At 33.6% G+C, this 72,089-nt stretch overlaps 2 protein-coding genes, 3 long non-coding RNA genes and 3 pseudogenes across 5 annotated transcripts in view; 3 read left to right on the top strand and 5 right to left on the bottom strand.

Moving 5' to 3' along the window:
• Nucleotides 1-9,565, top strand: part of LOC130015743 (uncharacterized) — a 12,688-nt gene extending 3,123 nt beyond the window's left edge. The window contains exons 2-3 of the long non-coding RNA XR_008791116.1: nt 7,339-7,416; nt 8,889-9,565. This is a non-coding gene — a long non-coding RNA (uncharacterized LOC130015743). The remainder of the gene's footprint in view (nt 1-7,338; nt 7,417-8,888) is intronic.
• A 10,194-nt stretch (nt 9,566-19,759) lies between these two features.
• On the bottom strand, nt 19,760-27,306 carry LOC126655591 (pentatricopeptide repeat-containing protein At3g12770-like; annotated as a pseudogene).
• LOC126655589 (uncharacterized) lies at nt 20,086-21,435 on the top strand. The gene has a single exon (XM_050349824.2). It carries the CDS (start codon nt 20,086-20,088, stop codon nt 21,433-21,435), a length of 1,350 nt encoding a protein of 449 aa, XP_050205781.2.
• A 21,448-nt stretch (nt 27,307-48,754) lies between the features above and the next one.
• Nucleotides 48,755-50,143, top strand: LOC130014838 (uncharacterized). The gene has a single exon (XM_056103788.1). The coding sequence runs from the start codon at nt 48,755-48,757 to the stop codon at nt 50,141-50,143; it is 1,389 nt and encodes a 462-aa protein (XP_055959763.1).
• A 701-nt stretch (nt 50,144-50,844) lies between these two features.
• On the bottom strand, nt 50,845-52,081 carry LOC126655590 (inorganic phosphate transporter 1-4-like; annotated as a pseudogene).
• On the bottom strand, nt 50,845-54,979 carry LOC126657038 (pentatricopeptide repeat-containing protein At3g12770-like; annotated as a pseudogene).
• Nucleotides 54,980-57,753: 2,774 nt separating this feature from the next.
• Nucleotides 57,754-60,605, bottom strand: LOC130014790 (uncharacterized). Its single transcript, XR_008789506.1, has 3 exons — nt 60,456-60,605; nt 58,813-58,887; nt 57,754-58,079 (listed from the first exon to the last, which is right to left on the bottom strand). It is a non-coding gene; the product is annotated as an uncharacterized LOC130014790 (long non-coding RNA).
• Nucleotides 60,606-65,543: 4,938 nt separating this feature from the next.
• On the bottom strand, nt 65,544-68,400 carry LOC130014785 (uncharacterized). The gene is made up of 3 exons (XR_008789486.1): nt 68,246-68,400; nt 66,603-66,677; nt 65,544-65,869 (listed from the first exon to the last, which is right to left on the bottom strand). It is a non-coding gene; the product is annotated as an uncharacterized LOC130014785 (long non-coding RNA).
• Between the last annotated feature and the right edge of the window lie 3,689 nt (nt 68,401-72,089).

Genomic DNA, 72,089 nt, shown 5'->3' with positions numbered 1-72,089 from the left:
ACTTGTAAATTAAATTTATCCTTAAATTTAATTTACCTACTCCCGTCTAATAAAATATTAGACACGTGGCTATATTTTAACTCTTTAATTTCCGGGTTATTACATTCTCTCCCCCTTATATAAATTCGTCCTCGAATTTACATATACTTACTTTTCACTTATAATCCAAACTTCACTTATACTTAATCTCACTTCATGCTTCGGAAAGCATAGCACCATCTTGACTGGCATTCTCAATCATATCTCTCTTCCTCGCTGTTGTTCTTATCATCTGTTTGAACTTCCGTTCTACAAACAGATTATCCACTTTGTATACTCTTCTTGATCCTATAACTCGTATAGAATACCTTTTACTCCTTAACTTAGCGTCCTGCAACGCATTCCAAGAACTAATCTCTAGTATCTTTCTTGCTAAGCGATCCAAGCAGGTAGATATAAATTAATACCATTTAACTTACTCCAGGGTTACCATAAAACTATGTTACCATTGCTAGCTTCTAATAACTCCTCTTTTAGTATACCACCTTTGTCTTATTTTTCTTTCTTTTGTTTTCTTTTAACCTTAGTTGTTTGTTTATGGCTCATCTTATTATTGAGATGACTTTTAGTATGTTTTATGATTACTGTTCACAAACTAACTACTTATCTTTTACTTTCCTTACATTTCTATACCTTTTATAGAATGTCCTTTTATTTACTCCTCAATCTATTGTAACTTCCTGTTACAGATTGGGTAACTAATCTTCTCTCTTACCGGAATGTGGTTGCATAGGTGTGGGTGTGGCTATAATCTAACTATCTCCCATGAAACACCTTCTAACTTCCTTTACATACACCGCAAAACTATATTTCCATTACTAGTTTTCGGGATATCCAATGTTAATTAGACTTCTTAACTTCTTCTCCATATACATAATTTCCTTGTTCACAGCTAACAGTTTTCGTAACTGAGCTATAGCTGTTACTATCGTGTTTAATTAACTGACTATCAACTTTAGCTCCATTTTTTAAAACATTTTACATTAAAACAAAATGTTCATTAAATATTTTCCACTTTTAGTCGGCCATGCATTATGCATTTCTGACCCGACACTCAAAATACATGTACGCTACACGTATATTCCGTTACCAGTCAGCCTCGACTTCACAGTCATATGGCCCGGTCCTCGGAATTTCTATCTTTTGAAATTACTGTCTCAATACAGTTTTCAAATTCTTTTTGTATACATATATGGAGCTTATGTTAATAATTCCAAGTTAATTAAAGTTTACACTTATCATCGTGATCACTTGCGCTTTTGGCTCACTGCCAAAATTCACGCAAGTTTCACAGCATCACCTTCATTATCGAGCACCTTGTTACGCTCCATTCAACGATCGCAACGGTTAAAACTTAGATAACCGACCTGGGATTATCCAATCCCAATATCAAACCGATCTAACGGTTCGATCACTAGTTACTGAGGTTTTTACTACACTTTGTTAGTTTTCAGATAACATCTGAAACTTACTCCTTTAGTTCACTATTTTTATCTCTTTCTCACCTTGATAACATTTCCATTTATGTTAATCCAAGGTTTATTATACTGTTTAAGTATATTGTTTATTCATTAAATAATTATTTATCAATGAATACTTCATTTGACACGACTTTACAAAGTCCGTCAGTCGTTAACATAATCAACGACTTCCTTTATTCAGATCAGAACTAGTAGTGTAACTACTTAGTTCTAAAAATTATTTTCCTTTTCATCATCTTTCTTTTAGTTGTTTCGTTGTTTATTGGTTAAGTGCTGAGGTTTACTCCTCTCAGACTTATGAGTTTTGGTTTATCTAACCATTCGTTTGGATTTAAGAGATATGTCCATTACTGACATCTGCTCTGTCTGTAAGACCAATCTCAAATCTATTTTAATTAAACACATGCGTATGACTTTGTTCACCGACAGTTACTTGAAGTCAAACTAACCGAGTTGTGTTTAATTATATCCTACTCTCTCTTATCTTAATCGCAATTATCTTCTATTATCTACTCTTGAACTTTTATTTATCATAAAAGTCCATCACTAGACTTACCTCTCAGTCTATCTCAGAGTAAGAATGTAAATTCTCATTTTTTTCTCAATCCTTAGTATTTCTGATGTTTCGGAATGAAACATTAGAATCCAGATCTTTATTGTTTATTATGAACAATAAAAATCACATCTTATCTTCGCTATCTTGTATCCTACCTTGACTTTATTACAGAGTTTTCGTTCGAGTATGCTTACATTTTAAAACAAATACAGTTTGTTTTGTAAACAAATTGTTTCTCAACAATTTATTTCACAACAATTTTATTTTATAAACAAATGGTTTCTCAAAACAATCGTTTCAAACATATGTGCATATACACATATTCACCCACATATATAAGTATATATGTGTGTACCAGCTGGATTTTCTTTAAATTTATCTCTTCAAAACTGTGAATCTAACAATTCACATTTTAAAACTTTTGTATAATTGTGGCTCAGGGTGATGACATCTCTCATCCCCAAAGAGTTGCTATACAATTCACTTTCTCTTTGATATACAATATACATGATGTATGTCCTAACAAAATCATTTTTGTATAGGTATATGGAATTCAAGTATTCCTTTTTCTATAGTGATTGTTGCAATGTGCATTCATGATGCATCTGAGCACAATAATACATTATTTAAAAACAAAACTATATACTCACTCTGTAAGCTTCTTTCAAACTACTTCTCCGTAACATTTCAAGTTTCTTAATCCAAATAATTTATCCTCACATTAGGATTATTATTGCTTCACATCATTTGGTTGTTTATCAATAATTATTGATTTCTATTTTTAAGGATGCACGTTTCTAACATTCATAACTTATCAATTTCTCATATATTATTTACCTTTAATGTTTACTTACATGTGCATTTCTTTTTGTTTAAGAATATAATTTATATCTGTAGTTTATGTTTTCCAATTCTAACGTGATATTGAAAACACATAAACATACTAACTTAAACATTAAACACATAACTAAACATTACCTGACGATGATCGCGAAGACGGAAACGCCTCACGAATCATCGGGCCTTTACCTCGCCCTCCGCGGAATTTCAGTTTTCCCTTATCCTTCCCCCCTCGCGGAACAAAGTAGGGGTTGTAGTGCCTTGCGGGTCCAGAGTTTCCTACCCTAGGAAATGTAACTGTAGGTTCTTCAGGTTTGGTGTAATAGTACGGCTGGAGGGGTATGTCGTTCCTCCTCAACTTACTCTCTATCTGCTTCGCACGCCCAACCAGATATGCTACAGAATCAGACTTTACCGCCATGAGTTCCTCGAACTCAGGCCCTAAACCTTTGACGTACCTACTTGCAACTTCCTCACCATCACGAACTAACTCAGGTACTTCTTCACATAAACGCATAAACTCAACAGTGTATGCCTCCACATTCAAATCTTCCCTAGTATACTTATCCATATAATCCCTCAGCCTATCCAAACTTTGGTTCTCTTGCACCTCCCACTCGCTCACGTATTCCCACGACTGATTCGGCGAGTGTCTTATTTGCTGTTGAACCCTCCTTAGATGGTCCACCTCAGCTAAGAACTCTTTTACCTTAAATCCCAGATAAGCTGACGTAGCAGTCGATTCAGACACAGAGCTATGGCTATTTCCAGTACTGTTTATGTCTTCATTCAACATTCTCTCTAATTCCTCTACTCCAATAACATCCTCCCATATGTCCATGTCACATGCTGATGTTGAGTCAACAGCCTCTATGGGAACAGATGTATCAGGTATAACAGGCAAACCTGGTACATTATGTGGATCAGACCCCACATGCGTATGAGCTCTACTTGGCCCAGACATACTGAAACACATGAATTTTCAGCATAAGTACCGTATGTAATAGTTGTAGAAAAATCACATTTTCCTATAACAGGTATCAACTATTAAACTCATATAAGCAAAACATATAACAATAAAACACAATTCAGAGAAAATCTAATTATTTTCTCGAACAAAAATTCAAAGAAAATCTTCGCTTTGTCCTGTGTTCAAACAGAACCATTCTCCTCGAATATTGGTCATCTGTTCTGACCATTTCGCTCCATGATTATAACGTGTTTCCAACTTAGGAACATATCACATGTTCCATCAGTTATAACATGTCTCGAACACAAGAACAACTCATGTGTTCTTGATCAAAACATCAATACACACTACACACATGTATAGTTGCTATCTATAGCTGATTGTATTCAATAACTGACAACTGATCAAGACATGACTCGAATCCTATGTTGCTGCAATAGTTCATTAGGAATTCTTATGACTTCTAGTACCTCTACTTAACAAATATCAGCAACAATTCTTCAGACATTCAAGTCCTAAAACATTGCTCTGATACCACCATTGTCACGAGCCGATTCCCCCCTCGAAACTCGAGCCGAGACCGGCGCTAGGGAATGGGAATGGTTGTTCCGAAACCCGTAGCAAGCCTAAAACCTCTATAAATTTTTCGCCTCCTAAATATAAATATATATAAATTTAGATCGTACCTCGCGTACGACCCGTTTTCAGAAAACATCGTTAAAACATTTTTCCGTTTAACATGGAAATCACATTCTGAAAATATTCATATAGGCGATATCGCGCTTTCAGAAATGTTGGTTGAATAACCCTAGTTATTCTGACCCACGCGCATTTCTGAAAACCGGTGCGGTGGTACAGGGACTTAGCTCACATGCCTTGCCTCGCAGGCAGCCCTGTTTCAAACCGCGCACCCGAACAATATGTTTAATAAAATATATCGAACACTTTCCTTTTCAAAGCGTTATATCAAACATATAAAAAAAAAAACATGCACAGCAGGCACACAAACGTAAGGCCAGCTAAAACTACACACAGTGCCTTTGCAGACCAAAGACACGAAGCTTGGCCCACCCGTAGGGGACACCATAAAACAACATATGCCTATTGAGTAGCCACTTATTAGAGCTAGACAAAGTCAGGTTCCTATCAGAGTATATAGACAGAGGAACCATGACGTGGCCACAGGCATATCAAACCTATATACACTATTGCAGCATCTAAGAGTTTAAAGTGTTATTTACATAACAACGAGATAAGCTTCCCTGATGGAAAAGGGTGGAAGCTCGACCAGACCCGGTAGCTAGGTACCTGAAAATGATAAACAACAACGGGGTCAGAAATATAAATATTTCTGAGTGAGTAGATAGGTTTACAGTTAAATACCAAAATCGCATATAGGCAAAATATCGGTATGTAAAAATATTACCAGTCCTCGATCCAAATGAAACCCTAGTCCTGATTACGTTATAATGCTATCATATATATAATGCATATGCACAACTCTTGTTTAATACAGGATGTGCTGTATACATATGTATCACAGCCATCTTGACTCTGTATAGGGTTGCTGGGCCGGAACTTAAATCACTGCCACCTCAGGACTACCCATTAGGTTTAAGCCGCTTAGCAAGCATCTGGCTTAAAACCTAATCTCAATATGTATTCTTATAATATTTACCTCTCATCTAGTTCATTAACACCGGTGATCACACAGTCCTATTGTTGCCCAATAGATAGCTCGTTTCAGTGGATCTTCCTTGGCTAAGTTTCATACTTAGTGCGATTTATGGAGTTAAAAACAATTGAATACTAATATTCAAAAGTAAACAAATGAACTCACAAACACCGCTAGGTCTGGAACTTAATCATGTGGTTGTGGTCAGACTGCTCGCTAGCTGGTCGGACTAAACACACAAAGCAAACAGGATAAAACACATCAATATATGTTTCCTATAAAACTTCTAGGTCCTTAAACCCAGATCTAGGTCAAACATATAATCATTTAAACATATAGCACTTATGGTCTGTTTTCTTTTAAAACCATATTATAAATTCTCGTTTTGAGAAAACGTTCTAACTTCACTCTAGAAGTTATTTTAGGTATCGCAATACCTAAAGAAAACCATTTATAGTATAGACCTAATTGTCAAAACAATTCCCGGTCATATACTAAGTATTTAGCAAAACTGATTGCTAAATCTTTAAAACCGTTTAAACGTTGACTTTAACTCTTTTAAAGTCCATTATAAACGTTTAACTTTACTTTTAAAATCTCCTTTTAAAAGTCTTTAGGTTTAGGTTATAAAACCTTTTCACTTTCTTCTAACACAAGTTATCATTTTAAAATATCTAACTTTAGTTTAAAAACATTTATTAAAAATGTTTTAGGTTCGGTTGGAAAACACCTCGGGTTATTAGGCGAAAGCACGTCGGAATCGCCCCCGGAAAGTCCCCCGAAAAGCCCGAAAGAAACGAGCCCCCGACTGTCGTCGGGCAGCTGTGCGCCCGCACAGCCGGAATTTAAATTCCGGGACCTCCCGTCCTGCTTAAAACGTTCAAAAACGCTATTCTAACGTCCACAATCACGTATACACAATCCAAAATTAATACGAACGTTTAAAACGATAATTCGATACGGTAACCATTTATAAACGAGTTTATATTCGAAATAAACGTTTAATACATATATAATACCTCGATTACGTGAGTAATCGTTGAAGAAATTGAGTTAGAATCGAGAAACGGATCGATAGGCCGAAACCCTAGTTCGTCGCCGAAGTTACAGAGCTTCTGCTCTTTTTTTCCTTTTGAAAGGAAAAGATATAAGGCTTCTGAGCCTTATTTCTAACCTAATGTTACATATATATATGATTGGCTAAAGTACACTTTAGTACTAGCTCAATCATGCACTTTAAACCAACTTCTAAACTAGTCGTCCATAGCCTAAACGCAAACGATTTCCAAATTTCGTGAAAATTTTACCAAAAATCAAATAAAATATAACGAGAATAAAAATATAATTTTTATTCCCATCCGACTTATATTTTATTCTTAATAAATCATTTTCAATTTATTAAGTCCGCATTGACTGCGCTTGATAAAATTTCTGCTTCCAAATTTTATCAAATTTTCACGATAACCTTTTTAAATTATTTCGCGAATATTAGCACCAAAAATATTCGCTAGGGACTTATGAATTATTCTGCACCCAATTCATAAATCCATATTCTCTCCGTTAACTATATAACTAATCAAATTTAAATTCTAAAAATTTAAATTTGTAATCCTATAGCCATATTAAAAATTTAGGAACACTTGTAAATTAAATTTATCCTTAAATTTAATTTACCTACTCCCGTCTAATAAAATATTAGACACGTGGCTATATTTTAACTCTTTAATTTCCGTGTTATTACAACTTCCGTATTTTGAATCGTTCTCTTTCGTTTTAGTGTTATATTTGGATCCGTCTCGTCCTAGTTGAAGAAGACTCACGCTTCTCCGATTCTCATCTTCGTTCTCGCCAAACGGTACGTAAATAATTCCGTTATAGCCGCCGCCGTTTCATCGTTTTTGAGTATTATTCTCTATTTTTGTTGTGATGTTTGTTTCTGCCGAATTTGAGTCCTTGGTTAATATGATTTATGGGTTCCTTACCTAAACTACTTCCTACAGATTTCTGGTTGGCTAAATCATGTTTATAAATTGCTAGAGTTTCTCAGTTGCTCTTGTTGCTCTTCGTTGTTCTTGAAACGAAGCCCGCGTGATTTCTGTGTTGTTCTTGATTTATTACTCTTAGGTTGTATTGATTTTAAAATTTTCTGAGTTTAGATTAACAGTTACTGTTAATTGCTTAGTATGGTTTTGGGGATCAGTAGCTTGATAGTTTTTGATTTCTTTACTCTGTGTGTTATGAGTTTTTGTTATGTAATTTCAATTTGTTGATGATAATGGTTGGCGGGGTGGGTTTTAATTGATTTGTGAGATTGAATTGGTTAAAGGTGGGCCACTGTTGGTGTTGTATTGCTTGGCGCAGTGGGCTTATTTTTGTTTGAAATTATTTTGGCTAAAGGATCATCTAGAGCACTAAAGTATTTGTTATTGTTTCAATTAGTTATTTAAGGTTTATTTTAATTAATCACTTTTAATTTCATTTATTTGATTTTTAATTTTTAGTCTACGGATTTAGTTTCGAGTTATAAATTGACATTTTGATAACATTACATTTTTGTTATTTAAATTATTTTGATATACTATTATTTATTATTTATAATAAAGTGATAATATTATTATTTTTAAATTACTTTAACAACATCATTTTAAATCTAAGAATAATATTAGATTTATTTATTATTTAATTTATTTCGATTATTATATTCGAAGATCGATAATTATATTTTTATTCATTAATTTATAATTACTCGGGTAATTATTAATTTTGGAATTTTTACCTAGACGTGTCAATTGGACGTTTTAAGATTTTAACAGTTTTTTTTAATTTACTTTAATAAAGTAAATTATTTGTAACTATTGGTTATTTGAGTTATAAGTTATTGAGTTCCATTTTAAATTCAACTATTATTTTATCAAAGTTGTTATTATAATTATAAACTCTGGTTTATAATTGAATATATAAATATATTTATTTTAACAAAATTAGTTTTGGAATTATAAACTCTGGTTTATATTTTTGATAAAATATTTTGGGTCGGGTTAGACTTGGGTCACCCGACATGTGAGATAGCTTGGTAGTTATTGGTAACTCGGCTAACCCACTATTTGAGGAATTGATTTTATTTATCAATTAAATATTATTTTAATAATATTTTTGGATTGGATTTAAGTGCGAACTCAATAGTCTTGAATTAATTACGGCATTCAATTTATTTGAGAATTGTGTTTTTCTGTGATTTATCTGGTTATTTAATTGTGCTAGTCCTACGCGGTGTCTAGTAATATTAGAGTTAGGGGTCAACGGATTTTAACCTATTTATTATTTTAGACTCGTCGACTTCTCGTGCTTCGGAGTCTACGCAGGGTTAGCTGTTTGCCAAGATCACGTGGATAAGCAAGCAGTGAGTTTGTAGTGCTATTTACTGCTTTATTAAGTACCGCATCGTATTTTAATATTATAAATGTTTGTGAACTGTTTTTACGGATTATGGATCTGGATTGAAACGAGCTACTCGATAGACTTGTATCGAGACTGTGTGCACCGGTAAGTACTCTGGGAAACGACAGACTAAAGTCTTGCTTACGCTGGTATATTTATATGACGAGGATTTGTTCCCGTCCACTCTGGGTTTATCGGTATGCTATGTCATACTTACGCTGAGATCATTTCAATACTGTTTTCCATAATCATATATATTATATTAGTATAAAAATATTTTGATTTAAGGGTTTTAAACTTAATAAATGTAAATAGTATTGCGAACTCATCTCAGTATATCTGACCCCGTTGTTTTCCCAAATTTTCCAGGTTTGTGATTTGAAAGTTGGTCCACTCCGATTCTTTTGATTCCTCGGAGGTTTTTATGTTATTTAACTAGTTTCTGTTTTCAAACTCTTAGACCGCAGTAGAACTAGTTTATATATTGCATTTGTTATTGCATTGGGATTGTCGATTAGACCGATTATTTATTATTGGCATATTTACACTGGAATATTTTATTATTATATTTAAGGCATGCTGTGGAATATTCAAGATATTTAAGTTATTTATATTAGAACCGTAATATAAATTGCTAGACCTAGGTTGGAGTCTCGGTTGCTCCCGATCAGTTTCTGCAGGTTTAAATGTTTAATTGATTTCCGTAAGGCTTGCTACGGGTTTTGGTACAACCATACCCATACCCATACCCTAGCGCCGGTCACGATTCATGAAATTGGGTCGTGACATTTATACTGTTCCAAACCTTTGTAAACGATTTGAAACTGTTTTTTTGAAATTGTTTGAAACTTTTATTTTTTAGACTGTTTGAAAGCGTTTTTTTAGAAATTGTATTAAACTGTTTGAAACCTTTGTAAACGGTTTGAAACTGCAATTGAAACTGTATTTGAAACCGTTTGAAACCGTTTTTAATAGATTTTTAATGAGAATAAATAAATTAATAATTTACAGTTTTTTTTGTTTTTGGAGAAAGTTATGATCGTTAGATTTGAATTCGAAGTGAAATTTAAAACTATTTGATTATGAATTAAAAATTCGAGTAGATCGAAATTAAATTTGAAAGTCACAATAAATTTTAAAAAGTAATAATAGAATTAGAGAAATCAATTTGTTGAATTGTTATAAATTGAAGATTTTAAATTTAATTGTTGATTTGTTGTTGTTTTTTCTCTTTAAATGAGCTGAAGAAGAGAAGAAGAAAAAGAAGAAGAAGAAGAAACTATGAATAAAACATGTTAGGTATAAGTGGAGTATAAATAATAAAGCGGCAGGGTAAAAAAATAAGTGGCTGACACGCTTGAGGTATGTAAATCAAGTTAAAATTATAGGGTTACCAAATGCTAATATTTTTCTAATTTAGGTAATTAGCTAATTCTCTCTATAATTATTTGTGGCGAATTAGAATCAATTAACAATTTTTCTGTTTATATATATACTAAAACCCGTATGAAATTTGACTAATACTGAGTAATAAACAAAATATAATTACATAAATAGTCAGTTAAGATCTCCCCTAGTTTTAGTTCAAACTTCAAACTATTAGTGTGTTCCAAAGAAAGAAAACAAAACCAAACCTGGTCGAATCTAACTTTTGAAAATAGAAAAAGAAAACGTCAGCCCTGTTGATATGTAAAGCAGCTAATTAATAAAACGCGGGGTCTCTTCAACAAACAAACAAACCAACCCCTCCATGACTATTTCACAGCCATTCACCACCTTAGTTTCTATTATAAATATTTAAACACTACACCCAATTGTTGGTACTATACATTAAATTCTCTTTTTTTTCTTAGTTTATGTGAAAATGTGTAAGCTTGGTTATGTGTATTTCATACTTGCTGCTGCAATCTTAATAGTACAAGCAATGGCTAGTGAATTTGAAGGTGCACCAGCTCCAGAAATGACGGTGAGACGGGCCGGAAAACATCGTTCTGCGACGTCGGTGGCGGGTGGGGGTGTTATCATCGGTGGTCTGCTTACTCTTGTTTTTGCTGCTCTTTTTTGTTATATTCGTGTCACTAGAAAAAATGATGTTCATCATTAATATGATTGTTTTAGATTAGAAATAATAGATAATAGAGTATTCATTTAATATATATGATGTGCATACGAGGTTCATTTTAATTATTTATAATACATGAGATTCAGATCATCAAAATGCCTTCTTATTTACTTAAATATACTCAAATCCTTACCAATTTTCCTTCACGGAAAGTTCTTACTTAAACCCGGTCCTTCAGTTGTAATTGTGCTAAGGGGAAACGAAGAAAGTTAGTATTTTGTTTTTCTATGATTTCGCCTTTAATTTCGCGGCTTAGATTTGTTGGTCTGAATAGTTGAGGCCCTTTAAAATAGAGGGTCAACAATTTGTGAACTATTTGGACTGCTTTCTTCCAAATCTATGGGAAGAAATCAAATAATTTGAGATTTCTTATTTATATTGTTGTTCTTAATTTTATCATCTTAGGTTGTGGTTTGATCCTATTAAACTAATGCTAAAAAAGAACTATTAGATTATACGTGCAAAAAAGTAAATAAATTTATCATAAGTCTACTACATGTTTTGATTTACTTGCAAATTAGATTTTACATATGCATTTATGTTTTATATATGAATTTACTATGAAAAAACAAATTATCTAAATTATATTGATTGTTTAATTTAATTGGTTAACTTGATAATTGAAGTCATTGAACCGTAAACTGGGGCTATTAGTTTGGCCATTAGTTCGGCTTCAAAATATTTATCTTAAATTTGGTTTTAAATTGAGAATATTTAACTACGTTTACTGTCTCAATTATATAAAGGTAAACAAAACCGGTACATTAGGATGTTTTAATGGATATGGCACCCCTCGTACGTACGTTTTAAAAGTCAAGAGTTCAAGTCATATCTTGACATTATAAACAAAATATCTTATATATGTATGTATATTATTGTGCAAATTATAGTCACCTGAAAAAACAAAGAGTGAGAAATATATTATTATTTTATTATAAAAAATTGAAAATTTCATTTAAACCTGACTTCGATAATCTAGCAAATTTTGAAAAGCTTTGTCATTGTCTTCATTTTCAATTGATTTTTTTTGGACTGCTAGAACTTATTTCAGTATCACTAAATAAATTGGATATTCATATGTTTAATATTGGAGGAAATAATAAAAACAGGCAATTGCTAGTATACTAAATTTGATAGTGAAGTGTTGCTTTCAGTGCATTTGTTCAGCACCGCGTCAATTAATTGTTGCCTAATCATAATCAACTTAGCATGCAAATTAGGAGGCTGTCCCAATAAAGTTACCGCGTGGACAAATGTGTTCAAATCAAACAGATTCAATTCTATTCCAACTACTGTCATCCTCTCCTTATAACTTTAACGCATTCAGTTCTGCAGCTAACGAACAATAACCATAATTTTGAATGAAATAAACCAATGTTGTCAAAATCAACCCGGCCACTGACCGGTAAAAACAGATGGTAAAGAGTTAAAACTAAAATAAGGATCCAACCAGAGATAAAAAATAATAATATATCTAATAATTATTTATGTAATTTTATGAAAATTAAATATTTTATCTATCTATCTATAACTATCTTATATGTTGGGGGGGGACAGGCAAAATTACGATAATAGGGTTCATTAAGGATATAAATATTATGTTTGGATTATAATTGTTTGCTAAATAGAGTTATATTTGGGTTAGAACTGTTTGCTATATATGTACAATTGCAATATTAAAATAAAAACTAACCGTGCTAATTTATATTTGGGTTAGAAAAGTGCAAGTACAAATCTAATAAACACTTTAATTCTACGTAGTATAATGAAATAAATAATAGTAGCATTTGAAATACCAATATATGCATTATACATGAAGCAACTATTTAGGAGCCAAAAGTTTATGGTACAGAGGTGGGAAACTGTAGATTTCATGTAGATTCACAATTGTTTTATTATAATAATCAAATATTTTCAAAGTTATTTATAAAAAATTATTTTATTTAACAATTTAATTAATATTAAAATTAAATAACGGGTCATATAATTATCATTCACGTGCACAGTATGTACTAATAAAACAAATAGTAAAAACAATTCATTAACGACTAAACTATTTTATATTATATTTTCATTATTTTTAAATATATAACGGGTCATATGAATATCGATCACATGTGTAGCACGTTTCATAATTTTTTATTGTAAATTACAATATTAAAATTTTGCAAAATTACAAGCCTTTAACAAAAATTGCCAAGTTAAGTATAAATTTAATTCTAATAAATTTAATTCTTAATTATCTATATTAATGCCTATATTAACTAATTACAAAATTCATTTAAATAAAAAAAACTCAATAAATTACCAATATGGTAGTGTATTCCTCATACAAGTCTAGCTTCAATAATGAAATTTAAACTAAAAGTAAAATTAAATAAAAGTTTAATCTAATTCACAGTCCCAATGTAACTTTAATTATAATAAATAAACGATATCATTACAGCTAAAACAAAGCTAATAAAGATGTATGAAAAAACTCACACTAATAGTTTTTTTTTTATATAATTACACACACTAATAGTTAATTAAATAAACAATAGATTCTAATTTTTATTAGGGAAAATAATTCACCCATAAATTTACGGTGATGATCAAGAAAATTATAAAACTGTATTAAATTGCTTAGATGCAGATTTTGCTTCATCTGAATGGACATACATACATATAAAAAAATACAATAATTTATTTATTGCTAAATACTATATTAAATAATTTAATTAGTACTCAAATTAAATAACGGAGTATATAATTATCACTCACATGCGTAGTACATACAAACAAAAAATTATTCATAACAATTTATTACAACTAAATTATTTATTTTATATTTTCTTTATTATTATATATCTAACGGGTCATGTAAATGTCGCTCACGTGCGTAGCACGTGGCGAAACGCTAGTACTATATATAAAAGCACGGATTAGGGGGGCAAGCAAATCGAATAATCCTTTCAAATTAATTATTTAATAAACGTTTTATGGTCATTAACAAATTGATTATTTAATTAATTACTAAAAATCTATTATAATTAGAATTCTAATTAGAATAGAATTGTATACTTATTTAACTTAAGTTTTTATAGCTACATAGGCAAGAAATCCCCTAAATTTTAGCTACAACAATTTATAATTTACAAACTTTCACACATATGTTACTTTAGACACGAATTACCAATTACAAATACATGAACAATGTTAGTATGAAGAGTTTAGTTTAGTAATTACTCGAATGGTAATAATAATCTAAATTTTGAACCTAAAAGTTACTTGATTATTCCTATGCAAATCTCCTCATGCCTGTTTTTCTTTAAATCTATTTTCATATTTAAGCCCACATGGAAAAATAATTTTACTTCTCTTTGAAGGCCTAATCACTCAAAAACCCCTCACCTTTAAACTTTTTTTCAATTCCACCCCGACGTTGAAAATTTGTCAATTTTACCCACTTTTGAATTTTCCGTTTTCAATTGTACCCCAATATTTTAATTTTTGTTAATTTTTTTAATTAAATGATGAAATCATTCAATTAATTAAGTCTACACATGAAATTAAATTCGTTTTTATTCAAAAAAGTACAAATAAGTCCTTTATTTTTAAAAACTAACTAAAAACCATAATCAAATTAACACTAATTTAAATTCTTAATTAATTTAACTAAATTTAAATAAATTTTAAAAATATACAACCAATATATGCGAGACAAGGAGAATGTTTTAAACAAATTTCCAAACGCAAAAGACGTTAATTTAATTTTTCAGGGTACAATTGAAACACAAAAATGCAAAATAGGGTAAAATTGACAAATTTTCAACGTCAGGGTATGATTGAAAAGGGGCTAAAAGGTCGGGGTTTTTTAAGACATTAGGCCCTCTTTGAATATCAATCCAATATATTTTTCACTTTCTAAAAGTCCTGATCTCTTTTCCTACAAATATTTATACAAGTACAATTTTATACTCTCTCCGTCCCATTCTAATTGAACATTATTTCCTTTTTGGGTGTGCCATTCTAATTGACATTTTCTATTTATAAAGTATTTTTCACAATACTTTTCTCTTTATACCCTCTTCAATTAATGCATTTAGAAAGCATATTTTTGAAAAGTTGTGATACATTTAATGTAATGTAAGGATATAAAAGTAATGTTACTAAAATTTCTTAATTAATGTGCAATTAAAATTTTCTCAATTAGAATGGGACGGAGGGAGTAGTTCATAAGGAAAAGGATTTTGATTCTTTTAACCGAATAATCAGTGGCGGAATCAATTTTTTTTATCATGTGAGTCGAAATTTTATTCGACTGGACAACATAGAGATTTTTAATTTTGATTTTATGTCAAATGACAATATCGTTCATCTGATTTAAATTTTTTTAACTAAACGATAAATTATTTGGTCCAACTTTAAATAAAAAAGTCTTTTGCATTTTAAATAAAAAAGTCTTTTGCATTTTAAATAAAAAAAGTCTTTTGTATTTTTCATGCACGAACTACCGTTTTTCTCAAATTCACGCACGGTGTTGAGGTAACACTCATTCATTGGTGGAAAATGACCTCCAACTTAGCGAATTACACCAATGGAGCCTGACACCTCAGCACCGTGCATGAATTTGAGAAAAAGTGGTAGTTCGTGTATAAAAATAAAAAAATTTAAACTGCGTGATTAAAATGAAAAAACGTGTAAAGTTGGTGAATTTTTATGACATTAACCCTTAAAAATACATGAACAATGTTAATAAAATTCCTTTGTCAAAACATCTACTGTTTTTGTTTCCATTGTTTAGTCGTAGGTACCGTTAATTGTTCTTTTTTCTAAAATATTTTTTAGGCACATTCTTTATGCTAGCAGTCTAAATTCAAGAAAAACACTCAATTATTATACTTTACCTCTCATAAAGTTATACGTATTTTAAGATGATACAAATATTTTAAAAAAATTAATCTAAATAAAATATGTTAACTTATAAAAAAAATCTTCATTTAATAAAGAGTTATTGGCAAAACAAATTTTAACATTTCAATTTTGTAACAATTTAATCCTATTTTTCAAAACGTTATAAAACAAATCATCACCTTTCTATTCTTTTGCAGTTTGTATTCCAAAACCGTTTTCTGGCAAATTTATATATATATATGTGGCGGATTAGAGTGCCATATTAATTTGTAAATAATGATTATTAATTAAAAAAATATTAAAATAGTTTTTAGAGTTAGAGTACTAATTAAAATAAATTATTTATAATACTATATTAAGATTATTGTATAGAATACTAATTCAAATTAGATGATAATACTAATAAACAAATTTGTTAAGAAAAATTGTGCCTTGAAATTAGTTGGCATATATTAAAAATTGTACATGATAGACCATTGATTAGGTTTGATAAATTATTTTTGAATTGAAAATATTATTCTGAAAAATCAAGTAAAGCTAAATTTTATCATAATTGTACAAAATATTTTTTCTTATAATTAATTGTAAAAATATCTTACCCAAACTATATATTTGAAATATTAAATTAAATTAAATATAAACATGTTAAAATTGATAGTAATTTTGTTATTAAATAAAGTAGTAATTATATTGAAATAATAATATTTTATTTTTAACACTATTTGATTATAAAATTAAAATTTTATTTTAAAATAAAAAAATTAAATTGATTATAGTCTTAAAGCGACTTATAAAATATTTCATATTTTAAAAAACTCTAATCAATATAATATTAATTATACATAACCAAATAAATATTATTAAAGTCAGTTAATTTTAAAAATTAATAAATTGAAGTACTATATTTATTTTTATTAAAAAATTTAACTTATATAACATATTGGTCATAAATAATATAAATTGATATAATATTAACAAATTTATATAGTATAAAATTGACTAGTCACATTACAAGCCACGTGCGTAGCACGTAATGCAAAACTAGTATAATAAAAAATACAGAAAAATGAAAGAGTATATTGCTTGTTAAAACAATGCTATTACAGTCAGTGATATGATATATAGTAAATAAATAGGAGTATTATATGTATAAATCAAGTTAGTTTAATGGTTAAAAAGACAAGGGTTTGATTCTCACACCGGTCAATTTTATATTTTAATAAGAATTTTATACATTGTTTGGTTATCTGACCGAAGCGGAGCCGGGTTAACCGATTTAACCGTTCAATTTCAACGTTTCTCCGGCCAGTTCGATAAGAAAAAAGAGAGTCTTTAAAAATCCGGTTATTGTTCCATTCCAAACCGATGTTGTGTCCAGTTTTCGAGCTCTGCTCGTCTTCCATCCACGGAAGACGAGGAGCTCTCCGGAGGCGGCGGGTTGGAAGACGAGTCGGAAAGTCGCTTTTTATTTTATTTATAAAATTTTAAATTTGTTTTAATTTAATTATGGTTTTTTTGTTAGTTTTTAAAGTTAAAAGATTTATTTGTACTTTTTTGAATGGATAAAATATAAATTAATCCTTATATTTAATTATTTGGATGATTTCATCCTCAAAGTAAAAAAATAATCAAAAATTGCTAAATTGGGGTACAATTGAAAACGGAAAATTTAAAAGTGGATCGACAAAATTACAATATCAGGTAGGATTGAAAAGGTCCCTAAAAGTCAGGGGGTTTTGAAGGGTTAGGCATTTAAATAATTTATTTGAACAATCAAAAAATCTATATATTATATAATTGAGAGGACCAACGGAGCCCTCTCATTCATTCTCACCAAATAGAGCATTTTGGTGAGTTCCCACCTTTTTGAAAACACTTATTTTCATTATATTTTTTTATTTAAATTTAATTAAAAGAATTATAACCTATTTAGAATACTATAAGTCTCCACTTTTTCTAAAACTCAACACAACAGCCGTGCATCCTTCAATTCTTTTCCAGAGCAGTTCAAATAAATATAATATCACCATAATATAATCTATATCTATATCTATATATTATATAATTGAGAGGACCAACGGAGCCCTCTCATTCATTCTCACCAAATAGAGCATTGTGGTAGTCTCCAACTTTTTTAAACTATCTATTTTACTTTAATTGATTCAAACATATATTTATCTATATAATATATAATTGAGAGGACCAACGGAGCCTTCTCATTCAATCTCACCAAATAGAGCATTCTCATTAGTTCCCACTATTTTCAAAATACTTATTTTAATTTAATTATTTTAATTAATTTTTTATTATAATTTTCAATTTATATTGAGCTTTTAATCTATCTCTAATTAATAGGTATAGTAAACATATACAAACTCAAATAGAAACCAAGCCATAATCATAATTATCGAGAATCCTCACATCATCTTCCTATACTGAAAAAACAAAATCTGAAACACCAATTTCTGAATTATGATGTAGCCATATTGTTTAATGTCACTACTTACGCCTCAGTATAATGATTGTATTATTATACTACAATAACCATTGATAATTTAGAATGATTATTTATTATTTGTTTGTTTATTTTGGTTTTCTGAATCTACTAACATATTTATAGATTTTTTTTTTGATTAAGCAATATCGCTGTGAGCTTTTATACAAAAATTAAAGCAAAATTACTGATTTCAAGGAGACTTCGGCAGTTAAACAGCAGGTATATGAATTATGCTTTGCTTTTTTCCACTGTTTGATGATTTTATAAAATTATTGTTTCGTACGTTTTAATTTTCAAAAATTAATTTCTTCGAAGAAATTATATTGGTACCGGAGACACAAATAATTGTTGATATGACAGTTATAATCATACATTCTATGATAAACATAAAATTTATATCTATTACCCTTTGTAGTTGGTTACATCTATAAATTGACATCTATGGCAAGAAAATTGTCAAAGAGACTTCAGCAGTTGAACAACAGGTATATGAATTATGCTTAACTTTTTTCCACTGTGTTCTTTTACTAAATTTGATGATTTTATAAAATTATTGTTTCGTACATTTTAATTTTCAAAAATTAATTTCTTCGAAGAAATTATGTTGGTGCCGGAGACACAAATAATTGTTGATATGACAGTTACAATCATACATTCTATGATAAACACAAAATTTATATCTATTACCCTTGGTAGTTGGTTGCATCTATAAATTGACATCAATGGCAAGAAAATTAAGGTTTGATTTGTCGAAAACAAGCTAAGGTTTTGTAAATTTTGAATTGAAAAATGAATAATATGCCACAAGATAAGAGGGTTTTTTTTAATGAAATATAAGAATTTTTATATTATTTTGCTACAAAAGTAGAAGAATTATTATGTTAAGATATATGAATGAAAGTGATTAAATAGCTTCTAAACAATTTATATTATAAAAAAAAGGGTTAATGTCATAAAAATTCACTAACTTTACACGTTTTCTTAATTTAATCACATTTTTTAAAATTTCTCATAAACATACACCAACTTTCATTTTTTTCCAAATTCATACATGGTGTTGACGTGTCACTCATTCATTGGTAAAAAATAACTTACACCTCAACAAATTGCATCAATGAATGAGTGTCACGTCAGCACCGTGTATGAATTTGAGAAAAAAATGAAAGTTGGTGTATGTTTTTGAGAAGTTTTAAAGAACGTGATTAAATTTAAAAAACATGTAAAGTTGGTGAATTTTTATGACAATTCCACGTGAAAAGGATAGTCAGTCAGACTCAGAAGATAAATGTTGCGCTTTTTGTAGTACACTATTTGGTCACATTCCTATTCCAACGAGGATTTGTGTATCCTGGTCGGACGAGGAAATTCATATACTAGACGGACAAGAAAAAACTATAAATATACATTGCGTTTGTGTTAGGGTTTCACACAAATTAATCTCAAGCTCTACTCTCTTCTTCTTTACTTTTCTTTTTTCCTGCGCTAAAACCCTAAACGCTCTCCAAATACACAGACCACAATTTGCATTACAGAGATGACGAGGTTAACCAAAAAGCAACGTGACAAGATCAATGTTGCTTCTGAACTCAGTGATGATCACTGGGAAGGCCACGACGACAACCATCAAGCTTAGCACTGAAGGTAAGCCAAGAAACGGGCGAATGGGTAGCCATCTCAGTAGTCGAAAAGTTGTTGTCGTTACGGATAGCGATGGTGACGAGAGTTTCCAAACTGTGCCTCAATCGCTAGAGGATCATTTGATTCAACTAACTCATTATAAAGGTAAACCAAGAGGTGATCATGCATTGTCGGTTATTGTTGAGGCGCTAAACAAGGAAGTGAAAGTTGAATTTGCTGAGAAGAATTATGCTACGCTGTTGTACATTTGCCTTTTCTGCGTAACCAACAGGAAAGGTTGTGCAAACGAATTGTTATTGGCATCACAAGCCATTGGATTGCTGGGGATGATTGTGAAAGACGAAGACTGTGCCCATGAAATTTATCAAGACTTTATTACTGTGTTTTTAGAAGATCTTGTTTCTGAACCCAAGAAGTTCAAGATTTTGGATTCTTTAGCCATTGTCACTTTCTTTGGTTCACAGAATGTAGAGGAGACAGAAAAAGCTATGCATATCATATGGAATTTCCTTCAAGCAGACTCATCTGTTAAACTAATTGGCCAAAAGCATTCGGCAACTGCTCTAGCTGCAGCAATTTCTGCTTGGTCCTTTCTTCTTTCCTCAATGGAAGGATGGAAAATTAATCAAAACTACTGGAAAGGTGCAATTGCGTACCTGTCAAATCTGCTGGAGGAGGAGGATGATGAATGTGTCTATGTCGCGGCAGCTGAGGCATTGGCGCTGATATTCGAGACTGATAGCATTGACAAGTTCTCAACTGACGATTCGTTCAAACAGGGGTTGAAAGAAAGCATAACAGAGAAGCTGAGGTGCCAGGCTATGAAAGCAACTGAAAATGTGGGAAAACAAGAGGCAATAAAGGATGTTTTGAAACATTTTGAGGCTGCAGGTATATCCTCGGAAGCATATGCAGAATTTGGAGGAGATGAACTGCTATTGTCGACATGGACTCAGAGAATACAGCTGAAGTTTGTCAAGAGTTTTCTCGGAGAAGATGGATTTGTCAGGCACATGATAGAAAATGAAATACTGCAGTCGGCTTTCGAGTTTACACCCATTGATGATTATTGTAGCGATAAAGTTTGCTCACCGGAGAGAACAGAGATGACCCTTCGCTTCTTCGAAAAGATAGACTGCTCGATGCTATCTTTCATGAGCAAAGAGAAGAAACAGCTCCTCAAGAGAATGACTTTGTCGTCCAACTCTTGCTTGAACAAGGCCAGGACTCGATTACTGAACAAGCAGAGAACGCTACAGTTAGTGAATGACTATGAAGATTAAAGGATATTTCTAAATACATGATTAATGATAGCACTCAATTGAGTTGGTCTTGTAATTTGTTTCAGTTGTTTGCTTTGTTAGAAATGGCATGAAATAGTTTAATTATAGTTTTATCTTCACACTAGCAATATAACCTTATAGGATTTACCACTGATAATACTCAAACATACTTTTGTGAAATTGATTCTGTTCAAAGTAAATGAATTTCTATATAAATATATTTGCAAATAAAATGAATCACACAGCACACACATCACATAAGCTCTCAGCACAGCAAAATGCTATAATCCTTCATAAAAGACAATAATATGGCATACATAAGTCATATAAATTTAACAAAACTAGCTTAAATTAGTAGAAGAATTGAAAAAAGCAAAAGCCAAAGGGGGACAAAGTCAGATTAGTAAGGCAAAGATTTAATCCAACCATGAGATGAATTACAAGAATTCTGTAAACAAGAAATCATGAAAGATGAAAAAGAAGAAGGAAGAAGTTTATGGCGCTAACCTTTTAAATTAGTAAATCTTTGTTTTCTTGCCGGTTTTTCTTTTTTCTGTTTGTTTCCCAAGAAAGTAAAAGGAGAGTGTACTGTATTTCAGGCCCTGAATTTCCATAGACTGGGAGCTGTTCTCTTCATTATTCCACAAACTGCAAAAAGGAATTCAATGACTTATTTACTAAACCAGAAAATGGATGAAATACAATACAAAAACAACATTTTATTAGACACAAACCGCCTGTTACACATGATGAAAACTGATTGACTCTTTTATTCCAAGCGCAAAATTCTCAGTCCTAAAGGAATCTGCTTCACATCACCAAACGTTTAAGTTTCACTTCTACTGTCTTGATTGGTCACCTTACAATAAATCTAAAGAGACCCCATAACCAATCCAAATGCTAAATAAGATTATTGTCTCAACTAGCAGCATTAGCTTTCTTTTGCAACTGCTGCTAGTGTCACTGACTGACAACACACCTTCCGATATTTGAACCTGAACTGATGCTTACTCCTAAATGCTAGAAACTTGATTGTTCGTATTGTAAAACTCAAAATAGCAATTTTGATGATCAGCGTATCTATAAACAATGACAAGAATCTGAGAAGTACAAAAAATACCTTCGAAATGAATATAGAATCAGGAAGGAATAAAGATGAAAATAATTTTCAAACGCATTGGGTAATGAAGTAAACGAGTTTCATTACGAGATGACATGCATAGAGTCTCTAGTTAGGTTCAATGCTAACAACAACTGAGACTTTTGTACGCCATTGCAGCATCGATTTTATCACTTATATAAACCACCAAAATGATAATAAAAAAAAATCAGTAACATAAAATTAGTCACAAGAAGCAAAAGTTATTGGACAAGAAACGAACCATGACAGGGAGGAACAATAACTAAAAGCTCTGACAATAACCAGCACCATTTTCATTCCAATGAAAATGGCGAGTGGCATTGTTAGTACTAACAAAATTAAGAAGTCTTCTAACAACCCAACAGTCTTACTAACCTCATTGTCGCCAGCAGACAAGTCATTTGCATCAGCCTTTCCAGAGAGAACTAAGGAATCAACAGCAGCAATGTGGCTAATGTTCATTTAATATAACCAGAAGTTTTTAGAATCGCATATCTTTGCATACAATTTGTGAGGCTATGCAAATGCCAACAATATCCAGTATCCCCCATTTGTACACGACACTTCACTGCACATATTTCCTATAGAATTATACTTGACTCAATGCCATAAATTTAAAGGTTCGTTGGTCAAACGCTCGGATTTGCTAGCTCTTTTCCTTGATAAATAAGAAGAGTTAGGCATTTCTATCACCAATGATCTCCACATGAACAATCTCCATAATTAAAATGATGAAAACGATCCGCATCTCTTACAACTATTTTCCTATCTACGATCTACGAAATAAGCTTAATTGCTGCATGACAGTTTTCACAAGCCCGGAGATTCTCAGTGATCTGAAGTGAAGTTCCAGGAGGAGTACTGATAAGCCCATAAGCAATTGTTAGCCTCTCACTATGATTACAAAGTGACTCCTCAGTTTCTTTGTCAGTTAAATCAGGCAGAACAGATTCCTTGTGGGTGACAAATCCAGCTTCCTTTAACCTTGTCTCTAAATTTTAAGCTCCTCAAAAAATTCTTTGGATCTTGGATGTGACTTATCTCCAAATCGAAATGCTTGAACCTTCCATTGATCTCAATCATACTTTGGCCTATATTCTTACTCGGTCCTTTCTCTTTCAATAGCACCCGTACTTTTGCAACATGATCCTACAAGCGAGCTGAAGCATAAAGATTTGACAGCTGAACAGAATGTCCTGTGTTATATGGATCTAAAGAGAAAAGCTGCTCGGCAACATATTTTCCTAGTGTGACATTATGAATCTTGCATGCACTTAGAAAAGCTCCCTATACACTTACATCTGGTTCAATTGGCATGTTTTTAATAAAACTAAAAGCTCCATCTAAATGCCCTTACGTCCAAGAAGATCAATAACACAGACATAGTGCTGGTGGCGTGGCTCAATCTCATAGTCTCTCATGCAGTGGAAAAGTTCCCATCCTTGTTCTACAAGACCTGAATGTTTGCATGCTGTGAGAACTCCAACAAAGGTGACATCATTTGGGTGCACCCCTACTTTCTTCATTGCCTCGAAAAGATCAATGGCTTCTGGGCCAATTCAATGCTACCACATTTGGGAAACATATGAATGAGGGAAGAGCTAACAAAAGCATCATTTGTTCAACTCAGTCCTACTAATATAATCACTCGTCCATCTTCCTCAGGGTACCCATTCTTCACATAAACTTAACTTGGCCACATTTTACATACATAGAAGTAAGTGAAATGAGCAAATCCACCTCAAATTCAAGACCCGTTTTAATAACATGGCCATGAATAGACTTTCCATTTTCTAAGTCATCAAGGGCAATCCAATCAGGTTTCACGGATATTAAACTTCCTGGGTCACTAGAGCTACCTCGAATTACATAATGATCATTAAACTTGATTTTGTTACAAAATGGTCACTGAACTATACCTTTTGTTACAAAGGGGTGTCACTCATATAAAACGCAACGTTTTTGCTTACATGGCAAGCTTTAATTACAAAAAGGTACATAGTTCAGTGACCTTTTTGCAATAAAAAGTATAACTCAATGACTTTTTTGTAATTCATGAAAAGTTTAATATTTCTTTTGTAACAACATAAGCATGAAAACGATGCGTTTTATATGAATGACACCCCTTTGTAATAAAAGGTATAGTTCAGTGACCATTTTGTAACAAAATCAAGTTTAGTGATCATTATGTAATTCGAGATAACACTAGTGACCCAGGGAGTTTAATATCCCAGGTTTCACATTAGCTTTGTTCATTTGAGTAAAAATCCTCAAAGCTTCCATAGACTGTCCATTCTGCGCATACCCAGAAATAATAGAAGTCCAACAAACAATACTCCTATCATTTAATCTATCAAAAACAACAATCGCAAGCAAAACCTGACGGCATTTTGCATGTTAGCATCCATTGCAATAGCATCACCAAAAAGGTTGTGCCTCGAATAACATCTAATAATCGCATTCCATAAAAACACATCTGGTTCAGCTAAATTATCAAACAGCTTACGTGCATAACAAATTTCTCAAAAATTAGCACACTAATTTACGAGTTCAGTAATTAAGAAGCCATTGTACTGCAATTGAGCACGAACAACTGGGCATTGATTTGATTTACGTGAATAAGAGATGCATAGAATGTGCAAAGGAAAAGTTGAAATGGATATGTTTTTCTAACAAAGTAAAGAATTTGAAGCATTTTGTTGCTATCATAGGATCTAGCAAAGCTAACTGTAAGTAACTAACTAACTAACCCACTCAACTAACTAGTTGCCATTTTTATAATTTTGTAGATAAAAATACAAATACCCCCCATTGTTTAACCAACTTCCTAGTTAGCCACTTAATAGAGAGGCCTTTTAATATCTATGTGTTTTTCGTATCAATAATTAAATATAATTATGGGTAAAGGGTCATCCAATCTTTCAACTTGAATAGTTTAAATATGATGATTTTGACTAATTTCGTCAAATAAGGAGGATCGAGCTCTGACGATTTTGTTAATTTGCAGACTGTGTTTAACTGTGAACTTTGTAATCCCGGAGGAATGAACATATAGACTTCTTCATGTAGATCCCATGCAGAAATGCTTTATTTATGTCAAGCTGTTGAAGAATCCAGTTCCTTGAAGCTGCAATTGCTTACAAAATTCTAATTGTAGTTATTTTAGCCACAGGTGAAAAAGTTTTCATATAATCAATCCCATTTTGCCGAATATACCCTTTAGCAACTAACCTAGCCTTATATCTCTCTATAGACCCATCACTATTATATTTTATATTATAAACCCATTTACAACCTATAGGTACTTTTCCCTTAGGTAATTCTGTTAAAATCCATGTATTGTTATGCTCTAAAGCTTCAATTTCTTTGTCCATAGTTTCCAGCCAACAACTATGTTTAACAACCTCTTTATAATTTTTAGGCTCTGTGTTAACATCTATTTGAATAGATAAAGCCTTATGATCCATACTAAGATTATCATATGTGAAAACTTGATTAAACAAATGAGGAGTTGTATTTATCACGGAATTGCGATCTTTTCAGAAAAGAAGGTTTAACTACCATTCTAGTTGACTTTCTTACTGGAACATTATGAATTACAGCAGAAGCATTGTCATCACTATGTTGAATGTTATCAGCAACATTAATATGATCATTATTATCAAGTGTTCTTGTTAAAGGAAAATCTAAATCCTCTGTAAACTTAGGTAAAACTAATAAAGTTGCAGAATTAGATATTGACATAATGTCTATATCCTTACAAGGAAATAAATGTTCATAAAATCTTATAATCCTAGATAAAATAACATGTTTTGATTCTATATTATAAAGTTTATACCCTTTTGTAGTTGAAGAATAACCTAAAAACATACACTGCATAGCTCTAGGACTAAATTTGTGTCTGTTTGGTGGTAATGAACTAGCATATGCCAAACAAACAAATACTTTCAAAAACTCAAAGGATGGCAATGTATCATATAGTATCTGATATGAGGTTTTATTTTCCAACATAGGGGAAGGCATTCTATTGATCAAATAAATAGCATATAATACATAATAAGACTAGAAATATAGAGGCATGATTGAAATTTAAGAGCTCTAGTAACATTTAAAATATGTTGATATTTCCTCTCAACCACTGAATTTTGTTCTGGTAAATAAACACAAGAAGTTTGATGAACTATTCCTTTAGAAGTAAAAAACTCAGGCATACAGAATTCTAATCCTTTTAACATTAAAATGAGTTTCTGCATAAACATAGAAATCTTTAATTAACTGTCTAGACTCAGATTTTTGTTTAAACAAAAACAACCAAGTAAACTTGCTTTTATCATCAAATATAGTTAAAAAATACCTATGACCATATAAAGAATCAGATTTAGCTGGTCCCCAAATATCTATATGTAACAAATCAAAACACTTACTAACAGAAGATGTGCTCAATGTAAAAGGCAATTTTTTTTGTTTAGATAAATAACATGCTTTGCAATGATTTTCAACAGGAATTTTATTGAATTATCAATATTCTGTAAAAAAATTAATTTGGAATAAGAAAGATGTCTCATCCTAAAATGCCACAAATTACTCTTGTTCACAGAATCAACTAAACAAGTATCAACTTTGCCAACAGAATTATCATCAATTACAATTGAATTAACAAAAGGAAAAGAAGAAAAATAATCTTTATCAAAATGATAAAGCCCTTGTCTTTGTCTAGCTAATCCAATCATCTTTCAACTGGCTAGATCCTGTATTATGCAAACATTCTTATGCAATATCAAACAACAATCATACTGAGATGTTAACTTGCTAGTAGATATCAAATTAAATGAAAAATCTGGAACAAACAACACATTATGCAGAATAAAGTCATCACTAAACTTTACTATTTCTACATGTGTGACTGGAATTTTTGAAAAATTTGGAAAAGTAACAAATATATTTTGAACCATTTTATAAGAAGTAAATGATTTTAAAGAACAGACTATATGATCTGATGCACCTGAGTCAATGATCCAAGTAGAATTCATATGACTCTTAGCCACAACACAACCAACAAAATGATTAAAATAAGAAGGTATACCTCCAGTATCCTTAGCAACTGCTCCAAAATTAGTAGATAAAACATTCACTCTTGGAGAATGTATTGCTGAAGCATCATTGTTTTGTTGCAATAAAGACATCAACTGAGTATATTGTTCTTGTGTAATAACAGGATTGATTGCACTAGAAACATTCTGACCAGCATTAGCTACTTCTTGTTGTTGAATATATCCTTTATCATTCCCAACATATTCATTATCCTCATAATATCCAGCATTACTATAAGTTTGATCACCAAAAAATGAACCCTGCATTTGATCATTGATATGCATATTTTGTCTAATGTTTTCCAAGTATGATTATTAGTAATTCTTCCTATTTTTGAGGATATTATGCTTGGAAAGGTTTTGTTTTATAGTTTAATTATGCAAGAAAGTCATGGACTAAGAATCAAAGGAAATTGCAAAGAAACGAAGAAAATATATCAAATTGATCCTTGTTCATGCACGAATAGTTTTGTCCTTCTTCAAGACCTCAAATAAGAAGGTGTTCTTCATATGAATTGTTGTAGAAATTCTAATCTTTCCAAAACATTAAGAATTACAAAATTCGAAGTTATATACCTCAGCTTATAAAGTTTTGAAGATTGATAAATTACACGGTGCACTGAAGGACTTGCAGATTTGACCCTTTTCCATTGATTGGATATTTTGTAATACTTAGAGATCTCTAATGAATTTCTGCTCTGCATATGAAATAAACTAGACATCTCAAGCTTTCCAATAGCTCAAGAACCAAGTCATTTGGAGTTGCGTACAAAACGTTACGGCCGTCCGAAGTTGGTAGTTATAATGAAATCAGTCCTGACGAGGAAACTAATCCTGCCGGCCGGCAGGAAGTTGTTGCCTGGCAGGAAAAGCTGTTGTGGAAACTTCCGGCCGGGCAAGGCACATTCCTGCTTGGTGGCAAGACCTCTTTCCTCGGCAGGAATGTCTGACGAACGGTTTTTGCTCCAAGTCCTAATTCTAATTGGATTCTTACCTCGACTTGAATTCCAATTGTAATAGACTACTAGAACCTCCCCTATATATAGACTCAACTCAAGGATATGTAATCATCTAGTTTTTCATTGTTTTACTAGTTTGCAAACAATTTAAGTTTTAGTTAATCTCTTTTAGTTCCTTAGAGTTATTTTCAAGACTTAATCCTTCGAAGCTTTGATTCGAATGCGTGTGTTCAGAATATTTTCAGGTTTTATCTCAAGTATTTTTATTTCAATCTCTTGTTTTGAATATGTTTATAATTATTGGTTGTTTAGTTAATTCAATTATGTCTAGCTAAATTTCTTGACTTGGAATATTGTGAGTAGTATGGATGCTAGCTTTAAATTCTAAAAACTAATTTCTATATCTTTCTTTGTTAATGCAATCCTTAGTTATTGAGAGTAATGCTTGTGATTGAGTAGCTAAAAATTACATGAACTTAGAATAAATTGTGAGGAGGGGACTTAAGCAATTTAATTGGAAAAGGGTAACCAAGGCATAATTACAAAACATTGTCTGACCACCATGTTTGCGTTATGTGGTCTGTGTGGATAACTAATTGATAATGCGTTGATTATAAATTACAGTTTATCTTTTATCGTTCTGTAAGTCGTGAGAGTAAGGGTGATTCGGGGTAATAGGGTATAATCAATAAGCTAGCAACATTATAGGAATATTGAGCTAGTACCTTCGATCTATCCTCCATTGCATGTAACAATCAAAATTGATTGATATAAATTAGATTTGTAAGGCATCGATAATCCATACGAAAGCAATATTCTGAGTTATTCGTCGTTATTGTTTATTCCTTAAATCATTATTTTTTGTTTTTATTAGTTTTAATTAAAATCACAGAAATCTCATATTTGTTAGTTCAAATAATTCTTAATTAACTATCTTGATACTAACAACCTCCCAACTTGATTAACATAGTTTGAGGCCTATACTTTGGTCTAAAACCAGAAGGATACCCATGCTTTTTAAAGCATATGTCAACATTATGACCAGAAGATCCACAGAAACTACAAATTGATTTTCTATTGTTTGGAGCTGAATAAAACCTTTTATGTCCATCTTGGGGTCTAAAAACATTACCCTGAGGTCTAAAAGTAACACCATTAGCAGGAGGTCTAAAAACTCTATTACCAGGAAAATTAGAGAAAGATTTATTTTGATAAGATCCTGTATTCGCTTGTGCAGCAAAAATAGATGACTCAATACTCTGAAAAGTTGGAATAGGCAATTGTTTTTCATGCTGTAAAACTGGTGAAAAAATCATATTGATTTTAAGTAAAGGATCTAACATCAAAACTTGAGTCCTAATCACAACATAGGAATCACTTAAGCCTTTTAAAAACCTTATCACATAATCTGCATCTTGTTGATCCTTAACTGTCTTTAAAGCATCACAATGACATTGTGGTATACAAGAACAAAATGGAATCATTCTAAGATTAACATACTAATCCCACAAGATTTTTAACTGAGTAAAATATTCATTAATAGACAAACTATTCTATTTATGTGCAGCAATTTCTTCTTGCAAATTAGATATACGAACACAGTTACCTTGTGAAAATCTGTCAAACAGATCCTTCCAAACATCCGAAACATTATCAAGCCACAAAATGCTTTGTGCAATTGATGGAGATAAAGAATTCAATAACCAAGAAAGCACCATGGTATTACACCTTTCCAAAATAGAGTAAATTGGATCTGTAACTGCTGCTATTGGTATGCTTCCATCCACAAATTTTATTTTATTCTTGGAAATAAGACACATCCTCATTTACCTAAACCATGAATGAAAATTATGTCCATTCAACAGAGGTGAAACCAAAAGGGTTAATTACATATAAAATCACCACCTTTACACGAATTCTCAAAAATAACACGACCTTTAAAACGTGTCAATTCAGGGCATCACCTTTCATTTCTTTTCAAAAACAACATGGGCACGTTTTTAGATAAAATTTTGCTGACTTGGACACTCGATGAGAGTGCCACGTGTCATGCCACGTCAGCAAAAACGCCACTAAAAATGTACCCGTGTTATTTTTGAAAAGAAATGAAAGGTGGTGCCCTGAATTGCCACGTTTTAAAGGTCGTGTTATTTTTGCAATTTCATATAAAGGTGGTGATTTTATATGTAATTAACCCAAACCAAAACCAAAGATAAGTTTTCATTAGGATGAAGATAAAACGAACTTGAAGGACTCTCGTAATCTGAGAAAGAACTAGTCATTTTTTAACTAGTAAAAGAACTTAGGAAAATTAAGATTCAAGATTCAAGAAAGAAAAGAAAAGAAAAATTGATTCAAGAAAAACTTCAAGAATTGAAAAACTAACTGTTTGTTTATCAAGAAAATCACAGAAAAAAGAAAACATGTTGCTGATTATAAGAAATGAAACAGAAATGAATTTTTCTGAAATGATTATAAACTCTCGATTGATTGCACTGATATTATATTAGAATTTGAAGAAGAAGAAGTGAAGAATAGAATTAATGGAAGTTATGAGAAATTATCATTAACCTTTAATTAGAAGGTTTACAACGTTTATATAGACTATACATGCCACTTGTCTATTTCCTATTTGTCTAAAATACAACGGCTAGTTCATCTGTTATAAATAACAGAAAAGCCAAAATAGTAAAAACTAACACGCATAAATGACTTTGATGAGCTGGACTTTATCAACTGATTTGCTGAGCTGGACCTTGATTTTAGAATTTGGAGAAGAAGAAGTGAAGAATAGAATTAATGGAAGTTATGAGAAATTCTTATTAACCTTTAATCAGAAGGTTTACAATGTTTATATAGACTAAGTACATACCACTTGTCTATTTCCTATTTGTCTAAAATATAACGGCTAGTTCATCTGTTATAAATAACAGAAAAGCCAAAACAGTAAAAACTAACACGCATAAATGACTTTGTTGAGATGGACTTTATTAACTGATTTTCTGAGCTGGACCTTGAAGCCTGATCTCTGTTTATTCTAACATCCCCCTCAAGATGGAATATATATAATGTGTATTCCCATCAACTGGGCATTGATTTGATTTAAGTGAATAAGAGATGCATAGAATGTGCAAAAGAAAAGTTGAAATGGAGAGGTAGAGAAGTATATGTTTTTCTAACAAAGTAGAGAATTTGCAGCATTTTGTTGCTATCATATGATCTAGCAGAGCTAACGGGAAGTAACTAACCAACTGACCCACAATCAACTAACTAGTTGTCGTTTTTTTAATTTTGGAGATAAAAATACAAATACCCCCCTATTGTTTGGACAACTTTCTAGTTAGCCACTTAAGATAGAGGCCTTTTAATATTTGTATTTTTTGTATCAGTAATTACATATAATTATGGTAAAGGATCTTCTAATCTTTCAACTTGAATAGCTCAAATATGATGATTTTGACTAATTTTGTTAAATAAAGAGGATCGAACTCTGACGGACTCTTTTTGTTGACAGATTTGGAGAAATAGAAATGATATTGTGTGGAACGATAGACTGAGTTGTGTTTTAAGAGTTTAGCAAATGTTATTTCAAAAATCAAAATTCCACATAAAAAATTTAAACACCCAATTTTATATTTACAGAAAAAAATACATTATAAACTCATAAGTACGTTGAAGGGAAAGTAATTGGATCGCCCCCCTTCTGCCCCCCCCCCCTCGCTATTTTTTGTAGTGGGTGTTACGGTGGAGGATGGATTTCAAGTGGTCAAGTGGGCTTGACCCGAGTTCATATTTTACCTAGAGTAAAATTAGTTTGGATCAATTTCGGAAATCTCTCTAACAGTTTGACTAAGCAATTAAACATTACCTTTTTTTAAAGCACGTTTTGATTTTTATTATAATAATCCTTTCAAAGATAAACTCATGATCTTTGATTTTCTATTTTCAAAAAAATTCTACTATTTTTATTTAAACTCTGTTACCAGAATGTGCAAAGAAAAGTTGAAATGAAGAGGTAGAGAAGTATAAAATCAAATGATGATCCAGAGCCATGATTTTGCAGCATTTTGTTGCTATCATAGGAACTAGCAGAGCTAACTGTAAGTAACTACTAACCAACTCAACTAACACGTTAATAATTAATCGTGGCACCTCACTCTAGGCCTCTATCGCAAAACTCAAAAAAAAATCATAAAACTGCTTAAGTTTACCTAATAAGGCCACTAAACCCTTTCGTTCAAAAAAGGACTGGCGACATCTATGTATTTTGTTGATAATGAAACTTTAATTTATTCTGAGGCTATTTTTTCTTTTGAGTCTGTTTTTTTTTTAGAAAGAAGCTATTAAAACTGAAACAAATTCTATTAATCAAAATAATATTAGGATTTTAGTTGATTTACTTCCTGGAGTAACACCCGTAGGTTGTAAATGGATTTTTAAAAGAAAAATTAATCATGATGGTTCAATTGAAAAATATAAAGTTAGATTGGTCGTAAAAGATTTTTCTCCAAAACAAAATATTGATTATTTTGACACTTTTACCCATGTGACTAGGATTGCTTCTAGTTGTGTTTTTAATTGTCTTAACTTTCATTTAGAAACTTTTTATTTATCAAATGGATGTTAAAACATCATTTTTAAATGGTGAGTTAAAAAGAAGAAATTTATATGAGACAATATGAGGGTTGTATTATTTTTAAACAAAAGAACAAAATTTGCAAACTTCTAAAATCTTTATATGGTTTAAAACAAGTTACTAAACAATTATATGAGAAATTTGGTCAAGTTTTAATAAGTGATGGATTAACCTCTATTGATGTTGGTAAATATGTTAGTGTGTCATTATTTGGTTATAAGTGGATGACATGCTTATATTTGGTACATGCTTAGTATAATACATGCGATAAAGTATTTTCTTACTTCTCAATTTAATATGAAAGTTATGGGAGAAGCAAATGTGATTTCGAGTGTTAAAATTATAAGAAAGGGTGATAGTATAATGCTATCACAAGATCATTATATTGAGAAACTTCTTACGAAGTTTGGACATTTTAATGTCACACCTGTGAGTAACCCATATGATGGTAACACTCAATTAATAAAGAATAGAGGAGATCTTGTGACTCAATTACAGTAAGCTCATATTATTGTGAATGTGGTGCATTTGATGAATTTCTCTCGACCTGACATAGCTTATGTTGTGTATAGATTGAGTAGATATACACAAAATCCCAACCGTAATCATTGGAATGGCATAGTCCGACTGGTGAAATATTTGAGAAGAACCATGAACTATGGTATCCTATATAGTGTATTTCCCGCTGTATTAGAAGGATATAATGATGATGATTGGATTTCAAATTCAGATGAGACAAAATTCACTAATGGTTATGCGTTTCCACTTGGAGGAGGAGCGATTGCTTGGAGATCATCTAAGCAAACAATAATTACCAAGTCTACTATGGAATCAGAGTTTATAGCCATGTAATTAGCTGGCAATGAGGTTGAGTGGTTGAAAAACTTGTTAGTTGGTATTCTTCTGGGAATAAAACCAACTCCTTCATTGTTTATGCATTGTGATTGCCAAGCGGCAATAGCCATTGCGAAGAATAAGATTTACAATGAAAAGAATAGACATATTTGTCTAAGACATGATGTGGTAAACCAATTGCAAAAGGATAGAGTTATGTTCATTTACTATATAAAATTAAAAGTGAATTTGGATGATCCTCTAACTAAACCTTTGGAAGGAAAATGATTCTTAAAACATCAACGGGAATGGGACTTGTGCAAATTTGAGTATTGACCATGATGGTACTCTGACCTCTACGATCGGAGATTTCATGAATTTGGTTCATACGGGTAATAACAAGTCATGTGTTAATTCTGCTAATACTAAATATCAATTTAGTTCATTCCTATGATGTGAGTTGTGCTAGAATCAACTGTTTTGAAGGTGAGTTTATAACTCTTAATGATTTCATTTCCTAAATGATGGTTTAATATAGTTACTATATAAATTTGATGAAATCACCTATATAAGTATGGAATGGGACCGCTCCTATATGACTTGTGACTAATCATTAGAGCACTCATGAATATCCAGGCATGCGCACGGCCTATTAGCGCATAACCGCGTCAAGTAGCAGTTTGTGAAGGTATAATGTGATTGTTGATAATTATAACTTACAAATGCAATTTTTGGTTATACTTCGTGAGGCTTACCGTGAGTTATGACTCTTCCTTTCAGGTTTTGGTTCATAGCCTATAAGACACCGAAAATAATGTATCTTATCTGATTAGAGAAATTAATCCGGCTACGTTTTTTGAAATAAATAGGGGATTATTGTGTTTTAAGTGTTTACAAAGGTTATTTCAAAATCCAAAATTCCACATGAGAAGTTTAAACAGTCAATTTTATATTTATATATGAAAATAAATTTGTCGGGTTTTATAGGTTCATAACGCAGCGGAATTTCAAAAATTTATCTAAAAACCCAAACCAAGATCCATGTAATTCGAATTAACAGAATAAGTACTTACTTGTATGTCGAATTCAACAGCAATGTAGGAAGGAAGGAGGTGGTTCACTTTGGTGATACCTTGCCTCGGATCAGAAACGCCTCCAAAAAAACGCGTCCTCTACGAGTATCCACACGAACAGACCTTAGCCAAAACTAGTGCTTGTGTGCTATTACTATTGCTTCACAAGCAATTTAGAATTTTAGTGATTTAGTGAATAATGAATTTCGTGATCCTCAAACCAATTGCTTAATGTGTAATTATAGTGATAAACAACACTAGGGTTTGAGACAAATTCGAATTTCAATCTCATTGCAATTCTACAAGTTTATGTTTATCAAAAACTCCTTTTTGATGATCATCCATATATATTAATTACTATATTTATTATCTTCTAAAAAATAATAAATTAAGTAAAACACTTATCCTTAAATTTCGAATTAATATATATATTTATTAATATATATATATATATTACGAATTATATATACATATATATATATATATATATATATATATATTTATATATATATATATTTATATATATATATATATATATAATTAATCACTTAATCACATTGGGCTTGTACAACCCATAACTGTTTTGGGCCTGTTCTTAGTGTGCGACCCTGTAGGTTCATATAACGTTGGTAGTAGGCTCGAAATCCCTATTTCAGCCCACAAGTCATAAGTGGCCTCTAGCAAGACATTATGACTACCCAAGTTATACGAATATCGATAATCTGATTTAACCATTTATAATAATATTTTAATCCCTTTGTCACTCGATATCCAGATTGAATATAAGGCATAGTCCTGTCATCCTTATAATATTCAATCATTAGTTTTTTGACTCTAAGTAGACTGAAAATGATTACTCCTTATCAATTAGCATGGCCATGCATTTCCTTCAGTCTATCTTTTTCAAGGGGCCCATAGATATCTTACTCAAATAAATGAGGGACAAATTCCTTCTCAGTCACTCACATTTCTCACATAGTTACTTTCATATCCAATGACAATCTATTCCATTATCCTGTTAAAGATAATGTAAAACTGTATCAAAACATGAAATAGCTATGTAGAAATCCATGATGATTTCAAGGTCAAAGGATTATACTAATAGAACTGTAATTAGAATTACTTATGACAGTGATCTATGTAGTATTCTCACAGTGGGTCATCCAGTGCCTTATTTCTCAAATAGCACCTATGATTTGACTTAATATCTCATATACATGATTAGTAAAACATAATCATCAGTCAACATCATACTAGTCTCAATGTTCTATTAAGACTAGGGATAGATGGTATATATAATTCTTTTATTAAACATAAGAGTTCTACTATCAAGTCACATACTTTATGACCTTAGAAAGAATTAACCATTCAAGTATTTTAATCATTAATATAAAATGATAAAAACTGACAATCAATAAATAACAAAATGATAAAGTCAAAACATGGTCAAACATGATTGACCTAGTGCATATCACTAACAAAATTGTGGGCTCAAAAGTGTGTTGAAGAGGAAATCATGAGCTCCCCCCCCCCCCCCCCCCCCCCCCCATCTCTTTGGAGTGGGTTTGGGTGTAGAGGTGGAGGATGGATTTGGAGTGGGTTTGGCCCGAAACTCGATTAAACTCTTTTCTACACATAATTACTTTTTTATGGATTACTTTAAAAATCCATATTTTACCTAGTGTAAAATTTATTTAGGTCATTCCTCAAAATCTCTCTGATAGTTTTACTAAGAAATTAAACATTACTTTTTTTTAATCACGTTTTGATTTTTTGTTACATTAACACGTTCAAAGTTATACCCATGATCTTTGATTTTCTGCTACCAATAAATATCTACTATCTTTATTTAAACTTTAAACCTAGTGTTAGCTGGATTAGTGGAGATACTATATATATCAAATATATTATACTAATGTTACTCCTGCTTCTACTTTGCATAAGTAGAAGAGCTTGTTTTATTCTGGAGAATATGCTAATTTTAGCAAAATATTTTAAGAAAAGTGACATCTAATCACGCCTTGAAGGTGTAATAGTTTGGATTATGTCTCCCTCAAGTCGTCTTAAAGTTGTTTTTCAAGACAACAATAATATAAGAGTGGTGAGTATTTCTCGCAACGAACACATGATGGTTTTACAAATCACAAAAAATAACATTTGCTTGATTTATCTCATCGACTTGTAGAATTATGGCCACAAAAGATATTAAGCTGGATATATGGCAGAATTCAGTTGTGGAGTCAGATTCACTTTCGGCGATTAGTGGTATGGAAAGTTCAAAGCCTGATTACATCGATTTGCTTATCGATGATTATCCAAAGATGGTGAAATAGTTTTTGATTTTGTCTTATTTTTATAAGATGATATGTGAATGAAGCAACGTATTTAATAGTGCAAAATATTAATTTTACGTCAGGTTATTAGAGTTTAGAGTTTATGGTTTATAATTAAACGAAGTTGGCAAATCGGGCCATTCTCACCCTTTTGACAAAAAAAGAATGAGAAATTTAATTAATTCTAATTATCTCTAATTAATCCTAATTATAATCCTAATTAAACACACCTTAATTAAAAATCGAATTAAACTTTAATAAATCCTAATTTATCCTAAATAACTTAATTATTCCTAAATGAACCTAATTAAACAGTTACATTTGTAAGAAATTCGGGATAATTTAAAAACTAAATCCGATGACCTGACATGGAACAGACAACATGCTGCCTGATTCGCAGATCTTACTTACGAAAATAAAAATAAATTACTAACTGTTTCGCAAATTAAGTGCAATCTTCAATCACTCTTCGATCAAACTTCTTCAATCACCCGCAAACTCACAGCATCCGATTCAATCAACACTTGATAACTCCTTCTAAAAAAGAGGCAGCAAACCTTTCACAGAGAAAGGACAACAAACCTTTCATAAAGAAAGAATAAAATAAAACATTCATAAAAAAGACAAACAATAAAAAAAAACTAGTATAACTCATAGACGAATCCATTTTATTATTAAAAGATCTTCAATCTATCTTCGCTTCTTGATAACTGAATTGAGCTTCGTGATAAATTTTAATCCATCAAATAAATGAATAAGAATTGGCTATTTATTATATTCTATGAAATTAAAATAACATAAATAAAGGGGTGGCTACCGTCAACAGAAAAATTAAGTCATTAATGGCTGCCGAAGAAGAAATAAGAAAAAAGCTCTAGGCAACTAGGGTTTGTTAGAAACAAAAGAGAGAGTTTTAAACAATCTCAGATATAAATCATTTAATTAAACCCTTAATAACTCACCCTCTTCTTCTTATTCTTCTACCACCGCCCATATGCAGCTCCTCCACCGGAAACTTTTCATTTTCATCCTCTACCAAGAATGTCGTCCATCAATAACCAGTATTGCAGCAACCCGCATACCAAGCAGTGTTGTCTATCGTCGTTCGTTAGCAGCAACATTCCTCGTCTTCTTCCAGCTGAAGGGCAACAAACTGGTTTGTTTATTTGTCGTTGTCTTCTGTTGTTAGTGCTCTTCTTTTGTTGTTCATCCGATGCAGCTTGATGCTTAAGGTTAAAGGTGGCCGGTGGCAGGCAATGATTTAGATGGATTTAGGCATTCATTTAGAGTTTAGGTGTAAGTGAGGAAAAAGAGGTTAAAATATAAAAAGTACAAAAAGGTTCGTATATCTTTATTTGATGGTAAGAGTTTTGAATTGTTAAAATTGTAGGGATATAATTGAAATTTGTAAATGATTAAGTATCAATTTATGAATGAATTAAAAAAATTTGGTCTCTTTAAACAATTTTTATTTTGTAATGGAGTGTGTGTTTCACGCAAGAGGATGAGAGTTGGAAATGATCATTTTGATAAGAATTTGCCAACTTACGAGTTGTTTTTGATCAACTTTGTTTGAAAATGATTTTTTTAATCTTTTGTGCCAAGTTGAGAGGGTGAGATGATCCTTTTTTCTTTTATAAGTTATAGTTTATGATAAATTATTTAGTTTTTAGGCTTAAGCGTTTATAGTATAGACTTAAAATTTAAGGTTGCAAATTAATATTATTATTTAGGGTTTAAATTTAAGATTTTTAAATTTAGGTTAAAGAATTAGAGTTTAAAATTTAGGATTTATTTTTTGTGGTTTATGATATAGGATTTAGAGTTTATGGTTATGGATTAAGAATTAGGATTGGGATTTAAGATTTAGAGTTTAAAATCTAAAAACTATGGTATAAGTTAATATAAAAACACTTTTAATATTTTCTTTTGAAATCAATAAACCTCTCACGAAAAAATTATCTAAACTATACCTCAAATATTTTGAAAACAACTCTAATACACTCTTCTTATGAAACAAAAGGTTAACTTTGCAAGAAGGGTATAATAAAATTATTTTCAAACTTTGAGAGTACATTTCAAATAAATTTATCATGAAAGACTTATACTTCAACATAAATATTAAGGGCAAAACTTACCATTTTCCCTTTGACAAAGAACGAGTTTAGTGTCTTTAGTTAAGTCTGAAATTAGTAATATAATTTTTTATATAAATGATACGTATATCAAAAAGTCACAAGAAGTGGCAAAACCGAAACTATAAGCTTTCGCACAAAAAATGGCACACTATATTGACATTAAAAGTTACAACTTAAAGCCAAGGCCAAAATCAATAACCGATAACAAAATACAACAAGGACTCTTATAATAGTCTAGCCTGAATAGGAAAAGCTCATATTAAAATTCTTAAACAACCAAACTGCCTTACAAAAAATAGTTAAAGATATCCTTATCCAGCGTCTTATTCTGAAAAACTCTAGCATTCCTGCATTTTCAAATTTCTCAAATCATAAGCATCTAAGTTATCTGCCATAAATTTCATCAAATACCTCTCTGAATAATATTATGCCATTTAATCATAAAATCCTCCAACGACGAAAGAAAGATCCAAATCAAGTCCATTCTCTGAAATATACACATCATATATTTCTAGTATAACTACAATGAATTAAAATATGTTCTTGTGTTTCTAAAACTCCACAAAGAGAACATAACGAATATTCCTAAAAAAATAATAGAACGAATAGCCAAAAAATGAAGTGAAGATACTTTATTATGTAAAACAAGTCAAATAAAGAACTTAACTTGAGGGGGCGTTATGGATTTCCAAACACATTTATTCTTTTATATAATTTTTTACTTTTATTCTTTTATTCTAATCCAATATATTTTTTCTTTGTATATTATTATAATTAAATATATTATTTTTAAATTCATTATTTTTTATTTCAATAGGTTTAAATTTGAATATGTAAATATTTTAATTGCACATAATTTTTACTTTTCAAAATCGATTTAAATTTAATAATTTTTTATTTAAATTAAATGTATTATTGTAGACACCTATTATCTGGACAGGTAAAAAGTGATAAGAGACTGAAGCGTCCAATGATGATTTCCAGAGAAATCCATTCGGGTGACGAGCTACAGATTTGCTTGCTGGAATTCAAGCAGACGTAATTTGTACACAGCTGCAAACTTGGAGGATTAAAATGCAATTAGCCGTAAATAACCCATACAAATCCAAAGAGATTGTAGTCTTAGTCCAGAAATTGGACTAATTGCAATATCTTAGAAGTTTATGGACAAAGTTATAAGTTTTACGGATTGAAATTGACTATAACCAATCTCATGGGTCTTAGAAGCCTTTTCGACACTTTTAGGCACCAAAATTGACTTTTAGAATGTTTTTAATTAGCTAGCAAGCCAAAATCCAAAAATTAAAGTTCAAATCCTAATTAATTAATTAAAAGCTAATCCTAATATTTCTAGACTTATCACTTAAAACTTCTTTAAATCCAAACTCTAGATGGACAAGACTGTAGATAGATTTAAGCAAACCCTAACCCTAATTAGATTACTATAAATTGAACCTTAAATCAGCCTAACTAGAGGTGACACACAAACCCTAGAGAATAAGACTAAAAAAGTTGATCCCCCTTAGACTATCCATAGCCAAATATTCCACACACCACATACACAAATCACACCAATTTCCAGTCCTAAAAACACTAAAACACGTGTTAATTCTCCAAGAACGCAGCACAAGCACCAGATTCAAAGCTGGATTCCGCATCCACTTCTCCAGCAAACGAGCCAATGACTCAGACCGGTAATTCTGAGGACCCTCTTATTTATCCATTTGATTTTCCATGAATATATGTCATAATCATCATTGTATTTGTTGTATTTATGTGATTTAGGGTGTATGTTAGCTTATTTGCCAGTTTTAGCCATAAAATTGTCATGTTAGGTTCAATGATTAAATTATCAACCATGAAACCATTGAAGGCATGTTAATTAGCTGTAATTAACTGTTTTTATGCTCTTATCTAGAAACTCAATTAATTAAAACCTCTAGAATGCATGTTTCTAGATGTTTTTAGCTATTTTTGCCATGAAAAATACAAATGTAAAGTTGCTGTAGTTATATATTTTTTATTTAATCACCTTAAAACACTTCCAGGCAGTCATTTTTGAATTCCTTGTTCAATTTTATGCATTTTTGACTACTTTTGCATGAAACATGGAGCTAAAACGAGTGAGAATCGAGCTAAAAACGAACAAGAAAACTGCTGAAAAACGAGCTGCCGACTACTACCCAAAATCGCCGCTGCCACTACCAATGGTACCGCAGCTAACCACAAAAAGCTTTGTCGTGGACAATTTGTTGTGGAAGGCGATCTTGCCAATAGGTCACAAGGACAGGCGATTAGGCAAATGGAGCCCGAATTGGGAAGGGCCTTTCATGGTGACTATGGTACTGACTAACGGGGCATATGTTCTGGCCAATTTTGATGGAGCTAAGCACGATAGAGTGATCAACGGTCAATTTCTAAATAAGTACGATCCTAGCTGTTAGGAAAATATAGACCGACAATTGTTTGACGCCGCCGCGGAGTAACGATACTTAGGATGAACTTTTCGGGAAATGATGGCCGATTAGTTAGAGCGATTCGGTACGAATTGACAGATTTATGTAATATCGAATATAAAGGCCGATTCAGTTAGAATCTCGGACTGGTTCAGCCGATTCATGTTATAGTTCGGCCATAAGGACCGAAAATTGTAAGTTGAGCTTTTTCTACGGGTTCTCTGTTTTTCTCAACAATTAATAAAAAGTTGAAAGTTAAACATGAATCATTTAAAGGGTGATATATTTGTGGACCACTTCTGACAGCAAGGCCGATAAATGTATTTTGAGACATAGATAAAAGCAATAAGTTTTAATTAAAGCCAATGATATTGTGCATAAAGGTACGAAATTACAAAACCGAAAACAAATTGTTCCGGACTTCAAAAATAAAAACTGAAAATGGTTACATTAAAAAATCATCAAAAAGATCGCCCAACTCGCTCCTGAGCTGATTGTACTCTTGGCGCGCCTCCTTGTACTTTAACACCTCTTTTTACAGCCCATTCTTTAGAAGACCCTGACGCCTTTCTAAAGCAGTGCCCTCAGACATATCATCCGCCAGCCTTTTTTCTAGTTTGGATACATTCATCTCCTCAACCGAATGTGGTGATTGGGGAGCTGCTATCTTGGCCGAGATATCCTTGACCTTCTCTCTGCCGTTCTAAAGATGAGTAACATCAGCTTTCACTGATGTCTTTAGAATCTCTATCCGTTCCTTTGCCTTGTTCTCCTGGCGAATCAATTTTTCATATTCAGTCTGGACAGACACCGCCTCGGCGAAAATCATTTCAAAGACCGGCAAAGAGACGAGAATGCTGGCCCCTTTGGTTTGGCTCTTGTCGTTGAGAATACCAACAGGGGACTCGGCCAATGCGGAGACTAACTTCTTAAAAGCCGATAGATCATCCTCTGATTTGAAGAGGTTGATGCCCTTCGTCTTTAAGGCTTACATCATAAATAAGGGCTCTTTCCAATTCTCGCCCTGCTGATCGGCGACAATATCATCAACACTGGCATCTTGATGAGTTGGCTCGAGGTCGCGGTCGCTGTCAGAGTCTAAGAAGGCCATCAGCCGATACGTCATCATCTTCTGGAATTGCCTTGTCATCAAGAATCTGATAAGATCGCCCACAATAAAATATCAGCTGCCAGATAGGCTGTCAAATTTTAAAGAAAGCAAATAAAAATACCTTGGTAGCAGTCTTGTTTTTTTTATTTTCTCTGGAAAATTGAGCAGGTCCAAACCAAGTGGCAACAACATTAGGGACAGGGGCGACTCATGCAAGATCACTGATATAGTCACAGATGGAGTCTGTTTAGACTAAGTATGTTGACTAGAACGCGAGGCAGGTACTTAATTTTCCTGTTGGGTGTCGCCTCTGGATGAAGAATGACAGCTCTGAGAAGGGGTGGCCGACTTCGTATGTTGTGAAGTACCTGCAGATGGACCACTTAGAGTAGGATCAAAGAGCTTGGATCCTACAAACTCCCGGGCCGCCCTGTTCGACTTCGGCTTGGACTTCGTTCTTTTTGGTGCAGCTTTGGTCTTCGCTTTCTTAGCACGCCGAGTGTCTTCCTCATCGTCTGAGTTGATTTCTAGATCAGTCTTGGGGATGCCCACAACCAAAATAGAAAATGTCATAATAGAAGGTGATTTAGGAGCAATAATAATTGAAGTTACAATCATGCTTTACCTGGGATTTGATCATACCCAATACCAATTCATTCACTTATGGCTTCTAAGGAAGGGCATTTAAATCCAGTATATGTGACTCCCGAGACATCGTGCTTTAGGTTCGATTCGGCCAAATATAAGTTGTATGTTGGGACTAGAGGACTCCTAAACTTAAACTTAGGCCGAACGTCATTAACAAAAAAAGAATAAGGATATTGACCACTATACTTTTCCCTCCATACAAGTTTCATCTTTTTATAATATTTTCGTTTGGCCTGAGCCCTAAATTGTTGCATTTTAAGGTTCATGGCAGGACGATCATAAGGGTCGTATTTAAACTTGTAAAAACGCTAAAATTTTCTAATTTCATATTTATGAGTTGTATACCTGTGAATGTGGGGCGTTTAGGGGCCTGTAAAAGAAACAAATCGGCATGAGTAGGATTTGTGGATAAAGGGGGAAAAGAAAATTCATGGAGGGTGAGAATTTGTTTTGGCGAATGTGGACGATCAATTTCTAAGGCAGGTGGAAGATAAGATTTGTTCAGGCGAGACAGGTATTGAAGGTCACGAAAAGAGGCGAGTTTTGGATTATAGGTCCCGTAATTGTTGAAGGTGGTCAAAAAAGGACAGGGAATGCCCTGGCAAAGGCTGAATTGGCGAGAATCATAGTTGGGAGAATATACTTTTACGCCACTGTTTTTATAGCTAAGCCCTAGGACGAGATTTTTGGATTTTTGGGCATTTCCCCAATATGGAGCACTCTAGATGAGCTCCTCATCGGCCAAATTTTTTTCGGTGTGCTCACCATCCCAACCAAAAACGAGCATTTTAGGCAAATACTTTGACTAGAGGGCTGAACAGAACAGCGCAGGCGATCTTACTGAGATGTCATTAAATATGGTGAGTACGTCAATGATGTTTAGAAGAGGAGTTGCAGTCGAAATCAAAGAGAATCCAAGGTAATCCATCTTCAGTGGAGGTCCATGGATGAAAAGCTCAGGGACCTGTTTGGCAATTGAAAGTCCTTTTCTGTATAGGCGAGTCAGTATTCTATAGGTCAAGACCATAGGGAGCCAGGTCATTCAAAGCGTGGTAGAGATATGCCAGCATGAACTCGCCCAAGTTGCATCTCCTTCCTTCGGCCCAGACTACGGTGAGCAGGTCACATTCATGAGTAACTCGGAAGGAAGCCGTGTAGATAACATATTTGGCGATGAACAAAGCAAGGAAGGCTATGTGTTCTCTGTATTCCGGTACGGCTGTGTCGGCCATGAATAACTTGATAAAAGTGTCGTAGTTCCTTCGCGACTTGGTAAGTATTAACTTGGGTATAATGGCTTTGTGATTGGGAGTGATGCGCTCGTCGTTGAGAGGGATATTGAGAATGAGGGCGAGATCCAAAAGCGTGACAGTCATAGGTCAGGTTCTGAAGCAGAAGCAGTTGACAACACTAGACCAGTATAGGGAGACTCCTATAATGTAGTGTTTGCCGATAGGGCGACTAGCCTTGCAAAGATCGATGAGATTATAAATACTCACTACTTTCCAAACAAGGCCGAACTGTGCTTTGAGTCTAACTGCCCAGTTCTAGAATCCTGCGTGCTCTATCGACCAGTTTCTGAAGATTGCGTCCACCCAGATAAAGGATTGATGAGGTTGGGCAAAATATGGCGGTACCCCGTAATGGAAAGGAATCGCAACTTCACACAGTTTGTTGGGCGATGTCAGTATCATCCCAACACAAATTTGGTTATCTCCAGCATTGGTTAATACCTTGAAATCGGTGGTAGGAGTAGAGGAGCGGATAACGGCAATTTTTGAGGTTACTTTTGCTACGAGGTTGGTGTTCTGAGCAGTAATTGGAAGCTGGCAAAAAGAGATCGCCTGTAAGCAGAAAGATAGACGAAAATTAAAAATAAAAGGACAAGTGCTTACCAATGTTCTTGAGTTAGGAGAGAGATGAGAGAGAAAGAGCTCTGAAAATTGTAAAAATTTTGATAATGAGTGAAGAACTTACGATTTTCCTTAAAAGTGAATTTGATGGGGGGTAACCGAAGAGTTCATGGGTAACATCATGGGTTAGTGAAATAACAGCTCTTGCTGACGTGGGGTTGAGGGGGTACCGAACGGTCAATAGATGCGCACACCGTGGGCTAGGAAGAAACGGGCTGCAGGTGAACATGATTCAATGGGCTACCATGGACCGAATAGAACAAGCTCAAAATTGTTATTTTAGGCTTGTTGGGTACACCGGCCTAAAAAAGATATGGGTCAGAGTATTGCGTGGGCTTATTTAGGGTTTCAGACCCAACGAAAGCTTCTAGATTAGTTTTTCTGATGTTTGAATAAGAGTTCTAAACTCAATAGGACTGTTTCTTTTTAGGAATATTAGTTAGACTTAGTTTAGGAGTCTTGGTTTTAGTGGAGCTATAAATAGCTCAGGGCATTCATTATTATGTATCATCAATCAATTAATCAAAAAACCAGGCCCAATGTTTTTTTTATCCCGCAATCCCCAGATTGTTTTAATTTAGGAGTAGTTTTGATATTAATCTTGCATGAGTTTTTTTAACTCCCATATTAATTCTGTTAGTTTATTTGGTTAAGTTTTTTAACCAAAAAAACGCTGTAAATATCTTTTCGCAAATTTGTTAAAGTATCAAATGTCGAACCGATCTCATCTATCAAGAATAATTTCGGGCAAACAAGTATATATTTAAAGCTTAAGGTTGACAATTAATAGTTTGTTATTTAGGGTTTAATAGATTTTAGAATTTAGGTTAAGGAATTGAGGATTAAAGTTTAGGATTTATTGTTTATGGTTTATGATTTAGGATTTAGAGTTTATGGTTATGAATTAAGAATTAAGATTGGGATTCAAAATTTAGAGTTTGAAATCTAAAAACTACGTTATAGGTTAATATAAAAACACTTTTAATTTTTTTTTAAATCAACAAACCTGTTATGAAATATTTATCTAAAATATACCTCTAATGTGTTGAAAACAACTCAAATACACCCTTCTTATGAAACGGAAAGTTAACTTTGTGAGAAGGGCATAATAAAACCGTTGGGTTTTTGACAAATTTGTTCCACCTCTTTTATACAAATTCCGGATTTGTGTCCCTAGGCTAAAAGAATTTAAATTTATGCCTGGAGACCCACCGGCCCACAATAAGCCAATACGGACTGGTACCGGCCCGCAATGGCTTATTGCGGGCCTCTTAATCCAGCTGATTAGCTAATTAGTTGAATTAAGAGGCAGCCCGCAATAAGCCTTTGCGGACTCCTTTATCGATTAATCCCATGTTGCAGCACATAGTCAACTATATTCATTTTCTTTCTATTTTGTGTTGCTTTTTTTAGTGCCTTGTTTGGACTTTGAAAATTTAGCTTATAAATGCATCAATCCCATTATTTCATTGCTTTCCGATTTATACAAAATAATGGCTTTCCGAAATTTATACAAGTTTTTTCTTAAATTTTGAAAACCAAAATTTCATTGCCTGTAGATTCAAAGATATTGAATTTCATAAATTGTATTGTCTTTATTGTAATATTTATCTCAAACATTTATTTATAAACAATTTAAAATACAATACATATTATAGTTTTTTTAATGGCTTGATCATTTAAAAATATTTCATATTTTTTATTTTTTTTGTTTAAACCCTAAATTTTTAAAATTGTCAAGTTTAACTCATTTTTTAATTTTCTGTTTTAAATGCATCCATTTTTCAAATTGGAGTTTTTTAAACTTGGAATAAGATTCAATATTCCTTTACATTTTACACATAGCCTCAATTTCAATGTAAGTTTTATAATATTAGAAGTTTATTTAGTTTAAGTGTCGAATATGAACCAATGGAAAAACTCCAATTTAAAAAATAAATATATCTGGAACTAAAAATTAAAAAATGAGTTAAGATTAACGACTTTAAAAACTTGGGATATAAATAAAAAAAGTCAAAATAGTAAAATATTTTAAATGATTAAACATTTTTATACCTTTATTATTAAAACTTTAGAAGCATCAGAAATTTTAATTTAAAATATAATTCACAAAAGTATATCATTATTTGTTTTGAACTAAATAGATTTTTAAATTTAATTTTATGATTAAAAGTTGAACAATGAAAATAAAAAGTCAGATATAAAGTGTTTCAGAAATTGAGTTTAAAGGAAATCAAAAATATTGAGTGAATTCTAAAAATAATGAAAATGTTCTGGTTCGAATATAAAGTGTCTAGTTAAGTGTAAAATTAGCAATACAATTTTTTTTACTTTTATTCTTTTATTCTAATCAAATAAATTTTTTCTTTATATATTATTATAATCAAATACTTTTTTTTATTTCAATAAATTAATTTTCAATATGTAAATATTTTAATTGCATAATCAACTATGTAGTAACTACAAATATTTTTTAATCTTTTATTCTAATCAAATATATTTTTTCTTTATATATTATAATAATCAAATACATTATTTTTTATTTCAATAAATTAAATTTCTAATGTGTAAATATTTTAATTGCATAATCAATTAGTAACCACAAATATTTTTTAGTTAATTTTTACTTTTCAAATTTGATTTAATATAATAATTTTTTTATTCAAATTAAATGTATTACTCCCTCATTCAATTATATTCTACCTTTTAATTATTAAATAATTAATACAACTGATAAGATTATTTAAATAATTTATTTTAACAATTAATAAATATACAATTAATCTATAGGAGCGTTCCTATTTCCACAAGGATTTTGGTATCCTGATGGAAGAAGGAAATACTAGACAGACAAGAAAAAAAACTATATATACATTGTCTTCCTTATGTTAAGGGTTCACAAAAATCTGAAGGTCTGCTCTGTTCTTTTTTTCTTTCTTCGCAAAAACCCTAAAACACTCTCCAAATTCACAGTTTGCATTAGAAAGATGACGAGGTTAACCAAAAAGCAAGTTGAGAAGATAAATGCTGCTTCTGAACTCAGTGACGATGGACAGGAAGTGCATGAGAGTTTTCTTGATGATCAAGAAAAGACAGAAACAAATAAGCAAAGTTGTGAGGGGAAGCCAAGAAACGGGCGAATGGGCAGCCGCGTCAGTAGTCGAAAATTTGTTGTGGTTACTGATAACGATGGTAATGAGAGTCTTCAAACTGCGCCTCAATCGCTAGAGGATCATTTGATTCAGCTGTCTCATTATAAAGGTAAACCAAGAGGCGATTGTGCATTGTCGGCTATTGCTGAGGCTCTAAACAAGGAAGTGAGAGTTGAATTTGTTGACAAGAATTATGCTACGCTGTTGTATGTTTGCCTATTCTGCATAACCAATAGGAAAGGTTGTGCGAGAGAGTTATTATTGGCATCCCAAGTAATTGGATTGTTGGGGATGATTGTGGAAGACGAGGACTGTGCACATGAGATTTATCGAGACTTTATTACTCTATTTTTAGAGGATCTTGTTTCTGATTCCAAGAAGATAAAGATTTTGGATTCTTTGGCCATTGTAACTTTTTTCGGTGCCAAGAATGTTGAGGAGACAGAAAAAGCTATGCACATCATATGGAATTTCCTGATTGGCCACAAGCATTCGGCAACTGCTCTAGCTGCAGCAATTTCTGCTTGGTCCTTTCTTCTTTCCTCAATGGAAGGTTGGAAGATTAATCAAAACTACTGGAAAGGCGCAATTGCGTACCTGTCAAATCTGCTGGAGGAGGATGATGATGAATGTGTCTATGTCGCGGCAGCTGAGGCATTGGCGCTGATATTCGAGACTGATAGCATAGACAAGTTCTCAACTGACGATTCGTTCAAACAGGGGTTGAAAGAAAGCATAACAGAAAAGCTGAGGTGCCAGGCTATGAAAGCAACTGAAAATGTGGAAAAACAAGACGCAATAAAGGATATTTTGGAACATTTTGAGGCTGCAGGTATATCCTCGGAAGCATATGCAGAATTTGGAGGAGATGAACTGGTGTTGTCGACATGGACTCAGAGAATACAGCTGAAGTTTGTCAAGAGTTTTCTCGGAGAAGATGGATTTGCTAGGCATATGAAAGAAAATGAAATCCTGCAGTCTGTTTTCGAGTTTACACCCGTTGATGATTATTCTAGAGATAAAGTTTGCTCACCGGAGAGAACAGAGATGACTCTTCGCTTCTTCGAGAAGATAGACTGCTCGATGCTATCTTTCATGAGCAAAGAGAAGAAACAGCTCCTCAAGAGAATGACATTGTCGTCCAACTCTTGCTTGAATAAGGCCAGGACTCGATTACTGAACAAGCAGAGAATGCTACAGTTAGGGAATGACTATGAAGATTAAAGGAACTCAAACTACATGATTGTTGATAGCATTCAACTGAGTTAGTTTTGTAATTTCATTTTGTTTCAGTTGTTTAGTTTGTTAGAAACAGCACAATATATTTAAATTTTAATTTTACCTTTACAATCACACAGTAACTATTGTCAGTTCTACTAACTTTCTATACCAAGCTAATACATTACAGCAAATTTCTAGCATAGGCACCTGCTTCATTCATCATTACCTATCTGCTTCATTGAAGACAAATATAGCAAATATAAATCTGATAAATTTAACAAAAATAGCTTAAATTAGTAGAAGAATTGAAATAAGCAAAAGCCGAAAAAGGACAAACTCAGATGAGTATTGCAAAAATCAAATCCAACCATGAAATGAAACCACCACCAGCAGCCAGTAGCTCAGCTAGCTTGGCAGTCATCAAATTTACCTCACTGTCACCAACATTCTCACTAACCTCATAGTCACCAACAGACTCCTCAACCATCACTTCACAAACTCTCCTGTTTCATACCAATAATACATTACAGGAAGTATTGATATTTGCTGAGATCAAATAAATAACAACCTGCACAATCTTAGCTAATTAGATACACCATAAAAATTACAAATTTAGCTAATTAGATACACCATAAAAATTATAAATGCATGAGTTTTATACTAAAACCGCATGGGTTTTATTTGGAGCGAGATCAAATCAAAAGTAGTAGAAACTAAGAAACTAACATTCAGCAACAAGATCAAACACATAGACAATTAACATGCGTTTTGTACATATATATCACCCCATATCAGAATGTGGACATATAAAAAAATCAAACTTTCAGTCACTTGCCCCCAAACAACAAAGAAAAATTCATTTCATATATTTCAGAAATGCCTCTAGATTTAAACAGCAAAGGAACAATGTTTGACAAAAATTGCTCACTGATGGGATTGCTACAGTAGCCTCTGTGGATGAAATACAATACACAAAAAAACATTGTAGTGGATCGCATTTTATGGGTTTTACAGGTGGAATCCACCCAATGGCGCTAAAGATACCCTTTTGGAATAGATTTTGGCTGTAGAATGCAACGTCGAGCAAGAACTATGTTGGTGTCGTGCCAAGCAAGTGTAGTCTGTGGCGATGAAGAAAGTGTATAGAAACAAACCAAATCTGTTGGCTTCATCTTGAGAAATCTCCTCAGCATTTGGCTCTTCTGCCTCGAGATCCACCTGCAAAATTTTCAACATGTCAGAAGCAGCCTGTTTTGCATTTTGGTGGCAAGGGCTGTATAACGAGCAGTTTCAGGCATCTTCATCCTCCAATAGTAGGTAAGTGCAGCAGGGATTGCTCTAACCATCAATTATACGCCAGTTCCGCTTGTGATTCATATAGTTGATGCAATTGCATCAAACTCGTAAAGCAGGAGCATCAAACCTGGCCTTAAAGCCGACGATATAATTATTGTAAAAATCCCTCCAGCTAAAATTCCAAACCCCTGTATAGAAAATACAGCCGCAATAAACGCACTCCTAGTCTTCTTGTTAGCATACTCGGACATGATCGTAGCCGAAAGTGGCTAATCCCCGCCGATGCCAAAACCGAGCCAGAATCGGAAGAAGCAAAGGGTTGCCATTACGGACTTAGGACTGTGGTCAAAAGATAGACCTGAAGCCACCAAACAAATCACCATATGTATAAGAGTCATGCCATAGCCTTTCTTCCTCCCCATCTTGTCACCGAGCCAACTGACGAAGAGCTTAACAGCAGCTACATTAGGAGGCAAAGTTCCAACCATCAGATGGTAGTATATGCGGCCGAGCAATTTCATCACCAGATATATGCAAAACAGGTCGTATACATCGGTGAAATTTCCCATTAATTCCGGCTATGATTATCGCAGAGAAGTGGGACCATTGTGATTTTGCAACATCAAGAGCATTTAGAACTTGTAATTATTAGCCATGACTAGCTAGCTACTTCAATTCACAAGCTTTTCACTATGCAAAGGATTAATAAACAAAAAGTAAGAACTTGATAAATATGGTAAGTATTCGGATTCTTTTCATACAAATTTATAGAGAGAACATAACTCTAGTTTCCACAATATTTTAAAGAAACAGAATTTCTAGTCAACTAAAGAGATCAACTGCTCCATAAATTTCTTAAATCAGTGTTGATTGGAAAGTCTAAACTAACTCAGCTTTCAGGTCATTTTCATGCATACTGTTACTCTACTTGCAGCATTAGCTTTCATTTGCAACTGCTGCTTGTGTTACTAACTGACAACAAAACTTCCAATATTTGAACCTGGACTGACGTTTACTCCTAAATGCTATAAACTTAACTTTAAAATATTCAAAAAAATAGTAATTTTGATGTTCAGCATATTTATAAACAATGACAAGGATCTGGGAACTGCAAGATAACCATAGATTTATCACCCGACAAAGTACAAAAAATAACTTCGAAGTGAATATAGAATCAGGAAGGAATAAAGATCAAAATAATATCCAAATGCATTGGGTAATGAAGTAAATGAGTTTCATGGCGAGGTGACATATATAGACTCTTCAGTTGGGTTCAACACTAACATCAAGTGAGACTTTTATAAGCCATCGCAGCATCGATTTCATCACTTCTATAAACCATCAAAATGATAATAAAAGAATACAATAACATAAAATTAGACAAAAGAAGCATAAGTTATTGAACTGGAAACAAACCATGATGTGGAAGAAGAAGAATCAAAAACTCTGACAATAACCAGCACCATCTTCATTCCAATGAAAGTAGTGTTGTCAGTAGTAACAAACTTAAGAACAACCCAACATTCTCACTAACCTCATTGTCAGTAGCAGGCTCCTCAACCACCACTGCACAAACTCCACCATATCTAACAGTCCTCTCCATCTCCCAAAGGCAAATGATTTGCATCAGCCTTTCCAGAGAGAACTAAGGAATCAACAGCAGCAATGTGGCTAATGTTCATTAATTATAACGAGAAGTTTTTAGAATCGCATATCTTTGCATACAATTTGTGTGGCTATGCAAATGCCAACAATTTCCAGTGTCCCCCATTTGTACACGACACTTCACTGCACATATTTCCTAAAGAATTATACTTGACTCAATGCCATAAATTTAAAGGTTGGTTGGTCAAACACTGGGATTTGCTAGCTCTTATCCTTGATAAATAAGAAGATTTAGGCATTTCTATCACCAATGATCTCCACGTGAATAATCTCCATAATTAAAATGATGAAAACGATTCGCATCTCTTACAACTATTTTCCTATCCACGATCTTCAACATAAGCTTGATTGCTGCATGATAGTTTTCACAAGCCGGAGATTCTCAGTGATCTGAAGTATAGTTCCAAGAGGAGTACTGATAAGCCCATAAGCAATTGTTAGACACTCACTATGATTACAAAGTGACTCCTCAATTTCTTTGTCAGTTAAATCAGGCAGAACAGATTCCTTGTTGGTGACAAATCCAGCTTCCTTTAACCTTGTCTCTAATTTTTAAGCTCCTCAAAAAATTCTTTGGATCTTGGATGTGACATATCTCCAAATCGAAATGCTTGAGGCTTTCCATTGATCTTAATCATACTTTGGTCTATATACTTACTCAGTCCTTTCTCTTTATTAGCACCCGTACTTTTGCAACATGATCCCACAAAGAAGCGGAAGCATAAAAATTTGGCAGCTGAACAGAATGTCCTGTGTTATATGGATCTAAAGAGAAAAGCTCCTTGGCAGCAGATTTTCCTAGTGTGACATTGCGATGAATTTTGCATGCAATTAAAAATGCTCCCCATACCCTTACATGTGGTTCAATTGGCATGTTTCTAAGAAAACTAAAAGCTCTATCTAAATGCCTTTTACGTCCAAGAGGATCAACAACACAGGCATAGTGCTGGTGGGATGGCTCAATCCCATAGTCTCTTATGCAGTGGAAGAGTTCCCATCCTTCTTCTACAAGACCTGAATTTTTGCATGCTGTGAGAACCCCAACATAGGTGGCATCATTTGGGTGCACCCCAACTTTCTTCATCGCCTCAAAAAAATCAATGGATTCTGGGCCACGACCATGCAATCCATATCCCATGATCATTGAACACCATAGAACAACATCTTTATCCAATTCTTTATCAAAAACATCACGAGCCAACATATCAATGAGGGAAGAGCTAACAAAAGCATCATTTCTCTACTCAGTCCTACTGATATATCATATAATCACTCACCCATTCTTCACATAACCAGAAATCATTGCATTCCACAAGATCAAATTTGGATTCTTTACCTGATTAAAAAGATAACCTAGTAAACTTAACTTGGCCACATTTTGCATACATAGAAGACCCATTTTAATCACACGGCCATGAATAGACTTTCTGTATTGTAAGTATATGCCTTAAGGACACTAACAAGTGCAATCCAATAAGGTTTGGCATCAGCTTTATCTATTCTGAGCATAACCAGAAATAATAGAAGTCCAAGATACAATGCTCCTATCATTTAATCTATCAAAAACAACATTCGCAAGTAAAACCTGATGGCATTTTGCATAAAAAGCTATGTCCCATTATGAACAAACACATCAGCCTCAAACCAATGTCTAAATACATGTGCATGTACTCTTGTCCCAACATCACCAAAAAAGTCTTGCCTCGAATAACATCTAATAACCGCATTCCACAAAAACACATCTGGTTCAGGAACATTATCAAACATCTCACGTGCATTACAAATTTCTCCAAGATTCACGAGTTTACTAATTAAGAAGCCATTGTACTGCAATTGAGAAACAAACAACTGAGCATCGATTTGATTTAATAAGAAGGGTCAATTTTAAAGCTTAAATGGTGAATATTAAAGGAAAACTTAAAATGGGGAGAGGTAGAGTAAGAAATATTTTTCAATCAAAGTAAAAGATTCAGAGCCATGAATTTGAAGCATTATGTTGCTATCGTAGGAACTAACAGAGCTAACTGTATAAGTAACCAACCAACTCAACTAACTAGTAGCCGTTTTTATAAATTTGTAAATTTAAATTTAAAACACCTCCCTATTGTTTGCCCAACTTTCTATTTAGCCACTTAATTGAAAGCCCTTTCAATATTTATGTGTTTTTTGTTTATAATGGACTACTATTTACCGCCCCTAGATTACTAGGTACTGCCTCACTTTTTTACCTAAATACCCTTCCCTACCCTTTTACCTTTTCTTGATTGTAAAACTCATGTTCAAATCCTCTCAACTAATATTCAAACACAAAGAACGGATCCGAAAAAATTCGGGTGAAAATGTCGGAATCTAACCAAGAAAGAGGACGAGATCTCCCGGTAAGTGTTCGTTTTTTTTTCGCAATTTTTTCTTGGGGGACGTCAATTTAGATGCGCCGGTCCATAATTTTTTCCAAAAAAAATCAAAAAACTTATGAAAAAAATCAATAAAAAAAATTACCTCAATAGTTTATCCGGATTCTTGATACACGTTTCCCGAAAAATTGGAATCGTAATCAATCATTACAGTTTCGGGATTCGAATTAGATTGAGAGAAAAAATTATTGTGTTTTGGTTAAAAGGGCAAGGAGGTAATTTAAAGGGGTGGTACCTAGTAAATAGGGGAGATATGTAGTAAAACCCTTTTTGATATCAATAATTAAGTATAATTAATGTTAAGGTTTATCATTTGAGGAACGTATTAAATAAAAAGGTCTAGGGACTTATTAATAATATTCTAAAGCCTTATATAAACTTAAAATGTAAATCAATAAAGATAGAAGAAAGTAATATTACCAAAGATAGAAATTCAAGTTGGTATCAGAGCAAAACTCTATTGATTGCTACAATGCGCGCGGTTGCTACAATAAACGACCGCAACAGTGCGCGCAGTTGCTATAATGATACGACTGCTACAGTGGCGCAGCTACACAGTAAAAAATCCAGACTCGTACGACTAGTGTGAGAAAATCGAATACGAGTTAGATGATGGAAGAGATTCTTAAGAAGCTAGATGCCGAGGAGGTGAAGACTTTGATTGAGCTCTTGAAGTTGTAGAATGGCGATGGGTCGACATGCTCACAGCCTATGAAGGTGGATCCCCCATTTGAGGATCTGAAACTTGATAGACCAGCCACATATTTGACTGGTCGCGTCGGGTTAAGGGGGCTCTTGTAGGGAGGAGCCTTGAGGGCTATCTAACGGGAGATAAGGTAGACCCGAGAAAAGACACTACTAAGTGGACTGATTGAAATGTCACTCACATGTTATTATACACATGGATGCTCAACTCCATGATTCCTTATATTGATATCATAGTGGATGGCATTGAGAGTATGAAGGACATCTAAGGAAAGTTGAGGAGGACATATGTTGGGGCTGGGAATAACTTGAGGGTGTTTCAGATAAAGCGAGAGACTGATGTTATTGATAAGGGAGATAAGATTGCTTAAGATTATACCATAGATCTAGAGCGCCTATGAGCAGGCTATGATCACTTCTCGCCCATGGAAAACTGTAATAATCATGCGTGCAAAAGCAGAGAGATTTTTGTGCAAGAGAGGACTACAATTTTTAAAAAACCTCAACCTAGTATTTAAGCAAAGGATCAGAGTGTTGCTAGCTCAGACAAGGATTTTACCATTGGAGGAGGCTATTGCGGCCATGATGTATGAAACATTGGGTTACAAGATGGGGTTCATGGACTACTAGGAAAGCGATCAACATTAATAGTCTCAAACTTGGGTAACATAAGTGCACAGGGGGAGACCCGCTAGTGATACAACTGTGGTGAAATAGGTCATCTGAAACCAGTTTGTCCTAGGCCACTTAGGGAAAGAGAGTCTGGCTGTCACGACCCAATTTCATGGACCGAGACCGGCGCTAGGGAATGGGAGTGGTTGCTCCGAAACCCATAGCAAGCCTAAAATTGTAAAATAACTTTTCGCGAAACATATACGTCATGCATGACATACATAAACACGTGTCATGCAGAAGCACACATGCTAGGCATACATATACTCTGGCAGTCTCAAATATCAAAACGCAGCTAGCGTAAAATATTTAAAACTTTAAAACACTAAAGTTATATTTACAGAAAACTATACATTACAAGCTGACTTGCAAAATACTTATCTACTGCAGCTCTAAGAGTAAAGTACTGTTTCTTTACATACTCAAAAATATAGACTTCTGGAAGTAGGATAGAAGTCCGTTGCTTCGAAGCGTCTTTTCCTGAAAGGAAATCTGTGAGGGGGTCAGTATATTGGGATATACTGAGTGAGTTCATACATTTACTAATAAGTATTCAAATAAAACATAAAACCGCAATCAATCATATGCAGCCAAGTACAGGATCCGATTGAAACCCTAATCCTCGAACATGCTAAATGTATGTACTCAGAGGAAAACTTATCCAATAGCCCGACCCGGGAGTATTCACACTCTACCACATTAGTCGCGACAATTCTCTTAATTCCAGTGGTGGGTCTAACCCACTAGATACGTGTCACGACCCAAAATTGAGGGCCGCGACCGGCGCTAGGGAATGGGAGTGGTAGCTCCGAAACCCGTAGCAAGCCTAAAAAAAACACTATAAATTTTTTTCGCGAAACATTCACAAAACGTTTTTATAAAACTTCTTTAAACGATACAATACGATCTTTAGAAATCAGGGTCTTACAAAGCGATATCCCATATCAAGCAATGCCCTATTTCTCACATATATATATATATATATAAACTGTTAAAAGCGCAGTCTAAAACCTTTATACATATCAGAGTATAAACAAGATATTTAAAACCGTTTGATAAAACATAATTACACTCTAGGACTCGACTACTGCAGCACTAGTGATTTATTCCTTCTTTCTGTACTCGCGGACTTCTGGAACAAGGATAGAAGTCCGTTACATCCGATACTATACACCTGAAACATAACACTATTGGGGGGTCAGACAACGCTGAGTGAGTTCGCATTTACTTAAGATATTATGAATATAAATTGCATAAACATATATTAAAACAAACAACAATATTTGATCCGATGAAACCCTAATCTTAAATTCATACTATTTCCTATCCGTATCCTATTCATATTGTATCCATTAATATTATATCAAGTCATTTTAATCCAAGTGGTACGGTCCCGAGATAGTTCAACCGAGTTACTCGTTACCACATGACATAGTCCCGAGATAGTTCAACCGAGTTACATCATGTCACTGCTTAATCCCAAGGTGTGAGTCCCGAGATAGTTCAACCGAGTTACTCACTAGATACGGGTCCCGAGATAGTTCAACCGAGTTACTCACGTATCTAACAAAAATTATAATCCTTCTTTCCGATACCCAAACATGATTAGCGTATATTGAGCTCATATCAAACATTTTCAAATACAAACATCTATCGACACTAATTCTATGACTGACCCGGACACTGGTCATCACACAGCCTATTGACGCCCAATAGGTAGCTCGTTTCCTCGGATCATTAAAGCAAACATCACAATTTACAAATAACAACAATATATCAAATAATGCACCCAAGCGATATTATGAACAAAGTATTCACATGAATTACCCAAGTAATAATGTATATGCAATGCAATTAATAAATTACCACACAATTAACAACTTATAATAATAATATACGAAAGTAAATTGCAAAACTCACAGTTTTCTATCCAAAAGCTACGGTCATATTGCGTTCTTTAAGTACCGTGTTCCGTTGGTAGTCGCCTCGCCGAGTCTACGAAAATACGATAATGAATCGTAGTTAAAATGTATCCTAATCCAAAGGTGTTCTAACTATAGAATACTTTGTGACTAAATCAATTTATTTTGCCTCGGAATAAATTGATTACGTTTTAAAATTATAATTCCATTTAATAAATAACATTAGTCCAAATGTTATTTATTAGCTATTCAATTTAGCTAAATTAAATTAATTATCGAGCTAAATCGATAATTAATTTAACAAGTCACTTTTCCTTAATTTATAATTGATATTAGCTCAAAACGTCAATTTAAAACTCAATTAATTAACGACTTTACATTTCGTTAATTAAAACTAGTTTTCCCAAAACTAGCTAATTAGCCGACTTTGGACTATTAAAATGTTTATTTAAAATGGCCCGACTTCCAAACAAATTTGACATCCTTATAGTACCTAACCCCATCTACAACTTTCGTTTAGATTTTAAACTGAAATTATCGTCCTAAGGTGTCGGAAATGGGTCCTGAAGTTGGTTCCTTAAATTTGACAGTTTTGTCCTGAAAACAGTTTACTACAGCTGCTGTTTCGGGCTTAAAAACAGAGCACATAAACTGGTCATATTCCAAAACAAATTTTACATTCCAATAGTTCATAACGTCCTCTACAATTTTCATTTAGACCTCGGACTCAAAATCAAATCCGAAGGTGTCGGAAACTAGCCTTGAAGTTGCTACCTCGGGCTGTTTTATTGACAGCAGAACAGCCCTATGGGCTGCTGTTTACAACCAAATTTGCAACTGTCTGGCCACTGTTATGGCAGCAGCTCTCTCATGTTTTCGTTCTTTGTTCCGTAACGAACAAAACGACACAAAAATCGACTCATTCCGACATTTCGTTAGCCCGCAATTTGCTCTCAAAGTTTGCTCCTCGCTATGTTTAAATCCTTCCGTTAACTTACAATTTATTTTCATACTTAACATTAGACTTAAGCATCAACTCTATTACCAATCAATCACTTCATATTAACCTTAAAAAATGTCTCCTCTATATATTTTTCATACCTTAAACTACTCCCTTAAAACACTTTCACGTTAACTTATCTCGTTATAAACAATCGTTATAAAACTATTAAACAACGCTTATTAACACGAACCAATTACCACGCGAATAGAGGCTGATTTAGCGTCAATATTACGCTCCTTACGACGGCCGAGGGCTGCGTTTGCAGCCCTCAAAAGAGCAGCTCAGCTCTGCTCATAAGAGCAGAGCCGAGCTCTGCTCCCTCGGCAGAATTCTGCCGAAGGCAGAATTCTGCTCTTGAGAGCAGAATTCGCTGCTCTTGAGAGCAGAATTCGCTGCTCTTGGTGAGCAGCAATTGCTGCTCACCGGAGAAAACTCCGGCCACCGGAAACCTATTCCGACATGCTCCAAAGGTTAACCAATAATTCATCCATTTACTTGCCAAAAATCACAACTAAAACAACCCTCAATCTCACCCACAACACACCACATCAAAATCATAATCTTAACCAAAAACCTTAAAATTTACTTAACTTAAATCATAATATATAACCATTAATTTCTCAATTAAACTATCATACCTTGATCTCCTTTGATTTTAGAGTCTTTTGCTTCCAAAAACTCCAAGCTTTGGTGAGAATTTGATGGAGATGGTGGTGGGGTTATGGGTTCGGCAAAGAGAAGCTTTTTGGTGAGAATTTGGTAGCTTCTTGAAGTCTTAAGAAAGTGAAGAGGATGATATCATATGGCCTTATCTATTGGGCTTTAAATGGCAAAAGATCCAATTTAGTTCCTCTAAATTTCTTTACGATTTAATCCAATTCCGTAACTTACGTCGCATCAAACTTTAATACGACTTCGAAATTCAATAAAATTTTCACACTCACTTCCGAATAATATTTTATGGACGATATCATATAAATTATTAGCTTGGGACTAAATTCTTATTTTTTTTTTATTTTAAATTATCCTTAATTATTAATTAGTCCCGCTAATAACCGCTTCTAGCGAAATAATAATTTTCCAATTAAATTATTATTTCTCGACCAATTCCATTCATTTATTTTCACCATACTTCTTGACTTGAATCTCATTTCCGACTCACTTGTCATAAATTTCTTAATTTAGGATTTGCAGCACGAGCTAATCCTTAAAAAAAATTCGGGTTATTACATTCACCCCCCCTTATAATAAATTCGTCCTCGAATTTAAACCTTCGCCACTTAATTAATCCATTGTAGTGTTTTTCACACATCATTACTTCCTGTATCACCATTTATGTCATTTACGTCCTAATAATAAATTCGTCTTTATTGCGTTCATAATCCTTATATAAATCTTTCTTCTATGTTCTTATGAAATTGCCGCTTAATTCTCCGTTTAACAATCACAACGGTTAACTTCTAAACATCCTCCTTAGGAGTGTCATATTGCGATATTGACTCGATCCAACGGTCCCATCAAAAGGTATCTTAATTTTATTCATCTCGACGATCTTTCTTGATACTCCTTCGTACAATAACTCTTTAATTACTTCGTCTTTCTGTCGTTAAATTTACAGAAGAGAAGTCAGATTCCAACTTTCTACTTTTATCCAAAACGACTACACTTTTTCTAGGCGTTTTCCTTTATTTTGTATAGTTCATACTTGAATAACGGCCTTTGTTATCAAGTTTTTACGATGTCTGCTAATCTTCTTTAAAGATGGATACTCTTTTCATACTTCCTTAGTATGATATTTACTAGTACATTGATGTCTAATGTCCGTTGTACAAGAGATGACTAATCTCTTCGTGAACTTCCTTCGTTCGCGCATAGCTGTAAACGATTGTTGTACTGGTAGAATAACAACTGATAGGACATTAATTGTTATCCCGTTGGGATTTTAATCTCGTCGCCTATTAACTCCTTGCCTTATTAGGCTCGTATTCTTTTACTTCTTAGCTTTGGTACTCGTTAACCTTTATTCGTCATTCATTTCCTTAGTATTATATAGGTAGTGTCATCCTGGACACAAACTTTGAACTTTTCTTTTTAAATACTTTTGGTATTAATCAAAACTATATTTGATTAACTATCCCAATCCAATAGGGTCACTTATGGTTTCAAGTTACTTTAAACTTGTCCAAAATCTTGCTTATCTAGCTTACTTTGGCTGTCCATATTGCTTATTCAGAAACGTTTGTTCACTAAACGAAACTGGTATCCATAATGTTCACAATATCTTTTATCACTTCCCTTTGTACTTTGGATTGAAATTGAAACCCGCAAGCGTCGAAAATTGGCCCAAAGGTCACTTCCTGGGACTATCGTTAACTGCTTGCATATGCTGTTGTTTGAGCCTATGGACTAAGCATCCGATCAATCCTTGCTTGAAATACATTTGATATTCTTATACCTTATCATTTTGTCTACATTTTTCGTGTAGAGTCAAACTACTTTCAACATTTCGTTAATATCCGAAATTGTCTCTTTAGTCGTTGCCAACTATGTTTACCAAAGTTGCCTTGCTTAGTAAGATCATTAGTCTCCTGAAATACTTACTTATACTTTTCTCTTCTTATTGAGTATAAGGTTAATCCTTTACCTTATCTCAAATCACATTCTTCCGTAGATTTCTTATTTTGTGATGTGTTATTACTTAACACATATTCCTTGCCCTGAGCTAGGGTCTTTTCTTATCTTATGTCCTTTAGTTCTTTGCTTCTCTCGATATTCATCACAAAATATCATTCCATAATAGTACTATCGATTCTCTTTTGCTTGTTTCTCAAGACCTTAACTTTAGTCCTAGCTCTTATTCATTAAGTTGTACGATTCCTTAATGAGTTTCTATTTCATTTCCGTTTCTTATGAACTTTCAAGCTTATCGACATCCGACGTCGTCTTTCTTGGCATTTCCTTCCTCCTTGTATTTAATCATGTACATGTTTACCTTCTCCTCTTTCGCTTTTATTGCGATACTCCTGAATATTCATTTACTAACTATTGTCTTTATAGTTAGATTTATACGGCCTTTCGTCCACAGTCTTTTCATGTCTTATGGTGGTTAGAAATTTCTTGTCCTTCACTAATAATCATGCACTTCATAGCTTTATGAATCTCATGAAGTGGACTGCCTGCCTGACATTACTCAATATGTATTTTTATCCACAATATATCTTAGCTCTCGATCCTTCATTTTAACTGTCTGTATCAGATTGGTAATATCCTTTACCAGTACCCAATGACATTCTTACCTTTCCTATACTAAGTTTCTTGATCACTTTATACTTCTCGTTTTCATGTACATGTTGCTTTTCGATTCTTTTTATCCATCTTATTTCTGCATATATTACTTTTGGATCCTTTAATTTTAGTGAATATAGGACTGGTAACTCCTTTACCATTATCCGGTGATGTTCTTATCTTTCTCTTAATGTACCTCGCGATCGTCTTATACGTTTCGCGATCATTGTGTACTTCTTGCTTTAATATTTTCCTCCTCTACTATCTATAAGAGTTGGAGGTTACTCTTTTGTGTTCATCGACAGGTTGTACCCTTGGTCTTGTGCATATCTATTTCTCATCTTCCTACTGACATCTCATCTACTAGTAAGGTTGATCCTATACTTAGATCAACTCTATCCTTCTGGACACCATGTGTCTATGACTACATAGAAGTTGATTCCTTTTATCTTCTTGTTACTTTCCATATAATGTTTTTAATTCTATCCCTCGATTACCTTTATCGAGTGTCACACCATATACGTAGGTTGTTTAAGCCTTATCTGTGTCGATCATGTTAATCGATCTCTTTGTGTTCTTCCGTCCATTTTTAATTTTTTTTTTTTTATACTTCCTTATACTTAAATGCCTCTTATAGGTGTCCTTCTTTACCGTCTCTTGTTTCAATTTATCCGATAATACCTTCGTGTTATAGCTCAACCCCTTTGTTGAGTCTTTCCTTCATATTTCATTACATCCCTTGATGTCTATATAGCTTATTAGTATTATCGATCATTTACTTGTTCGCTTCTTTAAGCGTCGTCGATCTATATCCTTGTTCCCCTTAGGGCTTATGTATTCGTGATATCGTGTCCATTATCTATATCAATCATATCTCTTGGTATCAATGTTTTTGATCATACACCCAGATGTCGTTACTCTCGATCGTCATTGCACCTCTTACTCTCGAGGTGACTTAACTGCCTTATACAATTCTTATCCTCAAAGGTTCTACCTATGAGGTGTGAGCTATGTTCACCATTAAACTATCTCTATACAATCTTTTATATTTGTTATTGCTCTTTGTTAAAGTTTATATATTGGTGTCACAGGAAATTCCATCTGGTTTTCTTACGTTTCAAATCAATTTGACTTTGCCCGCGGGACTTTCAAAACAATTTCTTTTCAAATCGAATATAATTTCAATCATATAGTTTTAAAACTTTTAGTATAATTGCGCGTCAGAGTGATGACACCTCTCATCACTAAGGAGTTGCTATTTCAAATTTTCTTAATTGCTCGTATCAGCGAATGTATGATGCACAGTTTATATTTTGTAAAAATTTGGCTTTATATCAAGATATTTATACATATATGCTGATACTGCAATGTGTTTTCAATCATGTCTTTCATGCTTCCTATGGCATACAATATGCCGGGTCTGCGCACAACTATACTTTCAAAAGAAATCTCAAAGCTTTATTTCTTTTGTAAACACCATAAGTCAACTCAGACCGGAACTTCTGTGACATTTTAGCTTTTCTTTATTATGGCTTTTTATCAATCTTATTGGTGTATTTTATTCTCGTTCTCTATCTTTCTATCACATACTGTCAAGCTATGTTCAGGGCATAGCTCAGGTTATTCGTGCATATTTGACATTTTGTAGAGTATGTCGAACTCTTTCAATGTATGTTCGATGTATGTTCAATCTATGTTCTCTATGTTTTGTTTCCTTCCTAAAGGAATATCTTAGGTTATGCACCTAGGTTCTCATTCTTCCTAGTGCATCGTCTATTCGATAACGATCTATCTCTAATACTATACGTCTATAGCATAATGGCTTGCCTTATTGGCCAAACCATAGCTACTAAAAAAATGTGATAGCACAAAGAATACGCATCGTACTTGGGGGTGTTTGACTAGATTCGCCCCGTTCTCAAAGCACTATTCCTGATCGGCGATCTATGATTCGCTTCGGACTATCCCTGATATACAGGAGGTACATCCTCTCCGTTTGATATAGCGTGTGGCTGAGCCTCGTCTTGCCCAGACATGCTTGTGAGAGTGCATTTCTCACATGTCCTTCTCCGTATGCACATTGCATATGCATACTCTATCATAAATGAAACACGCATCCTTATCACATACATATATTCCATATAGAACAAACAACGTTTCACAAAGCAATCGATTATACGGACTCGCATCCTATCGAGGAGAGTTAGAAATTTTTGAAAACAAATAAGGACTTATCAATGACATGACTCGAATCCTATAGCTGCAGTAGTTCCTAGGTAGACTCACACACAAAGCAGTAGTATCCTGGACTAACTGCTCTGATACCACCTTTGTCACGACCCAAAATTGAGGGCCGCGAGCGGCGCTAGGGAATGGGAGTGGTAGCTCCGAAACCCGTAGCAAGCCTAAAAAAAAACACTATAAATTTTTTTCGCGAAACATTCACAAAACGTTTTTATAAAACTTCTTTAAACGATACAATACGATCTTTAGAAATCAGGGTCTTACAAAGCGATATCCCATATCAAGCAATGCCCTATTTCTCACATATATATATATATATATAAACTGTTAAAAGCGCAGTCTAAAACCTTTATACATATCAGAGTATAAACAAGATATTTAAAACCGTTTGATAAAACATAATTACACTCTAGGACTCGACTACTGCAGCACTACTGATTTATTCCTTCTTTCTGTACTCGCGGACTTCTGGAACAAGGATAGAAGTCCGTTACATCCGATACTATACACCTGAAACATAACACTATTGGGGGGTCAGACAACGTTGAGTGAGTTCGCATTTACTTAAGATATTATGAATATAAATTGCATAAACATATATTAAAACAAACAACAATATTTGATCCGATGAAACCCTAATCTTAAATTCATACTATTTCCTATCCGTATCCTATTCATATTGTATCCATTAATATTATATCAAGTCATTTTAATCCAAGTGGTACGGTCCCGAGATAGTTCAACCGAGTTACTCGTTACCACATGACATAGTCCCGAGATAGTTCAACCGAGTTACATCATGTCACTGCTTAATCCCAAGGTGTGAGTCCCGAGATAGTTCAACCGAGTTACTCACTAGATACGGGTCCCGAGATAGTTCAACCGAGTTACTCACGTATCTAACAAAAATTATAATCCTTCTTTCCGATACCCAAACATGATTAGCGTATATTGAGCTCATATCAAACATTTTCAAATACAAACATCTATCGACACTAATTCTATGACTGACCCGGACACTGGTCATCACACAGCCTATTGACGCCCAATAGGTAGCTCGTTTCCTCGGATCATTAAAGCAAACATCACAATTTACAAATAACAACAATATATCAAATAATGCACCCAAGCGATATTATGAACAAAGTATTCACATGAATTACCCAAGTAATAATGTATATGCAATGCAATTAATAAATTACCACACAATTAACAACTTATAATAATAATATACGAAAGTAAATTGCAAAACTCACAGTTTTCTATCCAAAAGCTACGGTCATATTGCGTTCTTTAAGTACCGTGTTCCGTTGGTAGTCGCCTCGCCGAGTCTACGAAAATACGATAATGAATCGTAGTTAAAATGTATCCTAATCCAAAGGTGTTCTAACTATAGAATACTTTGTGACTAAATCAATTTATTTTGCCTCGGAATAAATTGATTACGTTTTAAAATTATAATTCCATTTAATAAATAACATTAGTCCAAATGTTATTTATTAGCTATTCAATTTAGCTAAATTAAATTAATTATCGAGCTAAATCGATAATTAATTTAACAAGTCACTTTTTCTTAATTTATAATTGATATTAGCTCAAAACGTCAATTTAAAACTCAATTAATTAACGACTTTACATTTCGTTAATTAAAACTAGTTTTCCCAAAACTAGCTAATTAGCCGACTTTGGACTATTAAAATGTTTATTTAAAATGGCCCGACTTCCAAACAAATTTGACATCCTTATAGTACCTAACCCCATCTACAACTTTCGTTTAGATTTTAAACTGAAATTATCGTCCTAAGGTGTCGGAAATGGGTCCTGAAGTTGGTTCCTTAAATTTGACAGTTTTGTCCTGAAAACAGTTTACTACAGCTGCTGTTTCGGGCTTAAAAACAGAGCACGTAAACTGGTCATATTCCAAAACAAATTTTACATTCCAATAGTTCATAACGTCCTCTACAATTTTCATTTAGACCTCGGACTCAAAATCAAATCCGAAGGTGTCGGAAACTAGCCTTGAAGTTGCTACCTCGGGCTGTTTTATTGACAGCAGAACAGCCCTATGGGCTGCTGTTTACAACCAAATTTGCAACTGTCTGGCCACTGTTATGGCAGCAGCTCTCTCATGTTTTCGTTCTTTGTTCCGTAACGAACAAAACGACACAAAAATCGACTCATTCCGACATTTCGTTAGCCCGCAATTTGCTCTCAAAGTTTGCTCCTCGCTATGTTTAAATCCTTCCGTTAACTTACAATTTATTTTCATACTTAACATTAGACTGAAGCATCAACTCTATTACCAATCAATCACTTCATATTAACCTTAAAAAATGTCTCCTCTATATATTTTTCATACCTTAAACTACTCCCTTAAAACACTTTCACGTTAACTTATCTCGTTATAAACAATCGTTATAAAACTATTAAACAACGCTTATTAACACGAACCAATTACCACGCGAATAGAGGCTGATTTAGCGTCAATATTACGCTCCTTACGACGGCCGAGGGCTGCGTTTGCAGCCCTCAAAAGAGCAGCTCAGCTCTGCTCATAAGAGCAGAGCCGAGCTCTGCTCTCTCGGCAGAATTCTGCCGAAGGCAGAATTCTGCTCTTGAGAGCAGAATTCGCTACTCTTGAGAGCAGAATTCGCTGCTCTTGGTGAGCAGCAATTGCTGCTCACCGGAGCAAACTCCGGCCACCGGAAACCTATTCCGACATGCTCCAAAGGTTAACCAATAATTCATCCATTTACTTGCCAAAAATCACAACTAAAACAACCCTCAATCTCACCCACAACACACCACATCAAAATCATAATCTTAACCAAAAACCTTAAAATTTACTTAACTTAAATCATAATATATAACCATTAATTTCTCAATTAAACTATCATACCTTGATCTCCTTTGATTTTAGAGTCTTTTGCTTCCAAAAACTCCAAGCTTTGGTGAGAATTTGATGGAGATGGTGGTGGGGTTATGGGTTCGGCAAAGAGAAGCTTTTTGGTGAGAATTTGGTAGCTTCTTGAAGTCTTAAGAAAGTGAAGAGGATGATATCATATGGCCTTATCTATTGGGCTTTAAATGGCAAAAGATCCAATTTAGTTCCTCTAAATTTCTTTACGATTTAATCCAATTTCGTAACTTACGTCGCATCAAACTTTAATACGACTTCGAAATTCAATAAAATTTCCACACTCACTTCCGAATAATATTTTATGGACGATATCATATAAATTATTAGCTTGGGACTAAATTCTTATTTTTTTTTATTTTAAATTATCCTTAATTATTAATTAGTCCCGCTAATAACCGCTTCTAGCGAAATAATAATTTTCCAATTAAATTATTATTTCTCGACCAATTCCATTCATTTATTTTCACCATACTTCTTGACTTGAATCTCATTTCCGACTCACTTGTCATAAATTTCTTAATTTAGGATTTGCAGCACGAGCTAATCCTTAAAAAAAATTCGGGTTATTACAATACGGGGCGTTACACTGTAACCGAGTTCAATCTCGTATCACAGTCATACATTTGACTTAGAAATTCATGTTCTTAATCGTATTCACAACTGTATCAAATCGAAACTGGTGATCACACAGTCCTATTGCCGCTCAATAGGTAGCACGAACCATCGGATCAATACTGGTTTCAAATCAAGCATATGTGCAATTCATATAAAGATTTCGTACATAAATCATACAGTTCAAACAGAAGGCAATATAAAATAATTGCTTGAATAAATACTTTAAAAGCAAATCATATAAACTCACAGAAAACGCTTATCCAAAAATACGCCGGGGCTTAGGAACGTCAAGCTTCCCGAACTACTGGTCCAGCTGCTTCTTGCCTCGCCGGATCTAAAACAAATTTTAAACATTTGACTTGTGTCAGAATCCTATTCTAAGATTGACTCTAGACTCAAGACTCGACAATTTCTACTTTCATTAATCGTCGTGCTTTTCACGTATATCCCGTTAAACGGTATTCAACTCGTTTACGGATCGTATATCGTTTCTAATTCAATCTTCTTTTAACCTCATTAGGTTAACACCTCTAATTAAACAATAATTAATTGAATGTTAATCCATTTCAAATCTCGATACGCGCGTAATATAAATTTTCCTCAATACGGGTCGATAGGCGAAACACTGTGCGTACGCGCGTCTGCCTGTGCGATTGTACAGGGGACTGTGCGTCTGCACGGTGTGACTGTGCGTTCGCACAGTCCAGCTGTGCGTTCGCACAGTTCGGCTGTGCGACGCACAGCCACGGGCCTTTTCCCGGAAATCGATTTCGACGAGCTCCAATGCGCCAAAACGTTCAAAACGTATCCAAAACGCTAATTTTAACTTCAAAACATCCAAATACAATCCTATAATCGATAAAACGATAAAACCGTTTCGTGGCCTAAAACTTTGAATCGATATAACTTAAAATATATCCGTCTAAACGATAAAACGTCAAGCTTACCGTGATACGCCACTGAAATACGATCGTTTTGAGTTATAGAACGTCGGAAACGGACGAGAAACGAAAACCGCGCGACGAGCTGTCAAGAACGAAGCGAGAGAGAAAGAAAACGTTGATCTGATGAAGGAAAGGGTTCTGGACTCTTCTTCATTTCTAAGGTACGCTGGTCGTACTCCTAACTTGCTCGCAAAACTAGGCGAAACAAAAGAATGCGTAGCGCCCGGATCAAATAAAATTAGTGCATCTTGAGAAGCGATAGGAAAGGTACCTTGCACCACAGCATTAGAAGCCTGAGCCTCCTGAGGATTTAGTGCAAAGACCCTAGCCTGACTTCCGCCAGCCTGCAAAGTCTGGCCAGTACCACGTCCTACACCGTTCCTTCCTCCTCGATTTGCATAACCACGGCCTCTTTGGCCAGTGAAGGTACTCCCTGTCTGATCATATCCTGACGCTGTCTGATGCACAGTCCTCTGCTGCTGATAAGAAGGCTGCATCACAGTAGTCATCGAACCCTGGGGCATCTGCCTCGGACAATCTCTGGCAAAATGGCCCCGTTGACCACAGTTGAAATATGCTCCAATAGCAGTGTAACACGCGCCGTAGTGCGTCCTATTACAGTTCAAACATATAGGAACTCCACCTCCCATTTCACTCATACCTCAGGCGCCGAGTTCGCACAGTCACCTGACTGTGCGTTCGCACAGTCCAGCTGTGCGTTCGCACAGTTCGGCTGTGCGACGCACAGCCACGGGCCTTTGCTCGGAAATCGATTTCGACAAGCTCCAACACGCCAAAACGCTCAAAATGTATCCAAAACGCTAATTTTTACTTCAAAACATCCAAATACAATCCTATAATCGATAAAACGATAAAATCGTTTCGTGGCCTAAAACTTTGAATCGATATAACTCAAAATATATCCGTCTAAACGATAAACGTCAAGCTTACCATGATACGCCACTGAAATACGATTGTTTTGAGTTATAGAACGTCGGAAACGGACGAGAAACGGAAACCGCGCGACGAACCGTCAAGAACGAAGCGAGAGAGAAAGAAAACGTTGATCTGATGAAGGAAAGGGTTCTGGACTCTTCTTCATTTCTTATTTCATATATATAAACGACTAATTTGCACTTTGGTCCTTGAAACTTTTCAAAAGTTTCAATTTAGTCCATAACCTATTCGCGTCCAAATTTTAAACAGTCTCCGATTGACTCGAGACTTTTACCACTTATAATATAAATTATTTCACGGACTTTGGCAAAATAATTACTAGCTCGGGATTTATAATTTATTTTATATCAATTTCCGAAGTTAAATCCTCAAATCCCGCTAATTAACTTATTAAAATTTATTCTAAATTCTCGATATAATTAAATTAAACTCTTCTTAATTTAATTTACCGGAAATCTCGACACGTGGCACGATGTAATTACTTTAAAATATTTTGGGGTATTACATTCACCCCCCCTTAAAATAAATTTGTCCTCGAATTTAAAATTAGCCACGTACCTTGAGTGAATAGATATGGGTACTTCTGCCTCATATCATCTTCTGTCTCCCACGTGCACTCTTCTACGGACTGACTCCTCCAAAGAACTTTCACCATTGGAATTCTCTTCGTCCGCAATTGTCGTATCTGCGTATCGACAATCTGCACTGGACGTTCTTCATATGTTAGTTCCTCGCTCACATCCACCGCTCGTGGTTAAATTATTCAAGAAGGGTCTGCTACATATTTCCTAAGCATGGAAATATGAAAGACATGATGGACTTGCGACATTTCTGGTGGCAAGTCTAGCTTATAGGCAACTGAGCCTATACGTTCTGCGATTTGGTATGGTCCGACATATCTCGGAGCCAACTTGCCCTTCTTTCCGAAACGAATAACTCCCTTCATCGGTGATACCTTGAGGAAGACATAATCTCCGATCTGAAATTCGATTTCTTTTCTCTTGGAGTCCGCATAGCTCTTCTGTCGACTGGAAGCAGTATTTAAACGTTACTTTATTAACGGTACTTTCTCTGACGTAATCTGGATGATCTCTGCTCCAGTGAGCTTACGTTCACCAACTTCATCCCAACAAATAGGGGATGGACATTTACGCCCGTATAACGCTTCGTATGGAGCCATCTCGATGCTCGAGTGGTAGCTGTTGTTATAGGCGAATTCGACTAGGGGCAGGTACGTATCCCAACTACCTCCGAAGTCTAGTACGCATAGTCGAAGCATATCTTTTAATGTTTGAATCGTCCGCTCA

The sequence above is a fragment of the Mercurialis annua genome, linkage group LG7 (genome assembly GCF_937616625.2).
Source record: "Mercurialis annua linkage group LG7, ddMerAnnu1.2, whole genome shotgun sequence".
In the NCBI taxonomy this organism is placed as follows: domain Eukaryota; kingdom Viridiplantae; phylum Streptophyta; class Magnoliopsida; order Malpighiales; family Euphorbiaceae; genus Mercurialis; species Mercurialis annua.
Note: the sequence above shows the minus strand (reverse complement) of the source record. Positions and strands in the feature narration are given on the sequence as shown.

Bases quoted from the DNA above. Each gene is read 5' to 3' on its own strand.
- LOC126655589 (XM_050349824.2), top strand. From the start codon at position 20,086: ATGTTGCTTCTGAACTCAGTGATGATCACTGGGAAGGCCACGACGACA.
- LOC130014838 (XM_056103788.1), top strand. From the start codon at position 48,755: ATGACGAGGTTAACCAAAAAGCAAGTTGAGAAGATAAATGCTGCTTCT.